The sequence below is a fragment of the Larimichthys crocea genome, chromosome XVII, assembly GCF_000972845.2.
Source record: "Larimichthys crocea isolate SSNF chromosome XVII, L_crocea_2.0, whole genome shotgun sequence".
Classification (NCBI taxonomy): domain Eukaryota; kingdom Metazoa; phylum Chordata; class Actinopteri; family Sciaenidae; genus Larimichthys; species Larimichthys crocea.
The window spans coordinates 11231657-11302335 of NC_040027.1; the positions used below are offsets into that span (position 1 = coordinate 11231657).

The 70679-nt window shown below is 40.8% G+C and overlaps 4 protein-coding genes across 8 annotated transcripts; 1 reads left to right on the top strand and 3 right to left on the bottom strand.

Moving 5' to 3' along the window:
- Positions 1-1332: 1332 nt before the first annotated feature.
- On the bottom strand, positions 1333-6418 carry LOC109141808 (uncharacterized). The gene is made up of 3 exons (XM_019273570.2): positions 5955-6418; positions 4064-4117; positions 1333-2156 (listed from the first exon to the last, which is right to left on the bottom strand). The coding sequence occupies exons 1-3, from the start codon at positions 6352-6354 to the stop codon at positions 1936-1938; spliced, it is 675 nt and encodes a 224-aa protein (XP_019129115.1). The 5' UTR covers positions 6355-6418; the 3' UTR covers positions 1333-1935.
- A 91-nt stretch (positions 6419-6509) lies between these two features.
- On the top strand, positions 6510-39822 carry c23h1orf87 (chromosome 23 C1orf87 homolog). Of its 2 annotated transcripts, none has more exons than XM_019273600.2 (7): positions 6510-6978; positions 34641-34767; positions 35303-35453; positions 35757-35876; positions 36654-36899; positions 38110-38182; positions 38270-39822. In XM_019273600.2, the coding sequence occupies exons 2-6, from the start codon at positions 34667-34669 to the stop codon at positions 38179-38181; spliced, it is 690 nt and encodes a 229-aa protein (XP_019129145.1). In that variant the 5' UTR covers positions 6510-6978; positions 34641-34666; the 3' UTR covers position 38182; positions 38270-39822. The 2 variants fall into 2 exon arrangements, with proteins under 2 accessions (XP_019129145.1, XP_019129144.1); XM_019273599.2 differs by lacking the exon at positions 6510-6978 and adding an exon at positions 34218-34464.
- On the bottom strand, positions 39585-57249 carry tut4 (terminal uridylyl transferase 4). Of its 4 annotated transcripts, none has more exons than XM_027290100.1 (30): positions 56859-57241; positions 54433-54992; positions 54199-54350; positions 51967-52083; positions 51683-51860; positions 51391-51479; positions 50721-50772; positions 50411-50480; positions 49908-50034; positions 49321-49440; positions 47466-47660; positions 47178-47352; positions 46015-46553; positions 45567-45717; positions 45147-45233; positions 44618-44721; positions 44432-44489; positions 44232-44335; positions 44050-44139; positions 43619-43732; positions 43426-43503; positions 43068-43245; positions 42938-42985; positions 42622-42704; positions 42392-42507; positions 41562-41716; positions 41257-41351; positions 41074-41167; positions 40237-40407; positions 39585-40131 (listed from the first exon to the last, which is right to left on the bottom strand). In XM_027290100.1, the coding sequence occupies exons 2-30, from the start codon at positions 54911-54913 to the stop codon at positions 40043-40045; spliced, it is 4110 nt and encodes a 1369-aa protein (XP_027145901.1). In that variant the 5' UTR covers positions 54914-54992; positions 56859-57241; the 3' UTR covers positions 39585-40042. The 4 variants fall into 4 exon arrangements, with proteins under 4 accessions (XP_027145901.1, XP_027145900.1, XP_010740941.3 ...); XM_027290099.1 differs by having other exon boundaries at positions 40987-41167; XM_010742639.3 differs by having other exon boundaries at positions 40600-41167.
- Positions 57250-61106: 3857 nt separating this feature from the next.
- gpx7 (glutathione peroxidase 7) lies at positions 61107-64170 on the bottom strand. Its single transcript, XM_010742640.3, has 3 exons — positions 63932-64170; positions 62314-62575; positions 61107-61616 (listed from the first exon to the last, which is right to left on the bottom strand). Exons 1-3 carry the CDS (start codon positions 64061-64063, stop codon positions 61453-61455), a joined length of 558 nt encoding a protein of 185 aa, XP_010740942.1. The 5' UTR covers positions 64064-64170; the 3' UTR covers positions 61107-61452.
- Between the last annotated feature and the right edge of the window lie 6509 nt (positions 64171-70679).

Sequence of the window (70679 nt, forward strand, 5' to 3'; positions counted from 1 at the left end):
AATAAGAGAAGTGGACGAGACATGCAAAAACAGGACACACACACACACACAGACACAGACACACACACACTCTCTATACATATATGAGTTAAAACATCTGCACCCCAGTATAATCCTAATTTTTATAACAACCATCCTGCTGCCACAAATACTCTTGTCTGAGTAACGTTTGATAAAAACTACAGTGAGTAGCTGTTTTAGATCATTAATAAGACTTTTTTTCTTAATGAAACTGCAGTATATGGGGGGGCCATTTTAAAAGATATAAGATTTCAAGAGCATGGAAATGGAAGCACAGGAGAAATTATTGAGGGAAGGACCAACACATTGTTTTGGTTTTGAGATTTGTAAAAAGAAAGAATATCACTGGTCCTATTCTTTGTTGTTCTAATGCATTGAAATGTATCTGATTTTTTCAGCAAAGGAAAGCAGCTTTTCCTTTTAGTTTTCAATCATCGTCTCCTCGTCTTTCACATCAGATAGTGTTTGCTCTTTTGGAGATATCTCAGCTGTCAGTACAGGCCCTACGTATGAAGTTGACACTTATCTTCATGACAACAGAAGATGTGCACATGCCCAGAGGTCAAAATCAGTAATGGAGATGAAGATAATGTACGAGTAATTAACAACACCTTTGACCGTGAATATTTATTAGATGACTTGAAAGGAATACAGTGATTGATGGCATCAAGGCGGTGAAAAAAAATCTTTTTTGCAGGTTCAGACTCTTAAATGTTACAATTAATGATCACAGCCGCAGAGTTAAACACCATTTTATCATATTGCCCTTAAAACATCTATCCTACCATCGGTACTCAAGAGCAGCTTTATCCCTTTTTTAAGTGAGTAAAAATGTTTGTATCGTACAACAACAACAACAACAACAGATACCTTCCCAAATACACAGTTTACAGTAGCTGTGTGTGCAGAGTATCATGCACAGAAAATAAGCCCCATTATTTGTAGCTTTGAGTGGTGTCACAGACTCTTCATCAGCAGTACATAGCCCTTAACAGTGAGGTAATAAAGGTAAACAAAGGCTTTGACTAAAGCCATTTCACATGAAATATTAAACATTAAAAAAAAAAACAAAGACGTGAATACAGAGAAATCAAAAAACCTTGAACTGAATTTACTCCGATCTTTTTTTTATACATACAATGGCTTTCATACTTTGATACTACTACTTATATTTAACTAGATTTTTTGCAGTCAGGTGTAACCAGAGCTCTTAAAGTTGATTTAGCACTTGTTCACATCCAGCTATTAACACAAAACTATCAAACACTTTAATTTTATCACCGTGTAGTGAACTTTCTTTGCCCTCAGTATTTAAAGCATTATCACAGAAAAAGGAAGGAGACGTTGTCGTTCGAGGTGCTTGATATAAATTGTACAATAATTACAAAAGAAGCTTTAAGTGTCTCACAGCATCAGAGAAAATAAAAAGAAACGTTGTTCATGTGATTGAAGTGTTTAACCTCGCGAGCAGCAATATTACAATAAGCACTGGCCAGCGTGCAGTTTATATTCAGAGTGATTACATACTGTTTGTGGTTACAGTGAACTGCATGTGTCACATTAACAGATTTTCACAAGGGGTCACTTGAAAAAAGGGGAGTGGTACAATGAGGACAAAGAAAATTAACACTTTCTTCTCAGACTGCTTGTCCACAAAAGGCTGCAGCCGTCCTCTCTAGCCCGCTCCACAGAAAGGAGTCCACTCTGAAGCAGACATCAGAATCTGATGCCTCTAATGTCCCAGCACAGACAATTCAAAGTCCCTTCTGGCCCAACATTACACAGGCATTACAGCCCACCTGCAAGTGATAAAACAGTGGATATAGCTTTGATTCATGAAAGACTTGTAAATCCACTCGAACAAGAAGCAAATATGCTGCTTTATTTCTCTCAGGGAAGGTCAGAAGGTCGCAGTTAAGTCCCAGAGTGAGTGTCCGGAGGTCGCTGCTGTAACGTCTCATCTATGGTGACCACTGTCTCCTCCGGTCTGTTGGAGCTCAGGGAGTTGGTGTGGTTCAGGGATATGTAGCTCATTTCCAGCCGAGGCCTCTCGCTCATCTCGTTCATGTTGTTTGTGATGCAGTTTATCTCGGTCTTGTTGCGGTTGGTAACTCGACGTGAGCCAAACATCAAGTCTGGAGAGAGACAAAGGGAAAATACTGCGGTCACTCTGCTGATGGAGGTCATTGTTCCGGTTGAGGAAATTGAGATTTGGACAGATGTTGTATTTGCATCCATACAAACAGCACTGTAACTGATCTAAACAATAATAAAAATATTGTTTAAATAGATTTTTAACCGTATCATAGGCTTCACCGTGACCTTTTATTCAGTTTTGATGTGTCGGCACACACTATCGGCACACACTATCAGTATAGAGCAAGGTTGCATGTGCTGCAAGCTGTCATGAGCTTTGGCTCTCTTCTGAGTTATTTACACAAAATTTTGGGACTGCCACAGGGCGTAGCAAACGCCTCTAAATGCTCTGTTCACAGTGTGTGTATTTGTATTTGTGTTTGTACGTGCACTAACTGTCCATCATCTTGGCTCAAGCTGAGCTAAACATGCCACAGAACCATAGGGAATGAATGGAGTTACTTTGACTACTCATGCAATAGGAACCCCTGTGACATTTTCTTCCTAAAGGAGCTAAAAGGAGAGTGAATATTCAGATGGACACAAACACACTGGGGGTGGTGATCAGTTTGCTGTGATTGATGCAGCGTCAACATTTAAGATCTTCTTTCCTCTTTGCTTCTTTTCTTGTTTCCTTTCCTTTAAGTCATTTCTCTCTCTCTCCTTGAACAAAGGAACTGAGTACTGTTTCTACTGTTCTAATTCATAACAAGCCTTCGCATGCAGCCTCGTTGGCGTGGAGGTGTAAAGCATGACCACATACATGCTGGAACATTTATTCACGGGGCAAGAACAAGCACACTTGAGTATTTAGAACGTGAACAGAACAAGGCTAAAAACTTCATCTGACAGAAAGTTATGATGGGTTCAGCCTCTGTAATTCCATTAGAGGCAAAGCACCATAAAATTGTTTCTGGGGGGGAGATGTCTGCCGCACAGCAGCCCCATCATGTGTGGTGGAGCCTGTTTGAATTGGGACACATCAATCATTGTTCTGTCAGATGAAGAGCTGAGATTAAGGCTGACAGTTGTGAGTGTGAAGAACAGGCAGAAGGCAGAACGGGATTCCTCCAACCCGCACGACTCAAACACGACCACAAGGGGAGCAATTTCCATGGGCATGTTCCCCTCACTTTCCAAAATCCTATTTCTGTCCCCCTCACTCATATAGTCTCTCTGAACGTCTCTCGTACTGTCCAGATGTTATAGTCCACTATCCTGGGAAACATGTTTTATTCGCTCTGGCAGATGTCTCCCATTCAGACAGATTTCCACCTCCACCGTCCGGGATATCTAATATTGGGTGGGTTTGATACAATGAATGTACAATGGAACGTTGTGGCAATCCACTATAGCGTCAGTGTTAAACAAACTGGACTGGACAGATGTGTTTGCCATACTTCCAGCATGCACCCAGAAACATTTTGGTCTGTGCTCGTCGATAACATCGCTTTGATTTGTAAATGAACTGAAAGGCTGAGAGAATAATTTGCATTTGGGGCAAGTTATAATAAACCTGAATTATCCTTTAAATCAAGGTATAAATGTATCATCTCTCCATTCGTTCCCACTGTTCTTTTCTTTATATGTAGACAACAGGCTGTTTTTCTTTTTTAATGTTGCACCATGTCAAAGGAGTGAGAATTGGAAAACAGCCGCAAACACACAGCTTCCATATTTACACCTCAGCGAAATGCCCAGGAGAGCAGACATTGTGTCACCTGTGTGTTTGTGTGAATGTGTATGTGTGGGTTTTTATATGAAGCTGGAAAGGTCAGGTGAGGTGCAGGTAGACAGACAGATAAGCTCTTACTGCTGACCAGCTGAAGGGGGAGGGGGCATGTCTCTGTGGCAAAGCTAAGTGCTGCAGACTGTGACCCATGTGAGCTGTGTTTTTTTTTTTTACCTGGTTCACTGGTTTCACCGCCATCACCCTCAGCAACGATCGACCTGCCTCCACCTACATGCAGTCAGCAAGAGAGCAGGCATGTTAGTGACTCTGCGCACAGACTCCTTCTATGTCCTCAGAGATGAAGACAAAGGAAGACGGCAGAGAAGAGAAGTCATTTCAACAAGAGTGGACAGGTGATAATGCAACTGGAAAGAGTGATGCAGACGCCCCAGAGCAGGGCCGACTCAAGCCTTTCTCGAGCCCCTTGCTGCCTAAGATAGTAGCTCTTTCCATGAACACAGCAACAATTAAAGTTCAAATGATTTGCCTAAATTTAATTTCTGATTAGGGACTTAGGATAAACTGGTAATGTAGCATGAAGCCAAAATCGTGTAGTTTTAACTGTTGACCAGAACTAGGTTTGAAGTGTTACATAGTTTTAACAGACACACAGAGTAGTTTTCATGGCAAAGGTATAATTTTACTTAATTGGACACAAACAGTTATAATCCCAAAACTTGCTCATAATCCCAAAATGTTGTTTTGCTGTCCCGAAATCTAAAAATGTGGCACAATACCTACAACCTCCAAATGCATCATAGGAAAAGTGTCACTGAATCCCAAAATGTGATATATCTGATGTCACGTCCGAATTCCAAAATGTGTTTAAGCAAATTACCATAACATTTGTAAAACAGTCTTGATCGTGAATTTGTTGTAGCACCCAGAATACCAAAATTTGGTATGATGAGCACCAAAATTCACAAATGTTATTGTTGCACTTCAAAGTGTATTTGGATCAATGCCTCCTTACAGCTGTTGCAAATCAAACAATTTTCTTTACAGCGTTCCAATCCAAAAATGTGGTATTGTACCCCACCTGCAATTCTAACCAAAAATGTTAATGATGACAAAATCCCAAAATGTGATATATTTGATATATATGATATAAACCCACCATATGTTCATGTGTGTATAGATTTTTGGGACACTATTGAGTCTAATTTCAAATTAAAGGACTGCATCTTTTTATAGATGAATTATGATAACAAAATGTATGTAAGGAGTGCATTCTCTATTAATTCGGGGTCTAACTTGTAGCTGAGGGGCCCCCTTTCAGTTGCTTGTTCAACGTGCCCATGTCCTGATCTGATCTTTTGTTTTAAATCACCTGAGACTACCAGCTCCAGTCAGCACTATGACACGACACGTGCCCTAAAAATACTCATCGTTTCATTTATTATGTATCTCTCACAGGACGCTCTTCAGAAATAGAAAATCAGCAGCAGACCTTCCTTTCTCCATTTCTCACACAGACACTTATAGTGCTGATAGTGTTGTTTTTCAAGACGTCTCCCTCACAAGGTCATCTGCGAGCTGATATGAGAGGTGCTCTTACATCTGCATTAAAATTACTTGAGATGTTGTTTGGGAGGGATGATAAAAAAAAATACACTCCACAGTTTACCCAAACAACTGTCACTGTACATAATTAATAAAGAACCTTGTGTGTGGCTATTTCAAGGGAGCCCTAAATCACTTCATTCATCTATTAATTAAGATGTTTGTATTCAGTGTTGTCAGTTTCAAGCGGCAATTGTTCTGTTTTAATGGGCTCCTCAAGGAGTCCTTGAATGGCTTCCAGGGGTCCAAATGCAAAAGAAAAGGTCAGTTTTACTGCCTGTAAAAGTGTCTTTAAGTATATTAATTAACTGCTTTAATAAATCATTATTGTTTTACACTTTTACCACCTTTTCTTCACAGTACTTCCAATTCGTGCAATGTTCCTTTGACTAATACCACTGGGAATGTGTGCACGCACACACATGCATGCTTGCACACACATACGCACACACACACACACACACACACACACACACACACACACAGAATAGGGGTCACATACCGACAAAGTCATTAACCACATCTTTGACCAGGTGTCCCACTATGGCATACGCCACCGCCACCACCACCAGCGCTGCCATGACCAGGTAGAGAACCGCTTTGGGCAGCGGGATGGAGTCTCTTGCAGGTGTCCGGTAGTCCGTGTACAGCAGGTCACTCTCCGAGTAAGAGTACTGAAAGACGTGCTCCATGCCCGAGGTATGATTGGTGTTGAGAGGCGGATTACTTGCGCTCATGGCGCTGTCCGGTTGCAGAGCCGTCACCATGGTGGTCGTCACATCCTCCGCTTTGTTCATGTTTACCAAGCCGGTAGTTTTATTAATCAGTGGTAATATCTGAGACAGAAAATAGCTCCAGTCCTTTATGGCACTAATGTTGCATAAAAACATTGTTTCTACCATGTGATCACCAAAGAAAGGGTTGAATTGTACGGAGTCATAAAGGCGCACAAAATCCGCTGAAGACGCGCCAGACTCTCCAAAACTTGTCGTCCTTAAAAGTAACAGATTGTGTTTTTTATAATCCAACAGGTTCCCTCAGATGCCAAAGTCTCCGTCTGACAGGAGCTCATCAGTGCCTCTGAAAACTTACCCAGCTTTCATTGACGAAACGCACAACGCGTCATTCGTTGACGAGCTTTTACGCACGAATAAAGAAGAGATTCTGTGCGTCAATTATTTGGTTTAATTCCAAAAGTGAAATAAAAACAATACAGGGGCAGAGTATAACGACCTATAATGTCACCCGTGAAAAGAAACATGTCAGCAGTCTTCTCTCGACCTTAAAAGCGCGTAAATGTTGGATAAAAGAGCCAAGAATCCATGACCGTACCCGGCTTTCACTTGCGGTGATGGTGATAATTACAGACGATCAGGACGATCCCGTGAACCTCCAGGAGTCACGACGCCTCCTCAGCTGCCCTCAGGGGTGCCCGGAGCTGAAATGTGTGGCTGGTGGGAGAGCAGAGACACCGGGAGCCACTTGTTCTCCCTTTCCTGTCGACTTCACGTCTTCTGCATCCTGAGGTGAGTTCATGTCTTTTCGACCACCGACTGCTGTTTCAGACCTCACTGGGTTGTGTTTGTGCTCAGGAATGAAGAAAACCAAGATGACTGTTGATGTGATTTAAACAAGAGCTCCAGTGGAGCAAGAGGAGAGAGATGGAGCTCAGTAATTGGTGATTTCAATACAGCTTAGTTTAAATACAGTCTTATTAGGAAATTTAACACGATTTAAATTAATAAACATTATAAAGTAAGAAAGTAAGTAATGTAAAAAACTTAAAGCCTCCAAATGAATGAAATCAATAAAATAAAAACAAACATGATTTAAATTCCACTTCAGGAAAGTAATTTAGCCAAATCAATGCAGTACTGGAAACAGTGACAGGGATAGGGTCAAAAAATAGAAGCAGCCCTTCCATAGTGACAGGGATAGGGTCAAAAAATAGAAGCAGCCCTTCCATATTACAGTCAGTTGATTGATCATGTAAAATATATTGATTTAAAAACAAAATGCACTCAGTAGAAATCTGCACCAGTTGTGTGTGTGTGGGTGTGGTAAACAGGGAGTGTCCAGCATGAATGCATGAAACCAAAGAGGAGACAACACGCAAGATGGCAAGATATAAAGACAGGCTTATATGGAGACACACCTCAGACAATTCCAGAACACCAGCGATGTCAAATGTCAATTTCAAAGTGAAAATGCCAATAAAAGAATCAGCCAAAGTCAACGTGACCATCACATACGTTGTCCCAACAAGATTCCAAACTGGAAAGAGGAGAGAGGAGTCAGAAGTCAGTGGTGACAAACTCAAACAGAGCAGTCAGTAAAAGGTTTTAAAAGTCCCAGAACCACAAGAGCTTCATGAGATATGGTCAGAAATGTTCACAAAATAAGGGGCTGATGATTTAGCAGTTCAATTCATCCATCCATCAATTTTCCGTAACCCCTTATCAACCCCTTATCACTCCATTCAGTTTTATTTATACAGCGCCAACTCATAACAGAAGTTATCTCATATCCATATATGAAGCAGGCCGTACTCTTTATGAGATTATTTAGAGACACAACAATTCCCACCATGAGCAAGCACTTGGCGATGGTGGCAAGGAAAAACAGAGACCTCGAGCAGAACCCGGCTCCCGGTGAGCAGCCATCTGCCCCGACCGGTTTGAGAATGTGCACACACATGACCAAACACACAAGAGCCACCGCCTGGTGGAGATAATTAGATATTTAACCTCCTAAGGTGGGTCTCCAATCCTTGACCCAAGAAAAGATGGCAACCACGTGGAAACACCTTTTTAATTGTCCTGTCTGTCAAGTTCAGATGAAGCTGTACACCGGAGGATAGCAGAGTTAGATTTATGGACAAAATCTTCAAAGATTTGTTTGTCATACAACATCATAGTCCACCAAACATTTGAGCTCTGTGAGGCTGCAGATCATCCAATCAGATCCAACTGTAAAACGAGGCAGTGCTAAAAACACAATATGTGTTTGTACGTAATTATCTTTTACAGACAAAGCTGATTACTGATGTAAATAGCTAAATTGTTAAGAGTGGATTGAACAGGACAGTTTAATCTCTTCTCTTATCTTATAAGGGAAGAATAATATTGATGTTTGTCAACCATAAAGGAAAAAAAATAATTAGATCTGGTGCATAGACAGTGTGGACGGTGAATCACTAGAAACCAAACAACACTCGTGTTTTGATGTGAGTGTTGTCAGTTATCTCTGTGATACTCCCTGTACCTCTGTGGATGTGAAGACTGTGTTTCTGCCTTCCTTCTCTGGGAAGATGAACTAGACTCAATTAAGATCACATCAGCCGTTCAAAGATCGGCTCAGAGGAAATGTATTGGACTCACTGACCCTTAAATCAATCATGGCATCCAGTGAGTCACTGCGGACGCCACCGTGGCCTTCAGAGGTTCAGCTGTCAGAGCTGAAGAGGACTTTTTTTTATTTATTTCAACTTCGTACATCAACAGTCTCAAAATGGAGGTCAGCTGCTTGAAGCTTTTCTTGTTCATTGAACAAGGTGCAAAATCAGTGAAGTCACCCATCGGTTTGTGGACAACTATTTTGAAACCTCAAGTTTGGCATCATGGGTGTTGCCATCTCCGTTTTTTGTTAACATTGGTCACAAACCTTCTTGCATTACACTTCACTAAAAGATGTTTCTAAAAAAACATTTGCAGAATGAAATAGTCAATGCAGTAACAGAAAGAAACAGAATTTTGAATTATAGATTATCAACAGTTCCTAATTTAACAGTTTTGTGAGCTTAGTGTGTCCGACTCACTGGACGGACTCACTGAGAATTACAAAGAGAGCCAGGTTTGACAATGTGAAGATGCCCGGGAGCCAATACTAACATTTTAAAAATGAAAAAATACCAATAAAAGTTGCATACAAATGCTGTCACAATTATCTTCTTTTTTTTTAAATGACAATGTCAGCAGATCTAAACCAATCAGGCGTGAACAAATCTAGAGTCAGATAACAAAGAATAAATTGTATGGAATATGTTAAACTTGCATGAAGTTGATACAAATCTGAACCTCAGGTTCATTTTAACCATGACTTATTATGAGTAAGTCTGTTAACATTTAAGTTTAAAACGTGTCACTCTTGCTCTTGTCTTTAACAAAATCATTCAGAAAGTAATATTTTATGTCACATCTACAGACGTATAACACCAGCAGTTATGTCCTTAAAGATTAAAATGCTTCATTATGTCAACCAAAAAAAGACAAATCTTTCAACCATACAGTATCAGACAATCCTAGCAGGCCGTAAATAATATATTATAAAAATGAAGCTTTGGCTGCATGAAATCTGCCGTGTTTGGCCCCCGGGCCGTAATTTGGACATCCCTGTGCTAAAACATACCCTGCTTTATCATCTATTTCACTCTAAATGGGACTATAATCTACGTAACAAGCATCATGCTGTATATAAAATACCTGAAACTAGCCATAAAGATCTTTTCCTTTGCAGTCAATATAAACACACCTCTTTTTACTGCCCCCTACAGGCCATTGGAAAGGACGCAGGTTTAAGTCACTTTGCTGGTGACCTCACTTCTCAGACCTAGAAGCTCTGTCCACCAATTATATACTGTCACTTGTTTGGTACGATTAATTAACCATGATTCTAAGCAGACTTCAGCGAGAGCCGTGTGAGATTTTTGCATATTTGCTGTTGAAATCAGGAACCAAACGCTGCACTGAAGTAGGTCAACTAACCAGGATTTTTCAAAGTTGGTATTCCGTTATATTTTCCAAAAAACTTCTGTGCCATTTCTTCTTTTTGTGATTAAAATAAAACCATCAGTGCAAAAGTCTCAAATGTAAAAATCAGGATTGCATCCACGGCACAAACTGGCCTTGTGTACACACAAAGCTTCTCATCTCTATTCTGGGCGCAGGAAAGCAGCTTTTTCTCATTACCAAAAACTTTTCGAACCGTTCCCAAAAAACATAGCTTTGCTGATGCAACTGGGAACAACTCCCCGCACTGAAACTGTTGAAATTATTTAAATGTAATACTTGCAGTTGACCTTTGGTAATAGTAGTTTTGTGCACAAAAACCTCAGTGGGATACAAATATCAAAATACAATCAAAAGGTTCTCACTCCCTGGAATTAAGCCCTCCTTTAGGGTATGTAAATAACATTCAGCCTGCCAATCACACAGTTTTGTCCAAAGGAAGACACACTCACACTCACACGTTTCAGGTTAGAGTTGATTTCACACATTGTTCTGTCAACAATAAGCAGAAGAAGCTGTTCATACTTTGACTCTTTTGTCCTTTAAACAGTACACTGGACTCTGCTTTCTTATCAGAGCATTTACTTACAAGATGTTTGCTACTGGAGGTATTTTAGTCTGATAATCCATTGGGAATGTGAGAATGGCTTATGCAGAAATATAAATCCCCTAAAAAGTTTTGCTAATTTGTCCCCGGGGCTTTGTGTACGTCTGGCTGCTGTGTGCACAGGAAAGATAAAGAACACTCTGCAAATATATTTATAGAAGGGAGACGAGTCTGTGTCCAACTTTTATTAATGGAGGAACCAATAGAACATATAAAGTATTATTAGACTATTACTGCAGGAATGTACAAAGGTGGATATTTCAGGGATAATCCATGACAAGGTTATTGTCGATTATCCCACTAATACCATCATTCACTCAAACCAGGGCTAAAGCCAAGACAACCGCAAAAATAAGCAGGTTGTAGATGGACTGAAGACAGTCAGTCTTTTGGATTTTGAAAAGGACAACTTGTAGTGTGGTGTATTTTCTCCACACATTTGTGCATAAAATTATACGTGTCTAAAATACTTGGAAAATCAGCAGCACGCAATCGCAATATCGAATCATTTTGTGTCTGTTTTGGAAAGTGACAGCAGAGAAGTTTCTCTGTTGTGCTGGAAAGGAAAGACTGGAGAGCAGACTAGAGCTCAGCCTCAAGCTACCAAATTCATTTCATCAAATTAATAATTATGTATAATTAGACATTTTTTTTCTTCACTTTTAATTTGAAAGAAAGAAGACATTTGATTGCCTGATAATCAGACTGAATTGCCATTTCATTGTCACTTCATTATTCAGTCTGATAATGTGTCAGCTGTTAAACATTTCATACATTTTCTCTAAACTTTCTCTCCAGTGACGGATATACCGTCCGGCTGATGCCGACGCAGAAGACGTGTCAGCAGTTAACTTTGAGTTTTTTATGCCAATCGAATCAATATGACGATTTAAAAATACATTAGAGTTTACCCTCTGCAGCCTGATGTCACCAAATGGCGTATGAAAAACACGTGGGGGGATGTTGACGGGGAGCAGAGCTGTGTCATGCCAGAACCAGAGCCTGGCAAGTGACTAATGACCAAGAGACTGAAGAAGATTAAATCTGATTAAAAAGTGTTTCTTCAAGCAGATAAACCACCATCACTGAGTGTGACTCTGGAGCTGCTTTATTTAAATCTTAAAGAAATATGTTGAAAGGGGTTTAGAGGTTTGAAACGTATCTCTGAATATGATGGTAGCATATAAACGATTCATTTTTAGTTTAAGAACTGAGTAATTCAAAGGTACAAATTACTAAATAGAGAGATGAAAATAGCTACATTGAGCAGACAAATCAATTTAAAGGGATTATTCTTAATGAAAGAACGATTTAAAAAAAAGAAAAGTCTCTCCCTGACACCTACTAGGCTCTGTATGATAAAGAGAGACACAAGGGAGACTGGAAGGGAAAAAAGAGACGACGGGGGGGTGGAGAAAGAGAAATTGGAACAGAGCATCCTCTCTATTCCTGTGTTAATCAGCGGGGATTGTGACGGCAGTGGAGGACACACGCCTGTGATCGAGTCCTGCTGAATAACAAAGAATCTCTGTCTGTGCAGCTCTGGCTTATCTGGCTGCCTGATGAAAATTACCCCTCATAGTGGACTCATATACTTTAATCAGATATGACCCAAGCCAGACAAATGCTCAATTCCACCTCTCCGCTCATCCATTCTCTGTACCCTCCATCCCCTCCTCTCCATCCTGCAGGCTGAATTAAGCTCTCTCTTGTGTCACTTCGTCGCCCCTCGTCCTCGCAGCCGGCGTGGATGAAAAGTCATTTTCTCCCCCTAAAACCATCAAGGTCACACTCTCCCCTCTTTCACGTCAGATCCTGATCCTCAGAAACCCTTAGGTGAGCTGAGTCTCAGGAAGTGGATTCGCTTTCAGTACACACTCTCCATGATCCTTATCCTCAATCCTACGCCCTTTCCCATGACATTTTCCATTAGATGAAAGTGGGTGTGCTGTTTTATACATTTCTCTTTTGAATTTTAGGATGTTGAAATTGTACTGGCTTCATGAAAACCAGGTTATACATTTAATTTACTCAGGACAGGGTTTAATAAAAGCAGGAGTGGGCTTTAATGAAGAATATCCATCCATCTGAGGCGAACACAGGTAATTAATTTCAATGACCTGTGTTCATCTTAATTATAGCGAGGATACGTGCATGCGGCGGCGGTGGCCTGAGGCTGCTCGTAAAAGATGGATCGGATGACAAAAAGCTCATAATTTGGCGGAATCTGAGGAAACAATGAAAGAAGGAAAACCACAAACTGAAAAGAGTACGTTCATTTCAAAGAGCTCTTTACACTCGCCGGTTTTACAGCCAGTACATAAAGTATTTTTAAGGTTGTCCCTTTCAAAATCAGTTTCAACATTTTTGTCTATTTTGCTTTATATTGGATAGTAAAAGTAGAGAGACAGGAAAGGCGAGAGAGGAGAGACATGCAGCAAAGTGCAGAGGGCGGATTAGTTTCTGCTGAAAGCACTCAGTCTTGATACAGATGGTGGTACACCAGGGGAGCAACTGGGGCACCCAACATTTTTCTGTGTTTTAAGTGGCCTGGTCTTCACTATATCCTGAGTTTAATACTTATATATTTATGATTCTAAGGATTAGCAGTACTTTAAGTCACAGTTAAGTTTTCTTTTAAACAAAGCACCGAAGCCCTAACTGCTCCTGGGGTGCAGATAATCGCTCTTTACACTCTGTGAGGATTAAATCTTATTTTATTTGCATAGCCTCAAATCACAAGTTTGTTTTCAGAGGTGTTTAAAATATGTTTGTCTATCCGTAAATCCTTAAGAATATTTACCAGGAAAAGAAACATCAGGAAGAGAAGAGGAGAATTCATGCTGTGTTACATAAACAGAGGAGTAGCAGTATGAGCAACCAAAAACTTCAGGAGCTGCAAAGAACCTCAGAAATACGGTGACGTTATATACAGATGAAATGTGGCAGACACACAATTTTTGCAAAACTACTGTGTATGAAATTAAAGATATAAAATGAATCTGAATCTGCTCATCTGGAGGGAGTCGCCGCTTCAGCAGACAACAAATCCCACATAGACACTTAGTATACAGAACATCTAAGAATATAATCCAAATCAACTGCAGTTGTTCAACCTCAGCAGACTTCTTGTCAATAATGTTCAATTTTAAACCATTTGAACTTTAAAATGATTCTCGCATCCTCCCGAGTTTTATTCTAAAAACCAGCCTTGTAGCTTGTTTCCTCCTGAGTCATCTGGAAGATATCGGTGTAATCATGTCAGGAACAGGTCAGGCCTTCATCTACTCCTCCATTTCTCCCTGGATATTCTGCAGGTAAATAGGACACTGGGATATATTGATTTCCCACCAATGAAATGAAATTGGCTTGATGTATTTTTGAGGCCCTCGATCAAATCCACAGCATCCTCTTGAAACTGTAGGTCAAAGGGACATTGTGTCTCTGAACTCCTGCTTGCATTGAAGCCTGTTCTGTAATTTGACCGGTGAAATGCACGAGCACACCGAAATAAAGCAGAACATCCAGGATGACATTTTTATGCTGGTTTTATTTTTTGTAGTTTAGCATCACAGGATTTGTCAGCGTCCACGTCCCCCATGGCTGTCTGTCTGCTTGTCTACTGGTAGGAAAAAACAAAACAGAAAATACACTGTCTGTACTTTCTCCCAGTCTTCAGTCATCCTAGTTTAAACAGAGTTTATCTACTAAATTATCCACAACTACACATATAAACTTAGCTCTAGCAGTTTAAACTAAATATGGAGATATTGTCCCTGCTGCCAGAACAAGCAACAGATCAAATCAAACCTGGAGCGTTTGGATCATTTCGAGGTCATAACCTCATCAGTCAGTTTGCTTTTTTGTCTTTACCAACACATATAACAACAAATGTATCTAATGTATAAAATGTTGATTTAGCCCAGAGGATAAAACATCCACGATTTCCAAAATGAGTTTGAAAATCGGAGCCAGAGAAGGATGTTGCTGATTTATGGCTTTCTCTTTGCATGGTATAGTCTTAACTTGCGTTTGTATTTGCTGTCTATGTTCTTGTCCAATATTCTACATGTCGGTTTTTAATACAGTGCTGCCTGAATTGTTGAAGGTCACGACCATTCAATGGTGGTTTTTGGGGTTTGTCCCTTAAGTGCAGAGATTTCTCAGGATTCTCTGAATTTCTTAATCATATTATGGAGTGAAGAAGATGGTGAAAGTCTTTTGGGGATGCCCCTTTGATACCCACAATTACAAATGAACCCGTTTACCTGTGAAATTGTGTCTTTTGGACATTCAAGAACTTTCATCGTCTTTTGTTGCAACTTTATGTTGAAGCAAATTCAGAGTTAGGGTTCATTTACAAAAGTAACAAGTGAATATTTTAGGAAAACTTGTTCAATGTGATTATTTTGCAACTTTGCAGATTAAAACTGTAAATTAAATATGTGACACAGAAGCATGTTGCTAAACATCAGTATATAAACCATATTTCTAGGAAGCAGCGTTGATGTCAGGTCTTGTGCGAAATGGAAATTACAGCGTGTCAGCTGACATGTCAGGATTTGTGTGGGTGACTTAATCCTTGTTGCACTGACAAAATTACTATGAGATAAGCAGTCATGTTGTTTTCTTCCATCTCACTACAACTTCATTCTCTTCAAATGTAAACACCTTTTATAACTATAATTTTTTAAATATCCGGACACATATTCTGATTTGCATTCTGTCCATAATGACAGTTCCTATTTTTGTCTTTGTGACAGCACACGTCGGGTTCCAACAGCTACAGAGGGCACAAAATCTGGATTTAACTCTCATGATCATTATCCTGTGATATGACGAGCAGAAACTATTTCCATCGCATTAATCTCATCAAAGAGATCCCCTTTCAACAGGAGATTAATTTAAAAAATGGACATGGCCGTTTGTATTATGATCTTAATATTTCAAATGGAAAAAGAAAGGTGAGCGTGAATTTAGGGAGGTGAACGAAAACTCTGTTTAGTGGATTGTGTTTTTTTTATCTCTGCTTTTTGTGTTTCGCTCAGTTTGAAGTATTTGCAGTCGAGGTATTTCAGTGCTCGGTACAATCTTGTGCCTCCGTCCTGCTTTTACTCGTGCCAGGTGGTTGTTTTTTTTGGGGTTTTTTTTTGTGGAGAACCAGCTGACATTTGGCAAAGACTGACTCCCTGTTCACCTTTGAACTTTTGTATCGCTGTGAACACCTTCGACCTCATGCCAGCTGCAGCGGCTGCACACGGAGGGATCAGATGAAGAGTACCAACAGAACGGCCATAACTGAGACTCAGATCATTTCGTATTTCAGTTATTAAACATTCACTTTCTTTGATGAGGCATGTGATACATTAAACATTAATTGAATTATATAGACATCTTTATAATTGAGAGTACTCATCTTGCATACTTAAATCTTCTCAGCCATGATACATCAGGAGATCACACAAGAATCCATCTTTCCAGGCTTCGAGCTTTGTGTTGAGTCCAAACCATTGTGATTATGGACCGGTCAGTGTCCTTTGAGGAATTTCTGGCAGCTTTGGTATGATCTAGGTGTAAAAGTACGTATGAAGTGAGCAACAACGATGGCGGCTGCTGAAGAGGTTACCATAGCACTGAAGTACTGAATATGTTTTCGCTCTTCGCCCGTGATAGACAGATAATTCACCTGGCTTGTACTGTTTGAAAGTGTCTACCAATTCCCAAACTTCCCAGTCAGGTTATTGTTGTGCAAGAGGTTACACAAAACTGATGGGAAAGATTCTCCTTTAAGATAATTTCAAGCTTTACACGATATTTTGAGGTGATTATATAAGAATTTTTAATTATGAGATTGTATAATAAACCAGAGGAAGACAGCATGAGACAGCAAGGACAGATCATTAGTCTGTTTTTAACTCAGCATGTTGCTGTAATCTTTTATTTCATCAACTGGGGGCTCTGGAAGTTGAAGTTGGAAGCAACAAAACAAACTTTTATTTCAATAATAATTAGAAGGCCTGATGACTAAACTAAGACCTTAAGAGTTTGTAACCAGCCCCAGAAAAGTATAAATCCCTCAGTCCCTTAGTTTTTAATCCTCCATATGGTAACTAAACTTCATAGCAGGGAATCACGAACACCATGACTTCCATCACTGGCTATAAATAGTGTATTCTGGTGGACGTGATAGAACATAGAAACAGGTTTCTACCTGAACATTAACGGGGATTCACCCTTTTTTTCCTGAATACATTCCCAGAGGGTTTTTCAGGACGGCACAGCTAATTACTCTCAGTGACGAGCAATAAAGAGATGCTGTCAGCGTGTGAGTTAATGTTCGGATGTGTCTGTCCCACAGCTGAACCAGCGGCACAGCACATCTGGCACAGGGAGTCCCCCTCAGCACGCCTAATGATCCAAACCCTTTCTGTTTAATAACTGATCTGTAGCACCAACAATTTGCTTTTTCCTCCAGTGGATGAGTGATTATAGTTTCACAAGGCTCACAGGAGCAGACATGACATGCCTCTTTCTTCTTCTTTTTTTTTTTTAAAGCTTGACAGTGGGAATCAAAATAAGTACAAGACTCTATAGACGCCATTGAAAACAACCCTTTTTTCTGTCTCTAGCAAAAAATACAAACCAAGGTCAAGCTGTAATCACGAGATCTTTAAGAAAAGACAAAGACATCAAGGTAAGAGGACTCTATATCGAACCCTACCAACAGACAAGAATGTTTCAAGAACAGTGCATTGCAACTGTGGTAAAGTTGAAATTAGGAAAAGATTGTGGTTATTACAAATTAAATATGGTTAGGACGTGATTAAGGTTAGTCTGAAACAGGATGCAAACTCTGGTCTCCACACCTCAGATGCCCTACATATCCCTCCACCACCTCAAACTCCATACTTTTCGCCTCGCTGCACAAAGGACACTCTGCATTAGCACTGAACATTGGATGTAAATCATGGAGTGAACAATCCATCAATATGTATAATTTCTAGGGCATTCTTGCCACAATTCATATTTCTTCTCTAAGTCATAACTGAGCCAAATCTAAACAACACACAGAAATAAAACGCTGCTTTATTATCAAAGTAATCCAGCGATAGTTAACTGTAACATAACATGGCACACTTTTAATGGTGTGGTGCTCGTTGTATAGTAGCATCCTCAAAACAGCAACTATACTATATGCATCTTGTACTTTTACAGGTCCCACACCAACATTTTTTAATCATTTTTCTTTTCAACATAGACAAATGTCTTGTCCCTTTTTCCACTTTAACGACTGTGCAGGGTTACAGGGCTCTGCTTCTGACTCACATGTTAAAAAACGATCCAGTGGAGTAATGAAAATCTGAGCTTAAAACAAGACAGATGCATAAATAGTAAAAGAATACCTAAAAAAAAGCAATATCAATGGTAGTGAAATATGATCTGTTGGTGCGACACTACACCATAGTTGTAACCTGTAACCTGTAGTTCGATCGCAGGAATAATTTCAGGATATTTTTACATGTTTTCGCTTTTCTCAAGAGGTGGACACACAAGGTAAAGTCAAAGTGAGTGACTGTGACCTTTTTGTTCATCTCAGCTGATAGTAATGTCACTCTAATCAATACGGCATTAATGCATTCCCCTCGTGCTCTCTCCTTCCAGTGGACTCCAAGGGTACCTGTCTCAGCCCGTTCAGCAAAGTCACTCCGGTTCTTTAGTCGCCACCGTCATGAATCATTAAACAGTCGATCTCTCTTCTGCTGCTGCATCCAAAACATGTTGGAGGGGTTTCCCTGCCATCACCAAGTCGATTCAGTTTAAAGCTGATTACGAGTTACTGACATTTTTAAATCAGTTTGACAACCTTGTTAACAGAGACATTGCAATTTTCTGCTTCATGTCAGCAGGTATAAAATCATATTTAGGCTGAGTTTATACCTGAGAATGAAATGACAACTGATGAAACATAAGTACAAAAGAAAATAACGGTACAAACTCTTATAAAATATGTAGAATATGCAGAAGCTAAACTTGGAGAACAAGCAAAAAGACTATCCTCTTAAAAATCAACATTATTTGCACAATATCTATATGGCTTCATGCAATTTCGCTTTAGAAGAGCTTTTATTTTATCATCGCTCCTCTCCTGGTGTCCTCCATCTCAGATGTGATAATGGAAACCTCTGGCAAATGGAATTGTTTTGAAAAGCCTTCCCCGGCTGTCTTTTCCCTGATGAAACACATTTGTTTCTGCTGCTTTCCCTCCTCAGACGTCTTCGTGGGGAAAATGGTCTTTTCACAGCTTCCCCTCGACGTGTCAGAAAGACAAAATCTGCTCTCTGAAAATTTAATTATCACAAATGGTGAGCCGGAGCAGCCGGGGCTTGCACAGGCAGGGCCGCCCTTTTCAGTCACAGAGGGAGATTCCCCCGATCTCAACACACGGTCATCGCATTGAACCACCTCAGTACATTTAGGCTGAAGTTTTTATGTATTATAGAGACTAGCAGGTTTACAGTGCATCATCAGTGGTGTTGTTCAGAGGTAGTGTTGCAAGAACTGCTCAACTAAGTAAAGAGAATCAACAGTCCATCATTACTTTAAGACATAAAGGTCAGTGAATCTAGAAAATTGCAAGAACCTTGAATGTGTCGCAGTCGCAAAAAAACATCAAACACTACGATGAAGCTGACCAAGAGTTACGTCTGCTGCAGAGGACCAGCCTCAGATTAGAGCCCATGTAAATGTTTAGTTTAGACGCATCCCAACTGTTTGGAGGAATCAGGCCTTGGTGGTCAAAGTGCTGGAAAGAAACGAACAACTGAAGGAATCGAAGAAGAGAACTGAACACAAGGAATGGACTTTAGACCTGTTAAGATCTGAACTTCAGTCTGATGAATGTGATCGATTGGTATCAGCATGTGTGGTTCCCACCCTGAAGCATGGAGGAGGAGGTGTGATGGTGTGGAGGTGCTTAACCAGCATGGCCACTACCATAGCATAGCATGCCATCCCATCTGGTTCTGGACCATCATTTCTCTTTCATGACCCCAAACACACTTCCATGCTATGTAAGGACTACTTGACCAACAAGGAGAGTGATAGTGAGTGCTCCATCAGATGTCCTCCACCCAGTTGAGATGCTTTGGGATGGGTTGTACCACAGAGTTAAGGTAAAGCAAGTGCTCGGCACCTTTAGGGAACTCCTTCAAGACTGTTTGGAAAGCTTTCAAGATGACGACCTTATGAATCTGACTGAGGGAATGCCAATGAGTTTGCAAAACCATCATCAAGGCGTGATGTGAAAGAGAGCTGTCCTTCTCAGTGGGTGAAAGATGGAGAGAGAAAACAATACTAAAACAAATATCAGACATCAAGAAATAAATAACTCCTGTTACTTACAGGAAATTTAAAATGAAAAGATCGTGCATTTTGTAAAATCTGTCAAGTCGATCAAGCATGAATGAAAAAAACAAAATAATAAGTAAAAATTAAGTGTTTGACATAGAAATGCTGTTGTAGCGTACTTGTATTTGTAGTGTAGTGAGTTTTCAAGGGGCGGACCACCAGACTGCCCCACTTTGGCTTCAAAACCCTCCCTGTTGTTGAGGTCTCAAAGTTTTTTAACTTATCAGGACTGCACCACACTGCTGTAACCAAATATTCTCCACGTGTGGAATAAACTGTAAACTAGAGATAGAATAGCAAAAACAACTTGATCATCCTAAGGAGAGACATGAGCTGAGGGAAGAGCACACAATATATTTTCAATTAATCATAAGATAAGGATTTCTTTTCCTTCATAATGTGACTCTAACTCATTCTCCGTAATGACGCCATTCATCAGTGTCTGCAGGATAAGGGCCGTTGTTGTTGTTGTTGTTGTTGTTTGTGTCGCTGTTATATAACTACAGCGTTTGCTGCATTTAATCTCACAGCGGTTTCAAATTTATGGGGTTGAACATCTAACCTTCCTGTGGTTGTCATTGTCGTCGTCGCGTGTCATTCAGACCGGGTTCCCTCGAGGTGAACAGTGAGCTCCTCTGATGCCACGATCCGTCTCCTGCCATTTACCGTCCCATCTCTGCAAACTGATGCAGGATAACGATGGGAGGGACTCAAACAGCAGAGTACCCACAGAGCAGGATGTCAGGATGGTAAAAATTATGTTCAGTAATGTGGATTTACTCACAGCAATCACATTGGTTTAATGTCATTACAGTGACACTGATGGAAATAGCTGGCAGCCTGCATGAAAATGTCACTGACCTTGCAAACCAGGAATCTAACTAAAATTGGATCTCTCGCTCTGTGTTGGAGCCAGAGACATAAATGGCAACGATCGACCCAACAACAATTATTATACTAATTTGATGTATTTAGTGTTGAGACAGTGCAGTGAGTGTCTCACCGTATGTCAGTATTTGTGTGGTAATGCAGAGCCGTGCACCGAAATGAGCAATTATCTGTGTTTGCTGAGAGAAATGATGCCATGACATGAAATTCTGTAAGGCTAAGAGTAAGAAGACAATATGAGTATACGACTGTCATACGTAGGAACATCTCCGAGAAGTTACTTCAGCTGAAAGGTCAGAGATCCTCACACGAGCAAAGTGGCTCATAAAAGTAACATATATTCATACAGTGCCTGCCCTTCATCTAATGAGATCAGAAAGCTTTAACTCGATTACAAGAAGCTAAAGTTTAGTTGTTTCTCACCTTGACCAGTGAATCTTCCCGTGATGATCGTCTGACACTCATCTTTAACCTCTTCTCGTACACACTGTACTTTGACACCCAACTCTCGGCAGGCACTATCAAGTCACATTTTAGTGACTAGACTCTGTGGAAGTGTGGATGTGTGGTTAGACTCTGTGGAAGAAATGTATGAGATGGAGAAGGTGACTTGTAGCATTATTAAAAAGAAAAAAGTGTTTAAAGTGTTTAAGTAAGCGAGATGGATTGGTATATGATAAGTGAGGATTGGGGGAGGGGTTGTACAGAGGTATAAAAGTAACAAGCCAAAGTCTGAACATGTATTGTATGTTTACTCTATTTTCTTTTCATTTTTTTCTCTTCTTTACTATTATTTCTTCTGAGGTATATTTGCAAATGGCTCTGAATGAGTGTACACCAACCAAATGGACAAAACTATGATGGAAATATGGTATAATATGTGCACATTAGATACTCAGAGGCATATATGTAAACATAGATGTATAGTTTCACTTAATTTGTTTGATTGATTGTTTATTGGATTGTTTATGATTTGAAGGTTCCTTATTCGCACATACACAGGGTGGGGTGAAAAAAAAAGGTGTGATGATTGGGAAAGTAACTGTTAAATGTAATCATTGTTTGACACAATAAAGTATATATATATAAAAAAAAGTGACTTACAGAGAGCAATTTGGGGTTCAGTATCTTGCCCAAGGACGACCCGCTCTACGCTCTGAGCCAGCGCCGCCCTAAACTATACGTTACATACAATCTATACATTACAACATAATATTGCTTCTTTCTACAGTTTCATGTTTAATGTGGTGGCAAGAATCCAAAACAGGAACCGAGGTGAGACAGGGCTTGGGGGGTACCAGGGGAATATCCTGACGCACAGGGAGGTCAGCAAGGCACAAAAAACAAGTTTTAAAAAGATGCACAAAGTTAGACATAGTGTTGTTGATCTCTGAAGTTGAGGTTGGGCTGATTAATGAAGAGGAGCTGGTGATGAGGTGATCAGAGGCAGACAGCTTCATCATAACATACTGAGACTTTTCACGTTATAACGTGATACTGATCAGAACAAAAACAAATGACGTTCATTATGATGACATTATATGTAGGTTTACTTTTAGAAATGTTACTTTCTCTCGAGACTTCATGATGAACCGGAACAAAACCCTTTAATATCTTTATACTGCGGTCACAAATGGCTTCACATTTTCTATCATGAACAGAAAATATGAATATTACAGTTTATCCTGAAACAATATTTAAATAAATAAAAAAAAAAGTTTTCTGCTAGGACAGTAAATATCAACAATGTCTCTAACTATTTATGGACACACATCTGATGTTTGTGTGTTCAGACTGAATGTCAAATCAATTTCTGCCTCAACTTATTTGCATGAATCTGAATGCTGGAGGCTTTTTTTTTCAGTCTGTGTTTGTTCACCAACATATTTCCCAGATATGAGTGTGTGTGTGTGTGTTTGTGTGCGTGTGTGTTTGTGTGTGGATTGTGCCTCGTGCGTTTGCTTTGACTTCAGCTTAGATTTTGAAGTTTAGTGGGAATTCCAGTCGAGTTATTTTTCTGCTTTTCGATAAGGACACATTTGGTTGAAACATTTTAAAATTCTGCCTCCATCCTGACTGAAGCCATTTCTAGTTGAATCCCTCCTTTGACTTGGTTTGAAATGGCATGGCTGTAAAGATTTCACTTTGCGTTCAGTTTGAATTTGAGTTACCTTGGAAAGGAGAGCAAAGCCTGTCGAACTGTCTATCCCTCTTCTGTCTCCCTGACCAGCTATCTGTTCTCCACATCTCTTTTTGTTTTAAACGGGAAGCTGCTGTGAGTAAGAAGGAGAATATTGAGAGTGATGGAGTCGGCCGTCAGAGTTTGGCAGGACTGTGGAGCCCTATCTCACTCTGACAAGGCCTTAAACGTCTGCTTGTGCAAAGGTTGTGGTTTCAATTTTCCTCCTCTCCAATCCTACGGGGGACAAAGTACAGCCGCCACAACCAACAGAACCACAGATTCCAATCTAAACCCTAATGAACTGAGGGACTCTCACCATCACTGTGTGTGTTTGTGTGTGTGTGTGTGTGTGTGTGTGTGTCCAGTACGGAAGTATACAGACTATAAACTTATAAAAAGAACAACAAATAAAAAAGCACTGGAAAAAGTTCAGTTAGGTAAAGACAGTCTGAAAAATGGTGCAGCGATGTAAATGATGTATAGATTTAAATCTATGAAATATCACAGAATATTACAAAGGCTGATCAAATCTAGAAAAGAAAACACAAGTATATTCACGTTCGCATACAGAGATTTTAATGTGATAAACCTCTCATTCCTACAAAAATCTCCCACTAAGATAGTGCAGCTAATCAAAGGACGTCAGTCAAAATGATTTGAAAGCTGTTATTTATTTTAAGGTTAGAAAACTTACATGATGTCGCTCTCATAAAAAGTAATCCTAAGTATCCTGATACTTCAGCCACGTCCCAGTATTTTCACTATATAAAGTGCCACAATCCGACAGATTAAGGTTGGACAAAAAGCACTTCTCCTTTTATTTATTTAGAGAAATGTTGATAGTGTGGATATCAGAGGGGAAGCACCAGATAAAAAAGTGCTCCTGATGGCAATCGGGTCTCCTGAGGAAGGTGAGCAGTCTTGTGATAGTGGCAGTGTTGAAGGAGAAATGGAGGCGATGCTCCTCTTGCCTGGCACTAAGCCACCAGCTCACAGCGCTGGAGTGCAGTAAAAGAGAGTTATAATGTTATTGAAGACCTCCACTCATGTGCTTCATTGACTCTCACCTCCAGCACAGTCATAAAAGTCACTTTCACTGATGTAAATCAGTGAGTGTCGGGGTGCAGAAGTGAACAAAACCTCGTAAATGAATGCACAGCCTTCACAGCCAGAGAACATCAGTGTGTCAACTTCAGGGAATTCGTTTGGAAACAGCCATTAAACAAGATGTCAAAACACAAACCCTAACGCAAAAAATATACCTATAAACTAACATAAATATCAATAAACAGATGCCGAGAAACAGGAACAAGAACCCCCAAATGTTCAAGTGTGTTCTTGTCCTACAAGATTCAAGTAATAAATAATAAATAAAAAGGTAAATAAATTATAAGCAAATAAAAATGTTTATATTTTATAAATTAACTGCTAAAATTCATGAAAGTTTAAAACCCCTAATTTATTAATTTATTTTTTTATTTTGCAGTTACGGTCCTCTACGCTTTAAAGATCAAACGATGACACGTTGAGAGTAAATTATGGAGATGATTACATCACCGCCTCATTTAATGTCTATATGTACAAATACTTTGATGAACACATATTCATCAATCCCACAAACAAATACCATCGTGTATCTCTCTGATAGTTGTGTGTAAAAGTTTAAAATCCAGTTCACTAAAATATGTCTTTGCAAATCTTGAGAAGGGAAATAATTAAAGCAGTATCTGGATTCATCTTTGACAGTTTTGTGAGAATGATTTGTCAATCAAAGCAGCCACGCCCTGATTTATCATCTTTATTTTACTCTGAATCAGACTGAAGATCAGAAGATGCTGTTTTGAAGACTTGCTAGAGATTGAGACCATAAACTTATCAAAAAAGTATTTACTGAGGTAACAAATCAAGTGAGAGATACCGTCATGTTTTTTTAGAAAGCTCAATACAATCCAACTTTTTTCTGGAGCTGCATCTTGTTTTGGGTTAAATTAGGTTAAAGAAAATCCAAAAGAGATCTCACATAATTCAGACCGAGAGTAGTGGTGAGGTGCAGAATGGATAATGTCAGGGTCAACAATGTCAGTACAGTAATACTAATGTGTGTGTTGGCAACACTTCCTCTGTGCATAACGCAACCCTTTCATTTTGATAATGTCGATCTGACCTGAGTGTTATTAATCCATTTTTAAACTCACTGGTCCAATTAATAAATACATGACATCAGATCGCTGAAGTGATGAGCGGACTGACACTCGATGCACTGATAACTGACAAAAGACAAGAATATATGTGGGATAGATGAGGACGCAGCATCTGGCCCTTTCACGCCTCATTGAGTTGATGGAATACTAATAAAAGCCATATGACAACAGAATACTAAGTGTGCAATTAATATTCTAAAATATTCCTGCGCTGCATGTGGCAGAGACCTGTTCGAGGCTCCCTCGCTGGCAAAGTGACGGCGCTGTCTCTCCGGTAAAGAGGAGGTGTCCTTATTAACCTTTTTCCCTGAGCCGTGCCTCCGACAAAGCAGCAGGTTCTGCTGGACGTTCAGAGTACACACGGCCGCCGTTTGTTGTCCTGTCGCCTGACAACCGTCCTGACAGCAGATAAATAATCTCCTCTGCAGCCTTTTCTCCTCTGAGCTGAACGGCCAGAAGGAGCTAATTGATTGATTTGGAGATGAATCAAAGTCCAGAGCGGTGAAGTGTCGTTCCACAGCTAAACGAAAATTATTACTTTACATCCTGAAGGTGAAGATATGTCCGTTCAGATCAAGGTCAAGCAATGTGTTGCTTTAGACACTGACACTGTTGAAGGTGGAATGAAAACACATGATTGTGCTCAAAACGTGTGAGATTGTCTTTGGGGAAGAGTTCAAACTGGAGGATGGACGTACGAATCTTATGATTTGTGCCTCATCAAAAGTTGATGTTGACTCTCCTGAACTTTAACCAAGTGGTTCGAGTTTCCTAAACTTAACCTGACATTAACAATAGAAGTTATAATGCACAAAATGTCTCATAAAGTAGGCATTAACATCTTGTTCTGTGGGTCTGATGACCTGTTTTAATAGTGAATGTGAAGCACGGTATTCACAACGGGGCCTGTGTCTGATCTCAAGCTAAGTCAGTTGTGACTTGGTGCTCTTAGTTCAACCTAATCATTATGCCTCTTGCACCGTCCGGGCTTAAGCCTTTTTTCTGGTGTAAATCTTACATCAGGAGGAGACGTAAAGTTTATAATCTAGGCTGATTAATACATACAGCCTTTAGATACGGATACCTTCTCTTCTGTGCCTTGAGCACTCAAAGGGATGTGTTATTCAACGGAAGCGTGCGCAAAAATTAAAGCAACACAAGTGAGAAATTAATGATATTCTGAAAGGGCAGTAAGTGCTACACTGATCTGTCCAGCTCACCGTTATGTGCCATTAACGAGGCATATTATTTATGGAGACGCAGCGAAGCCAACACCCTGAAACAAATGGACACAAAGTCTTTTACACAAAGAAATCCATCCATCCATTATCTGTAACCGGTTATCCTCATCAGGGTCACGGTGGGGCTGGAGCCTATACAGGCAACGGACAAGTCGCCAGCTCATCACACAAAGTAAGAAAAAACAGTAACGTAAAAAATATCTGCTGAATTTGCAAGAAGACTGAAATAATTACGAATTTATCATAGACAGTTGTGGTGAAAACTAGGATTAACTTAGGATGGTGCAACTGATGTAAAGTCTTTTTAAAAAGACAGTTAGGATCAGTGGAGACCGGTTGATGCAACACATCCCTGATGTGGAAATGAATCCCACAGCACTTTTTTAAAGGAAGACAAGATGTTTTTTCTGGACAGTAGCGCTCATGAGGCCTTTTTTTTTATGGGAAAACACAATCTACAATCTTCCCAGGTATGTTGCAGAATCATTTGACAGACAGAAATGTTCATGGGATTGCAAATCAAGACTCAAGGACTGAATGATGTCAAGAAACAATTAGTAATACAGGAGTACAGCGCTGTATTCTGATTGATATTATTCCTCTTCTCTGCAACACTGGAGTATGGCTTTGTTGTGCAGTTGTATAGTCTCTGGACACACACACACAGTCACACATTTATTATATGTGTCTGTCTCCTGGGCATCCTTCAGCAGACAGACAGAAGCCAGAGAAAGGCCCCTCTGCTGTGGATGATTGTCAGCTCCTGAAATCCAGACCACATTTACAGCAGCCTTCCTCCGGGCTCACCCGACTAACATGTTGTGCGAGTTTAATATTTGATTGTGCAAGCTGCACTATATCCATCTGAGGAAGGTGTCTTTATTAGTGTGGTGACTGTTGGAGAGATTAGATGTAAGGTTTAATCCTGAACATTTATTACAGCACTAAGCTCTTAAAACTGTGAAGTCTAAGGTCATTTTTATTATATTTTTATTATGTTCTTATGTAACTTTGTGGTCCGGGTATGATCCCCTCCGAGAAGTACGTAACGCTTTACAGAACTAAATCACACACCACCAGCTATTTCACTGACTTTGGGGAAACTGAATCCCTTTTCAGGGATTGGTACGGGCGAATACTGACGCACAGCTGAGCCGGTGTTGTGCCAGAATCAGAGCTGAGAAAGTAGGAAATATAACTTCACAGCTTCTATGGAAATAATGACAGAGGAGAAACGACCAAAGGTGACGCTGACGGATAGTACTACGTCCACTTATATTGACAGCACAGCAGTCGTGAGCAGTTTGGGGTTCAGTATCTTAAACTAGGCCGGAGGATCTGGGAATCAAACCTCCGACCCTCGACAACTCATTCCTTAAGAAATCCCAAATGTAAATTAAAGAATGTTTATTTAATAAATGTTTTTACATTTATTTATCAGTTTAAACAATGATTTTTTAACCAATAAATTACTGCTCTAAGGTTTACCAGTACCCTGCAGGACCTCTCTGCAGGTCAACAAGACCACAACTCCTCCATATAAAAAGCTTTAATGAGCTGCTTTCATCTTCTGTTCGTGAAAGGCTCCGAGAATGTCCAGCTTGTCCTGCCTCCAGTCCTTTGATTAAAAAATCTATAAAAGAGGTTAAAAAAAAATGAGTAAGGATGAAAGATGATATTTAAAACAAAGCAGCCTTTGAACAACGCACCATCCATCCATTAGCCAAACTCGAGGGTTGCTGGAGCCAGTCCCACTGCTAGACGGGAGGCGGGGTACACCCCGGACAGGTCGCCAGTCAATCACAGAGCTGACACATGGAGACAGACGACCATTCACACTCACATCACTCCTACGCTCAGGTTAACCTGCGTGTCTCTGGACTGTGGGAGGTAGAAGAAGTTTTCTGAATCTGAAAAACATCATGAGAAGTTTCTATCAGGTGTGAAAAGGAACTTAGAGTTTCTTCGACAGAGAGTTTTATGAAAGAGTCAATACTCATGTCGAGAGTTAGCCTGCCACATGTGCAACAACACAAGACATAGCAGCCAGGTAATATTACTTACTATTCCAACAGCATGAAGCTCAGCTCTGCATCTTTTGCTTCACAAAGCTCTCACCAACGACTAAAAGTCCTTTTCTCTTCTTCTTCCTCTTCCTCGTCTCCTGTCATTACGTCTGTAGACGCTGCTTGCAAGCCTGCTTGCCCAACTCCGGTTCTGGCATGACACTGGCTCAACACTGGCTCCACTACCCATCAACATTCACCCACGTCTGGGCCTGAAAAAAAAATTAATTCCTCTTCCCGGTGGTCCAAATCACCTGTGGTACAAACACTGACACTCCCCAGGTGCTATCAGCTAACAAACTAGGCTAACATTAACTAACAGCAGCTACAGTTGTCAGCAGTTTACTTCACTGTCCATCAGGTAACTCTGTAAATCACAGAGAGTTGAGGCGGAGCAGCCGGAGGACATCAGAGGGAAAACCAGAAAACATTTTCTCCATAAAATATGATCCAGTTTCACCAAAATCAGTGAGTTGGTGGTGCGTGTTACCTCTGTTACTTTCACCTTAAACGGTGTAAATAATATGATTCCTACTCCCTGAGAATGTTGAGCAAAAGTGACCTCAGACTGCACAGGGTCAAAGATATGCCGTGTGGGAGAATATTTTGGTGTTTTTGGTTTGACGGCTGCTCTGTTGCCATGGACGATATTATCTGCTAAGCTGCCTCTGCCTGTCAGCGCCTGCTGCATCATAGTGTGCGGCCTTATGAAGCAAAAAGCAGGTCACTTTGAAAGCTACAGGCCCTCCCTGTCCACTGCAGAGGGGTCAGGGAAAAGCAATTTGCATTTTAACACAGGGAGCAGTGTGAGTGGAGTGTCGCTGCTGCTCGAGCTCCCTGAAAGGCGGAGCAGAGCCCTCCTATCACGTTTGACACCTCCTTAATAGAGAGGCATGGCTACGCTGCAGTCTGCCAGCGAACAACTAGATTTATAATGCTGTACTGATGCATGCCTTTGATTTATTTTTTACATTTCATTCTTTATTTTTTCTGTTTATCTCCCCGAACATGATGCCATTCACTGATAGCTCAGAATCTATTTCCCAGCATTAAGAAATGTTCACATCTTTTACTTAAACCTGACCAAAACGCATCACTTTATCGGCACTTGAGGGATAAATTTCCACTTTGACTTCCAGTGACGTGCAGCCGGACGTCTTTGCAGCTCCACCGACGGCTCAGTTACTGATGTATCAGATGATTTCTGTACAGGTCAGGACTAAGACTGTAAATGGATGACAGCTGCCACTTGTGAAGGGTACACAGAATGCTCTCTGCATAATGATGTTGATGTTCAAGCATCAACGCCGTGAACCTTATGACCTGCGATACCAATGCATAAAATCTAAACGAGGGTTCGCTGTGGTGGTCTAACACTTTTATCTAAACAACTACTGGATGGATGTTTGCAGGAGACATTAATGTCCCCAAAAAGAAGAAGAATCCTGAATACCCTCATCTTTCATCTAGCGCCACCAGGAGGCCACCTCACTTAATGACTCCTCTGAAACTAGAGGTTTGTGATGTATGCTGAATCATGACGTTACGGTTCAAAGCAGCTTCCAAAATAAAACATCCTGCACAGACTTACGATTGGAAAAACAGATCAAATGGAAACAATTTAACTGCGTAGCCTGATTACTCATGTCAGAAGCACATAAACAAGGCAGAAATGACCAAATGTGAGCAAGGTGACAAAGTCTGATGGTCAAAACAGTTCCTTTCTGAAACACTCCCTGTAAGACATGAAGCTGCGTGGAGAACAAACTAAAACAGCGTCACAGCGTCATGCATTTAGAGTTCAGGTTTTGCTGATCATCACATTAAGTATGATGATTCAGAGCTGAGCCTGACAGTTCACTGTACAGGAGATAAGGTTTAAGTAACAACATCCTCTGATAACAACACCCTCACCCCCCATGAGCGGTAATGATCTGAAACCAGAACGTTTATTTTGTCACCTATTCAAAGCACGACAACAACTTCACAAGTTTGCAGGTGTGGCTACAGACTTGCAATGCTTTTATCCTTTGGCATGCCAAACATGCGACCATTAGTCTGTTGAAGGACATTATAATGTCACATATTTCCTGTGCAGGTATGTCGAGCAGAAGGCATTTATAAAAATGTTAAACGACACTGCCATCTGAGCCAGAGGAGGGACTGGTGATGGATGGCTCGGAGCGCAGCAGGAGTGTTGGAGATCCTGGACGTGACGCTTTGATCAATGTGTCTCTCCACACGGCCAGTCAGGAGATGTAGTGCCTGCCATGTTCAGACCCCATTGTTTAATCCAACATATCATTTGCACGCAGGCTAAGGTTAACGAGACAGAGATAACCCATTAAATGATCGATTTGTCATTCTCAATTTTATCTTTTGTCCTTTTCTCAACCTGCAAATATCAGACTTATACAAACATCCACTTACAAGCACATCTGCAAACACAAACTTGAAGAAACCCTTCAGGAGTTGTTCTGTTTTTTTATATTCCTTGTACTTTCCTCCTTGTGTAATTTGTCTGCTTTTATCTCTAGCTGAGGGATTGAGCTGGCTTTTGGGTGCATGTTTAGATAGCCCGGACATCCATTATCAGTCCGTGGCAAACCCGATTTAGAACCTCAGTAAAAGAATTACTCAGGAGGAGAGGAGAGCGTTGTGATTCTGTCACCCTCTCTTCCACCCTCTGCCCCCCTCGCTGCTCTTTAATTGGGCTGCTAATCAATTAAAGGCTTGTGTGCAAAAAGATCGTCTCAGCCAAGTGCATAAATGAGGCTGACAGTCCGAGCTCTGAGACACGGAGAGGCGGGCGTCCAAACAGAACACATTTTAAGGCAGTGTTTCATATCCTGCTCATCTAAACAAACATTTACAAAGGTACCTACATGCACGGACGGAGCTCTTTTCTAAATGACTGTAGCCGTTCACCTTGAACTTGTTTCACTGTAGACCCCAGAGGATTATTAATGTAAGCTCTGCATGGTTAATGATCTGCAGATCATCACTGGGCCTAAATACTGAAGCTATGCGCCTGTGCTGAGATTTTCAAGTGGAAAATGAAGTGTGACAAGAGGTTTAGCCTTTGTCTTTCAGAACACGATTTAGGTTAGTAGACACGCCAGACTACATCCTGTTAGCTCAGTGAAACTGCTCCACAGTCAGCTTTAAATATCACTGAAAAGTGGGCACTGTCCGGCGTTCATGGACCAAACTATGACACCCACTTGTGTCCTCACTTGGTTTTATTTAACATCTGTGTCTGGCTTGCAATCTGGAGTGCAAAAAAAAAGCATTAGAGGAAGTTTCCTTTGGTTTGTGAAAAGCAGCTGAGCCAAACAGCAACAGCAGGGTACATCTTTGGATAATCTCTTCATGAAGGAATACGAAAAGTGACAAAATGAAGAACAAAAAAAAGACGAAAAAAGTCTGAAACACTGCATGCTCTCTCACCTCGGCATACGACTAAAGCTCATCAGGGTGTAAACCATAACTCTGACTGAACTGACTGCGCTGTATATATTTACAAATAAATGCATTTTAAATATTACTTTTTAAAAATGTATGAAAAGAGTTAATTGTAATTCTTTGTGCTCTTGGTTCCCTGGACTGCTGTTAATATGACTGAGCAGCATGAGCTCAGACACAGTGGACATAATTTCACAGACCCACCAGATGGGCCTTTGAGGATTCCTCTGTCGGTAACCGGGCTCTCAGTTTGGTGTCGACGCCTCTCTCCTCACAGTAGCAAACGTCCTACAGCTGTTTTGTTACTGCTCGCTTGATCGTTGAGATCTGGACTTTGTGTTTGACTTTCACACTTCAGCCGCGGCAGAACATTTAAAGAGGTCTGTGACGTGTAGGGACTGACAATGCCGTGAAAAATGAGCAGCCATTTCCACAGTTATTAAAACCGTTTAATAACTTAATTCTTGCAAATCAAACGCACAGACGCCCAGCTCCACTGGCTGTACCTGGCAGTGATCCAAACTCGGGCTACACTGGTCCACCTCCTGCTTTATTCTATGAAAAGATTAGAGGGCTGCAGAACTTATTGACTCAGATTTCTCCTCCAGGTATAGAGTAATTAATGTAATTAGGCCCTCTATCTCCTCTCAGGCCTCTTATCAAAGCTGTTTCTTTATCGCCTCTGGAAATTTAATTAGAAAAATCTTTCCAATTAATGATTTTGCAAAATTAAAGTGAACTTCAAACAGTTGATTCCCTTGTTAATTGTTGGCCTGAGGCATATAAAGAGAAGAGTTGTACAGCTTGCACAGAGGTGGAAAAGAATAACAGTGTGTACATTATATAAGTACTGTAGTACACTAATCAATATATCTTTATATTAACATTGAACCAAATAAGAACTGCAGTGCTGAACAGAGAATAATCTTAATAAAGTGATGATATGTCGAGACCGTGCGTCTGTCAGCTTGTTGTAGAGTTTTGCTGCCCTCTGGTGGCCAAAAAAATGATTAATGCAGCATTCAAGTGCAGAATTATGGTGATAGTATGTGAGTTTTTCCTTTTTTGGAGAATTAATGTGCCCAAATTTTTGACCCAGATTCACAAGACAGTCAAGGTTGAACCTGACGTGTATAAATTAAACAGCTAGAGATCCAAACAGACCCACAAAGACAGAGAACACCAACAGTGGCAGCAGCATTATGCCTTGAAAAACACATTTTTCCAAGGTGATGATTACAATGACCTCTGCTTTTTCAGACTCGGATTTAGACCCATGACCCATATTTTTAGCCATGCTATGCAGCGATGGACAGCGATGCTGTTTGGCATTTTTGTCCACATTGAAATATATCAAAAGCTACAGCCTCACAGAGCCAGGAGCATGGCAAATGTAGAATATCAGGCTTGTTCCTTTTTGATTTCTGCAAGTCAGCCGTGTTCTAACTTAATATCTGACTTTGAGACTTTTGTGTTTGAAAGAGTTTTAGGAGTTTTCCACCTGCAGGAGAGAATAAAGTCTTTATAAATCTATAAAATCTGGGGTAGAAAACCAATTTCCTCCCGTTTCAGGGATTTTCATTATTGATGTATTAAGGTTATAAAAGGGACTACTCCTCACAGCGAGTACTTTTACTCTTGATACTTGAGTAGGTTTTCATTTCACTGTTAATACTTTCACCTAAAGAATGAAGAATTACACTGTAATGCAGGACTAAATGATCATCTACCTGTTCTGGAACATCATTATTTACTTACATCATTACTACTCACATTGTTTTGAGTACTTCTGCAGAGAAGAGAAGGAAAACAAAAGAAATAAGGTTGTAAAATGAATGCAACATTTCTTCATTTTGTTTCACTTTTATCTGCTGCTCACTCCTCTCCTCTACCTTTCCACGCATTTTCCTGATGTCATTGTTGGACTTAAAATGCACAACAACATGTTTGTGTCCTGAGATGACTCCCAGTCCTCTGCAGGGTGCTGTAGGGTGTCGGGCGTTGCAGCTTGTGGGTGGAGACAAAGAGGTAACCATGGTGCGGAAAGAGCAAACAAGAAGCCTGACACCTTAGGAGACACAGTGCAAGAAAAAAGATCCACTTGGTCATGGAACAGTAAGCTGGAAATGAGTAAAAATAAGAAAATGGAAGTGGAATAATTGCACATGTAAGTAAAGGAAGACAAGGGAACTTATTATTTCATGCTCTTGATGCTGCATTTCACAAAAACCGAGAAAAGGATTTTCCTGATACGAGGCTATCACTTTAATAAAGGTCTGAGCCGTGCAGCCCTCGATCGGCTGTGTGATTGATGCCTCTCCTGCTTTCTGCCTCTTTCTCCAGGGAATCCCCATCACATCACCCGCATCATGGCTCAGAAAAACACGTCTGGAGCAAATACAATCCCCAGACTTGTTGTCAAGATCATAGGCAGCAAACAGGTCAAGCAGTTTATTGAGGAGCCACGGGAGTGAGTATAATAACAAGCTGGCTGTGTTTATTTAGCGGCTGGATAAAGTTACTCTCACAAAGTCATTAACTACAAATTAAAAATTACATAATTAAGATGTTTAACCCATGAAGGGATGCTTACTTAGAGTAAATAGTTGATTTTGAATTCTGTTCTGGTTATTATTGTATATCCATATCTTTGTCTGTCTTTGAAACTGCCACCAGAATTCAGATTCTCCTTTTCTGCTTTTTATTCTCATGACATGCAGCTGTTTGTATTCAATACACTTCATCTGTTGACTGATGACTGTATGACGAATTAAAAGTTATTTAAAGTGTAAAAATTATGCTCGTAATCAAAGTGTGTGTTAATCCTTTAAGTATCCCATCTTTTGGTAACTATGGCCGATAACATCCAACATCATCATGTCATGTGATGCTTTTATATTTCATTATAGACTGTAAAAACTGAGTCAATTTGATTGAATTTGTCTTCCATGAAAGTTCCTTTTGATTCACACAAACCTTCAGATGTTTGTTTTTTTCTCAAACAGAGCCGACACGTCAAAGAAAGAAGAAAATCTCCTCGTTGAAGCTGAATTTGATGATGATTTCAAGAAACCTCCAGAAAAACAAGATGCGACGACATCCAGGTCTGACAGACAGAACAGAGTGGACTCTGCACTCTGGGCTGTGATCAACCAGGTATATGTGTGATGAGTTTATTAAAGTTCAGTGGAAGTAAAACTAACTTAAAATCAACTCAAGTAGTCAAACAGTAGTAGATAGTATCATAAAAGGAAGTGGATGGTGGCCCCAACAAGAGCCGCCTCTAAAATGCAGTGCAGTGTCTGATTTTCAAATTAAAACACTAAAGTAACTTCTAAACTGTCCTTGAAGTAAACGCACTTAATCTTACCTGTGTTGTTTTCAGGTCACTTCTAGGAGAGAGAGTGAACACAGCAGGCATACCCTTCATGTGATGATTGTATTTGTGTTTCCCTGCAGGTGCCCAACAGGATGTGTGTGACTGCGCCCTCTGGTGATCGCTCCAGGTCCTACATTCACCCAAAGACTCACCACAGCTGTGATCCCAGAGCAGCTGAAGTACTGCAGACAACAGGACAGGTTCTTCTGTTACATGCAACCTTTCAGTAACACTTCATCACAGTTAGGGTGTCATGAGTAACACATGGTACAAGTGGGCAGACGAGACCCGGACAAAACAAATGCAGATTCTGACCTTTTGAAGGTCATACACCAAAGAGGTGCACAGCGGTTATCTCCCTGTGGTTTTACTGGGAATATCAAGGCAGAAAACCTGTGTGTAAAGAGGAAATACAGTTTGAGATCTGCTTTACAATGAGAGAATATTTAGCTGAGATTGCTACAGAGCTTCAACCATGATGAAACAGAAAAATCACCTTTTATTAGTCATAAAAAAAAGTCTTATTTAAATGCCACAACCAATCCCTAGCAGACAAAATTTAATTTAAAAAGACTTCACTACCTAGATATAAACTCAGGCTTCTTTAAACCCTTAATCTCTTATTCCTTTTGATTTACCAGATCAGCAGCCAGACTACTAAAATAAAGTTCTTCAAACTCTTCATGTAAAAGCACATAGAGGAACATTCCAACTTCACTTGGCACTGTTAAGGATTGCTTTCAGTTAGTTTCCATTCCCAAGCACACCCTATCCTAATGAAAACTTTTACAGGCTTTTGAGGTGTAAAATAAAGAGGATGTTTCATGAATATAAAGCAAAATGACCTCATACTTCTTGGGGATCTTACAGCTCTACGATCCACATCACAGACTCATAGTGCAGCTCTGCTGTTAAACTGGACCGTTGCCACCATGACTGAAGATAAACTCACTTCTTTTTTTTTCCTCCTTCTCCAGATAGGTGTGTCTGAGGACAGAGATAAGGCCGAGCTCTCCTCGGCTGTCAGAGAGGAGCTGTCTGATTGGCAGCTCTCCTCTCTCAGATCAGCAGAGGACGATGTGGCAGCTCTTGATCCCGCCATCAGTGAGACCCTGAATCGATCTGAGATCACTCACCTGTTTCTGAAACATGACGTCCCGCTCAAATTACCAACATTTTCTCTGCTGCTCGAAATGTTCTCTGATAAAAATGATCCAGTCCAGGTAAGGTAGCAATGATAGTTTCCCAATAGAGTCCAATTTTTAGTATTGAGGTTGGAATTATTATACTTACACAATTTTAGAGTTGGGGCTGTAGAAATGTCAATCAGTGTGACCATCTGTGATTGCTGTGTAATTAGATACAGAGTACAGATTCAAGCAACTAACACAGGACTAACACTGCGGTTCATGGACAGATAAAATCAGGAATATGATACTTACTCGATATTTGATGGAACCTGGAAAATTTATAAAATGAATCACAAGGGGAACATTGTAAATATGAAAACACAACCACAGGATGGAGTGGCAGAAAATCTTCATACAAACTATGTAAAAATAAGATGTGATCTTCCTCACTGACTGACTGGGGTACTCCTCAGCAGTAGTAAGATCTGTATTCATCTGATCTGGATCCAGGCTATCCTAAATTTTAACAGGGTAATGTTACCTGTTAGAATGTTGCACGAACATAATAAAAGTTACCATGTTACCATGCTAACGGCATGTGTTTAAGTATGTTTAGATTCTAATATTATTGTATTTGCATTTTATCATAACAAGAAATTCTAAAATAAAGTTAAAATCATGTTATCTTGCCAAGATAAGTAACTTTAAGCATTATTAACCATCAACTTAAAGGACCAGTCTGTCAGGTTTGGGGACCCGTATTTACAAAATACAGCACAAATTAAATATATTTTTCATAATTATGTTTTCATTAGTGTATAATCACCTAGAAATTGGAATCATGCATGTATTTGTCATCTTAGAATGAGCTTTTTACATCAAGAGTGAGAGTGTGAGATGTTGCAACTATACCACTAGATGGCACTTAATATTACACACTGGTCCTTTAACTCCACTTGCCAGCTTTTCCAGGATCTTTCAGCCACACCTCAAGGTCTTCCTCAACAGAATTGCAAAGTTATCACCAGTTTAACATTAGTTGTAATGAACTAACAGCCTTGTGCTGGAGTTATTGTAGATGTAGCTGTAGTTGAAATAAAATCACCAAAGGCTGTACATGACTTTTTTTTTTAGAGCAAGAGAATTTTTAATGATTTCATTATCTTGACCTTCCTTGTGGGTTTTTTTTTTGGAAACGTACCCAAAATAAACCAAGTTTCACCACATTTCATTTTTCACTTGAAAAATGAAAACAGGTGTATTTGGCATTCATTAGAAAGTTGTTCACTTTGTGTCGTTACAGATTCATTACAGAAATCTTCTCCAATTCATAAAAAGTTCTGCCTTCCCTGAGGAATTCCCCCAATGTCAGTGAGGTAAATCCTGTTTTCCAGGTGCAAGATAAACAGGTTGTGTATCCGCTCTGTGCACATGAACTAAAATATACTTTCACCTCTCTGCAGCTTCAGCGGAGCTGAACAAGGACAAAGCATATTCATGACTATCATGAATCTGAGCACGCTGAGAATTGATGAGGCAACATGCAGCAAGAAACCAGAGCCAAGCTCATCTAGCCACAGCTCACAGGACTATAACTCATTATAACGCGGTGACGGAAATTAGTGTGTGAGAGAAGATTTATCATCCTATATCATGTATACGATTATTGCGCTACATCCATTTGGCACGCATTTTGACAAGCTATTCTTTTTTCCCTGTGCTATATGACCCTGTCCTGGACAGGACACTGAGATCCGCCTCTTATGAACATAAGACAAGAAACAGCAACAGTAGTTAGAGGTTATTGGACGTACAGTCAATCAACCATATTAAGAGTTAATAGTTATTAGTACTGTGTCAGTTTTGTGTGTACTTGAAGGACCCACATTAGTTGGGGATGAATGTAAACTGTAACACGCATTTGCACTGTCGACACACCAGGCGTGTCGTATAGAAGTCAGACTTTAGTGTCAATCGCAGAACTAAAAGTGGTTCATAGGATTGGGAAACAGCAGTAACCTGATTCCACATCTCTGATATGTAGGTGTGGTGTTGTACTCAATCATGATGATTGAAAGAATGGGGACATCATCTTCCTACTAGCTATATAGTTTTTGTTGCAGACCGGCCACTGAGACAGAATTGGCATCAGGACTGACCGGCAGAACTTTATCCAGCACCCCTGGGGACTGTTTACACCTGACACCAACATGTGGTTTGGGTAATCCAAACACAAGTGGACAGCTCCAAGCACAGGTGTGCATGCACCCAAGACATGTTGAGATTCGGCTCTGACGTGATCTGGTCCGCATCTGATGACCTTTTTTTAGTAAATTGTCCTGGGCCGTAATTTAAGACCGCCTACGCAGCTGATCACCCGAGTCATACTCCTGTACCAACGCAGTCATACTGGAATGTAAAACAACCAGAAGCCACAACAAAGGGCAAGAAGGTCATGGGTGGAGAACAAACCATTTTTTTTAGCACAATAGAAACTGGATGATTCATATTACATCTGGAAATGATGCGTTTATGTCCATATAAAGTGGGAAAGTGAGATCACAAGTAGTCACTTGAGAATAATGTCATGTGTGACTATATACTTCGAGCTGTCCAGCTTTGACTGGATCACCCCAAGACGTGGGTTAATGTCAGGTGTGAACAGGGCGTTCGTACAGCCATGCATCGAGCAAACACTAATAGTACAGATGTGTCACTCGCCAAACTCAGACCCAAAAAGGCAAACATGAAGGGAGTAACTCACATGACACGACAAAGTTGTTTGCTTTTTCTTTATTTTTTTTGTAGCTTTTTTTTTTATATTTAAGATTTTTTCCCTTTTTTCTTGCTATCCCTGCTTTTGGCACTACATACTTAGGGTGACATGTTAGATTGTTTTTAAAACAAACGTCTATTCAAAGCCTTCATCTTGTGGCAAGCAAAGTATGAATACAGCTAATAAAAATAAAGGTTTACATTTTTTCCTCCTTACTTTACACATAAAATAAAAACACTTTTTTGGACCCCCTCAAAAATGGGGGTATTAAAATATTTGACATTTGTATCACAAATCAATGTAATGAGACAAAAAATAAAACATAAAAACTGTACAAAAATGATAAAATTCATTTTAAAAATTCTTGTGATCAAATGATGCAAAGAGTACATTATTTTTTTTTTTTGATTTGTTATGTTACTGACCATAAATCTAATTAAAAAGACGCGAGACGTGAGTTTCACTTCTTCTGCTGGATGAAATTCAGATTAACTTGATGTCGGACATGTGGGACCAGTGGGAAGTTTGGATTCGGATGTACCACAGAACCTGATGAAAGAACGGAGAGACAAAACCCAAAGTCAGTACAAACGGAGAGCTTGTGGTTTAGTTTTCTCAGCAGCAGCAGTGAGAACAGTGTTCATCATGTCTGACCTTGGGCCACGAAAGGTTTGCCGGGCTGGTAGCCTCCGTTGCCCTGCTGGATGTAGTTCTGGGGCATCCTGTAGGGCCAGGATGGAGACAGGGCGTACTGTGGTGCTTTATTGTGCTCCCATAACCGAGAGCCTTGGTTCACACTTACAAACTGGGCTGGGTGGCCGGACTCTGTAGAGACAAGATCAAAACATACATAAATAAATTAATAATAAAGCCTAAAAAAGGCAAAGAACTAGTGTCGCAAACTCCAAAATCATTTGATAGAATAATAAAAATGATTTGCTAACTGAATTAAACTATATTTAAAAGACAGAGAAAGAGGAAGACAGACGGTGCCACCAAAGATCACCCAGTGAATACCTGACTTGACTACAGTGCCATTGCCCATGAGTGACCCAGGTTGTGCCAAGTGGTTGTGCCAGTGTCCTTCCCGTCCTGGCCCACTAATGCCCAGCTGTCTCCCCGCAGGCTGGGCGAAGATGATGCTGGGGTCGTTCAGGTTCATGGGGCTGGGGTTGCCCCCTGAGCCGGTGGGACTCCCGTTCCCAGATGCTGAGCGCAGCGTGAATTTCAGGCCGGGCGGGGAGGGGGCGGTGGGAGAGGATGTGGTGAGGACTGGTCCGTGGATTGGCCAGGAGGTGGAAGGGATGTGGACTGGGTGATGAGGCTGCCCCTGGGAGTGGTGAGATTGGTGCTGGTGGGAGGGAAGTAGCCCCAGAGCGGTGAGCGCCCCCGGGTGGTACTGGCCTGGATGGGAGGTCGGGAAGCTAAAGAGCGGCAGGGGAACCTGGGGGTGAGCAGGCTGCTTCGGAGGACCAGCAGAACTGGTCTTACTGTGGGAGGGCTGAGGGGAACTGGAGGACTGGGTCGAACTCTGGGGGACAGATGTAGGCTGTGGGGAGTATGGTGGAGTCTGCCGACTATCGGACTACGAGAAGAAGAAAGAAAGAATTGTAAGTCAACAATTGGACTTTTATTTATACATTATAATATTAATTTATTCACTATTGTACTCACACATTCAGAAGGCTGCCTGGTCCTGCCAGGACAGTCTGCAGCTGCCTGGGGGATGGGGATGGACTGGCTCACTATAGTTCGTACCATGTGAGGAGCTGGGCAAGAAGAACAAAGAAACATAAAACCAGTTTTATAAAGGTCTGAACATTAGTTGTGTCCTGATTTACATATCAAGAGAGTTAACCACGGGTTCATAAAGCGGCACAATAATCAATGAGACTGACAGAAACACTACGATGTATATTTGTTTGTGTTCTTGTGTTGAAGTTTTGAGAAAGTGAAACTGTGAGAGATTCTGTGGATACCTGGCGCTCCGGTTGTCCTCTGTTTGAGGTGGCGGTACTCAGGACAGTCCCGCCGTACGTGACCCATGTCTCCACATTGGAAACAACGTCGGTCCTTCGGCTCGCGCTCCTCCTCTTTTACGTCCTCGTCTTTGTCGTTTTCCTTCTTCTTAATCCTGGCAAAGAAAAGGTTCAGGGCACAACCAAGAAAGGATGAATAAAACTGATACGGTCAGTATAAACGTAGAAATGAAGGTGCAAACATACATGCTAAGAATAATTACAAATGGTACAGGCTCTCCTAAATATCAGACTTCGGTTTCCTCCAACTACACACATACACACATACAGTAACTTTATATTAACTGCTTACAGTGTTAGCCTAACTTACCTATGTGACTCACCTGGAGCTTCAGGAATAAGTATTTTTCCCTTACTGCCTCTGGTCTACTCGTTTCTAAAGTCTTTTCTTCTCTCTGATAAACTCTCCACTGTCACCTGTTCTTTGCTTCCACTTTGATGTAAGGAGATCTACAGGTTCACCTGTTTCTCTTTCTGTATCCCTCACGTATCTTTTGTTGATATTCAACAGCCTCTTTCTTTATTGTTATTCGTGTTATCACCATCGTATCATTTCACAGCTACCGTATGACGGCAATGACACTTGGCAACTACATCAAGACCATGTTGCTACGTTTTACTTGTCCTTTTTTTTACATACTGAGGAAACACAAAAGTAAAAGTGAATATTAATTCATGACATATTTTTTACTCGACAAGAGTATCTTTTAGTTTTTCTTGGAATTCTACCGAGCCGAGAGAAAGATTTCGATGAATGAAGAGGGGACAACCTGCGTCGCTTTGGACAGTCCTTCATGTAATGTCCAATCTTCCCGCAGATTCGGCAGCACCTGTCGTTGGGCGCCAACTCGCCGTCCGTCAAAACCTTCGAGTCAAAGAAGTAGTCCTGCAGCAGAGCACGAAGGAAGCAGCAGATATTTTAAACGAGTAAGAGTTCCCTCAGGGGTCAGAGAAGACGACGTTCAAATGTTTAAACCCTCATGAGTCATGAGGAACGTACCACTTCAGTGCCGGGGACGGGGTAGAACGGAGTTCCAAACAACTTTCTCCCATTGATGAAGGCCTTCATGATGAAGTTGGTCACTAGAAAAAGCAAAAGGAGGAACATTTTTCACAGGCTTAGAGGCGGCTGAGATCACATCATTAGAAATGTATCTTTTAAAACACAAAGTGACATTAAAACTGTCAGAAAAGCCAGAAAGCAGATGTCTTTAGTAAAAAAACACCTCTGACTCAACAATCCCAGACTTATGTTGTTTTCAAATTTCACAATAACGCCCTCAAGTTAAAAAAGTATTTTGGACTAAAGCACTTACTTTTACGAGAAACTCCTGCACCAAGGTTATGATTCAAATCAAAGGGATCTGAGGGGAAGAACAGACGAGTGAGTCAAAGCGAGGTTAAGAAGCAGGTAAAGGAAACGGCTGAGAAGGTCTGTGTGGACACCTTCGATAGCGATGCATTTGCTGGTCCACTGTTTCTCAAAGGTGGTGAGACGTTTCGTTTGGCGGATGCTGATGACGTGCTCTTTGAAGTCAAATTCTTCTGTGTAAAAGCGCAGGAGTCCCAACCACAGCTCTCCCACTGACTCTGTGTTCGGCTGCAGGTCTGGCAGAAGCCGACGCTGCGACAACAGAAGAAACAAACTTAGTACCAATTTAATTTTAAAGTAGCAGAAAATGTGCGACAGGAGCAACATTTGGACTACAGCACTTATTAAAAAAAAAGCTGTGATGCTGTGTACAATGTGAAGCCCAGAGGGTATGATATGCAGGATAGTTTGACTTTGTTTCATTTAACTCACCAGATCCTCAAGGTCATCACAAAAGAAAGCATTCCAGCCATCTACCATGCGCTGGGGAACAGTCGTCCCATCAAAGATCTACAAAAAAAAACAAAAAAAACATCATACAGAGTTATCCATTGTCCTTCATTGAAAGCTAAGCACTCTTGTGTTTCAGGTAGAGCTCATTAGTTCATTAATCAGTGACCGTTACCTCCTGCAGGACGGGAATGACTGGCGGCTGCCGCTGCTGCAGGAAGTAGAGCACCATCAGAATGTAAGCATAAGACGAGAGGCTTCCTCTGGACGCATCCCCAATGTCGCAGCGCTGTGAGCACAGAGTCGGATTAGTTACACCGTCAACAGTAGTGATGCAGTGTTTTCAGGTGTTTCTGGCAAACATCCTATTTTCTGTAAGTTCTTAATCTTAAACACGTCAAGCCTGTTTCATCTCTGTGTCAGCTTCATGCACCTGTAACCACAACCAGTGATGTCACAGAGTCCTGGAGTACATCTGTGCATCACTGCAATCTGAGATGTTAAACTGAAGGCCAGCAAAGATCAGACCTTCAAATGGGTGTTATGTTACCCAGGGAAAGTCCTGGTTATGTGAAGTGGGACTGTTTGAGATATTTATCAACTTACCTTTGCAAAGACTTTCATTGTATATCCCAAGAACTGCACACGTGGATCCAGTGCCGCATATGTGGCCAGCATCCTGGTGTTGTGTTGAGCCTGCAGAGACGACCCGTCCAAAGTTTATTCACCACTTTCAATAAATAAAAAGGTATGTCTAAGCACTTTATAAGGCAGCTCCATTCACTCACCAGGGTGTTATAAAGGCTAATGTCTCCCTCCAGGCCGCTCTGTCTGTGTTCAAACTTCACAATAGGCACTTTAGCTGTTGTGATAGGCAAGATGTTCCTCAGACCTGTGATGTTGGGGAGAAGGAGGGATCACAGTAAGATTCAGTCTTTGACACAGAGATAGAGATAGATGAGAGGTCATTACTGAAACGTTAATTCACCTGCATGTTTCTTCAACACTTTTGCAAGACCTTCAATGATCTCCTTGCAGTTCAGCTTCTGTTCAAAGAGATTTAAAATTTTAAATGCAACAGTGAACAGATAAAGGGGGTCACTAAATGTCAGTCCCACTGAGGCAGCGTGAGTTGCATTAAAGAGGAGTGTGTCTGTGTGTTTAGTCCACCTACCTCTGCAGTATCATGACCCTCCAGAGTCATGCAGATATCAAGGTCGCTGTCACGGAAGCCAAAGCCGTTCTTGGAGGAGCCAAACAAGCAGAGCTGAGCTTTATCTGTGGATTCAAACACACACAGAGGAGGAAATTCACATTTCTATCACATTCTGTATCATTCTCAGAAACTGTCAAATAAAAACTGGTTTCTCAAATAATAATCTGTCTGTTCAGAATCTGGTTAAAATATAGAAACAACAGTCACGTCACACTCACCACACTGTTGCTGAGTTTCTCTTTAACCACCTGATTCATTAATTCTGTTTGATTCTACTTATTATAATCTCACGCTGTTACACTGCTGTTAATGAAACTCAACACTTCTAAATTAACAAAGCAAAGGGGGAGAAAGCAGGAAGGCTTGACAAGACTTAAAACATTTTGGATACTGGGGGTGGAAAAGCCTGGTTCTCCCTTTATTTGAGGAACAAACATAAATGGCTCAGGTCAATAACAAAAAATGTTGTTTTGAAGTTAATACTCACCATTATACTCCTTCCTTATAAACCTCTCCAGGCTGGCGAGGATCTGCTCCCTCTTCTGCTGCTCAGCATGAGTTGGTGACAATTCATCTGCAAACAGCAGAACAGAAACTCAGTCATGCAAAACTGCAATTAGTCAAATAGTTAAAATAAATGTTGAAGGCATTATACTTGCCAATTACGGTTTAGCCCTTTTTCCAGGCAAACATGAAAAAAAACATCTGATGGTTCTGATTCAGAAATGTGAGAATTTGTTGCCTTTATTAAATATTTTGGAACACTGGTCAGACTTCCTGTCGTATTATAGTTTAGAGTAAATGTAATGCAGTTTACTTTTGAATAGGTTTAAATGTTTTTTTAGTTTTTGGTACCATCTGTCAAAGGAGATCAAATTCAATAATCAATTTCACATTGAATACATACAGTAGCATAATTTGCAGAGTCCATCAAGGATATCTCTGAAGCGGTCGTTCATAGGGGGCAGAGGCTTCAGCTCGATCTTCTTGAAGTCTTCAGGACACTCGTCCTTCAGGTGACCGTCACGTTTGCAGATGCTGCACACAACAGTTGGAGGCTGGAACGAAAAAGTTCAAAGAGCATGAATGAAATGACCATTATGAGCTTTACCAACACAACAACACAAAATGTTGGACACTAGTTAGAGAACATCATTGTGATTAACTATTTCTGTGGGGCAATGAGCCGAGCAGTCACACAGAATTCAGTTTTTTTAAGATATTTTACCACTGAGAAATGTGACATAATTACTTTTATAGTAGAGTCGATTAAATTACTTATTGATGCTATGCTCTATTAAAACACATAAAATAAAATGAAGTATGCAAAGTTGAATGGTGTTCATGATAATTACCTTCCCACCAGTAAATATCATCTTATCAAACACATAGTGCAGGTCCTCTGATGCAACGGGTCCATCCTTATCTGAAACGCTGCTTTCCTCCTCTTCTTCCTCTTCGTCCTCCTCCCCCTCCTTGTCACTGTCCAGCAGGCCATTGGGGGAGAAGGAAGGTTTGCTCCCCTCATTTAGAACCATGTCCATGAGGCTGGCATCTAAAGTTTTCTCGTCCTTCCTTGTGGACGGATCTGAACCATCTTCATCATCGCTGTCAGGCTCGTCGTCCTTCTTCAGCCCCCGGTGACCCCTCTGAGCACTTTGACTTTTTCCATCTTTCCTGTCGTCTTCTTCCTTGTTCGCAAATGCAGCCTCCTTCCTCTCGATCTCTTCAAATTTCAGCTTTCCTGTCTTCTTGCTTCTCTGCCGCCCCCCGGTGCCCCTTCTCTGGGGGCAAGCAAAGTATTTGTAAGCCGTACGGAAGCGCTCCTGGATGTACTCGAACACCATTTGGCTGTTCAAGCTTCGTGCAACATTTCTCTTCAAGGCAAAAGGATCTATAAAAAAATTTTTTTTAAAAAGAAGAAGAAGAAGAAGAAGAAAAAGAAACACAGGGTGAATTGCTGATACTTTTTCAGACATGTAGGACTAATTTTCCAGCAGAGAGCCTGTTTACAGAGGATGTCACACATCTTGGGTGATCAGATCTGAGCAACGACTGATTTACACATCACTCATAACACTTGCTGAGGTTGTCCGGGACTCATTTGACCACATATCTTTTGCATTATACAAACTGATGCATCATGGGTCACACGAAGGGACGCCTACTGAACTGACTTCCTGTAAGTACGCACAAAACTGATTTGGTTTACTGTAATTCAAATAAAGTGTTTGGACTTTCTTACCTACCAAGATAAGAAGCAGATGTTTGTGAACATGCTGTCTGTTTCAACTGATTTCCTAATATTCCCAAACGCCCCTTAAAAATGGTGCAATTCTGAGAATTGTGAAATTGTGTACGTGGTATAGCAAGGAAATAACACCCAAGACACATGCCGAGACACTAATGCCAAGTGTGAACACACCTACTAAGAGCAAGCTGTCCACTTGTGATTGGATTACTACCCGAGACACACGTCAAACTGCGTAAACAGGCTCATTGATCAATGGCCTATTACCTTCAATAGCGAGCCTGCGACGTGGCCAGTTCTTCACTTCCCTAGAGAGGAGCTCCTTTAAGCGGATGCTGATGATGTATTCTTCAAGAGCAAACTCCAGTGTGTAAAAACGTAAGAGCTCCAACCACAGCTGGCCCAGCGACACACTTTTAACTGAGTCGAATGTTAGGCGTGTCTTTAAGGAAAAGTAACAGAGGGGTTGTTAAAACCAGGGTGACAAAGCAAGAATATCAACACCGCGAGATCTTAATTGTTCTATAAATGTTTGTATGATGTAGTGACACTCACCAAACCGTCTGAATAATGTGCATCATCAGGTTTTTTCTGCTCCGGTTTGGATCTGCCCTCTCCTCTGGCTTCGTTGCGGTTCTCCCCTCGTCCATCCGTGGAGCTTGGAGGTCTGCGCTCCCATCGGACGAACATGTCCAGCTGTATTCCAGTTAGATGATACTCATCCACGCGTTTCACGTCAAAGCCTTCGATCTGAACGAGGAAACGCAGCAGAGGGAAAGTAGCAGTGAGCAAAAAATGTGAAGCCAGTTTAACCCTGCAGCTCCTCGTATCCATGTTTTTATACCGTGTCGTCATGTTGTGATTTTAAACACTGCTGTAAATAGTTACCACATGTACCTTGCAGCACACAAGTGACTGACAGGTGAGTCTGTGTTGCCTAGCAACATCAACGTGCCTCTCGATCCAAAAAAACAAAAGCCTCAGTGTGATTGGGTTAAGAGCTGAGAGAAAGGACAAGCGCTGCAGTTTTGTGCCTCACTTCCAGACACACTTCCCCTCATTACACTTGCTACACTCACTCTGTATATATTCCGATCATTCTTAAACTTTGCATGTAGAGTAAAAGGAAAATTATTAGACTCTGTAACCTAAAACCACCTGAAGATCTCTGCTGAACTGCAGAGGTGACTCCAGTGATGCTGGTGTTCAGCTTCAATCCCAAATTAACAAGGTCAGAAATCTTTTTCCTCACGAGTTATGGCCATACATAAATCAAAAGGATACTGAAAAACTCATGCTTTTATTTTTTATTATGTTACAGATGCGATCACTATCACATACTTTTTTAACCAGCCTCACAGAAATAAAAACACAGAGCTCATTCAAAACTCCTTGGCTGTTAACCAGAACCAAGAGGAGAGAACGCGTCAGTCCTGTTTTACCTGTTCTGCACCGGCTTACTATGACTTTTAGATTTTATATACTAAGCCATGGGCTTAGTTTATAAAATATTTTTTTATTAACTACTTGCCTTTAGGAGCACTTCAATCATGTCTGTTTTATGTGAAGCATTTGGTGCATGTGATTTCTTTGTTGTGAAACATGTTGAGCTGCATTTCTGTATGAGAGGTGCTCTCAAATAAACGTTATTATTATTGTTGTTATAGGGATTGGTGACATCACTGTTGGGTGTGAACCTGTAATCACACCAACATTGCACCTACACTAAGAAGAGTTCTTCCTGGTGGTGAATGCTGTGCTCTAAAATACACCTTATGCTTCATTTTAAAACATTTTGATGCCACAAATGACGTATGGAATCTTAATTAAATGGGTCATTCTATATATTCATATGAATTTTACATCTTTAATTAATTAATGATTCATAACTTCTATTATGCAAATGTATGCAGCATGGTACTAAAAAAAAAATAATAATGAGATCGTTCTAACGGCAGCGGAAAGATGATTTTTCAGCTGTCTATTTTTCTTAGGTTAACATGACTGCTTACAATAAGAAACACACACTTTTACATCATCGTTCAACATTTGTTAGCCAACACAGATGTGTGTGTAGGAGTCTTTTTCACAAAACATGACACAAAATGCAAATGAAGGCTGTGTGTCATCATTACATAAAATGGCAGACATCCAACATGTGTCATTCCATCATTACATCAGACTAAATCATTTACATATACTACCAGAAGCTAAATGTAATAATTACTAATGTATGGTTATAAAGAGCGGCATGGTTCTGAGTCTGTATGCCAGGGCTCAGGCATGTGCTGATAAATGTAAAACTGATAAACAACAAAAAAAAAGATTGAAAAATAATGATGTTCATCTGCTAAGGAGAGAGCACGAGGAGCAACTCTGTTCCAGTGAGAGTGTAAAAGACTTCACCTACCCAGCGGCCCAGGTAAACAGGAAGGATGGGCTCTTTCCTCTGCTGCAGGAAGAAGATGACCATGAGAGCGAAGGAGTACGAGGGGATGCCGCCTTCAGCCTGGCAGTCGATGTGACACAGCTATGGAGAAAAAAACACTTTCGGTCAGTCTTGATTTTATTCTTAATGCAAACAGTAAAACTGAAAAGAATCTGTTTACTTATAAAAGCCTTTCTTGCTATAAGCCTAAACATTAAGTCCATTAAGTAGAATTGCCCATTTTCATCATGTGGACAAATACTTATGTAGCTTCTTGTTTGTGCCGAGAAAGAGCCACTTTATTTATTACAAAGCATATATTTTAAGCTTTTAAATCCAGTATTGGTTTATTAATTTCAGACTGTGCAACTGATACATTATGTGTATCACTTATGCATACCAATTAGTAAAAGAGGGCAAACAAACAGGATTTATCAGACTTGAGGTAAACACATTTTTAAATGCAAACCTGCATCAGACAATGCACAGAAAAAAAGAACAGCTGAACACACTGAAATCCCATTAGGAGATCTTGGGGGAACGTAAGGAACCATCAGTCACAGCCTTACCCTCGCCCAGTAGCGGAAGGCCAGCACCAGCGGAACCAATCTGGGCTCCAGTTTAGCCAGCGCTGCCAGGTGATTGGTGGTGAGACAAGCAACGTCATTACCTGCGCTCACTTTACACATCAGACCACTGCACAGACACAGATGTGGAAAAATAAATAAATAAATCAGTTAACATATGAAAAACCACACATATATTATAGAAAAGTCATTACATGTAATGTATTGCTCTTTCTAATGGGGCAGCAATTGCTGGTGAGTAAAGTTGGATCCAGACAGTAAATTAAGGCTGAAATTGCAGGCCTCAATGGGCAGTCATGTCTGAGTTGATACGTGCAGTTACATAAGAGATAAGACATCATATAACACTGCTGACTCTGTGCTCTCCTAGATAATCTGAAGAAAACAAGTTGCAGTCATATAAAAGGTTTCCTGCTCTTGCTCAGCAATGTAAAGTCACAAAGAAACTACATCACACTACATATACACTTTTAAAAAATGCTCACCTGCAAACATCCCGACAGAACACAGCTGGAACTTTGGCATGAAAATCTGACTCAACCTCAGAAAATTCAGCTAGAGAAGAAGAAAAAAAAAAAATACGTTGGAGTAAGTTGCACAAACACTAATTCATCGCAGGACTTTTACACAGAGCAGCATTACTGAGGTCCAAGACAAAAGCGGATATAGGGTTTCCAAGAACGCAAACCATCAAAGCAAAGATATTAATTCCAGGACGGGTTTATGGAAACTTTAATCAATCCTGTCCCAACTGAAGAAAAACATTTACTGTATAATAAGCCAAGCATAACTTACGGCTGTTCTTAAGGATTTCCAGCACTTGAATCAGGACCTCAGGTTGTGTCATCTGAACGAACAAAAGTAACGACAGAAAGCGAGACAATCAGACCAAACGTCACTGCTGATTTAGACGCAACAAAAATATAAACACAACACTTTAGTTGAGCTGAAATAAAAGATGTAAGACTACTTCTCTGCACACAAAAAGTTTATTTCTCTCAAATTTTTAACACAATTTTGTTAATATTGGTATTAGTGAGCGCCTCTCGCCCTACTCTGCCTCTGATTGGCTAGTACTCATGCCTTTGTTGGAATTTGAGGGTAAACAAATCAGTGGCAGAGTGGGGTTGGTCATGACATTTCCCTCCTGTGAAAAAATAATTGGTATCTGTGGCATTGTGTTAAATATTCATAGCTCAGTAGTTAATAAATGCCTTTCTCAAATAAAATAAAACTGCACAAACTGTTATTTTATTGTGACAGTGCAAAGAACACCTGTGTCATAGTCATGCTGTTTAATCAGCATCTTAATATGCCTCACCTGTAAGGTGGATGGATTATCTTGGCAAAGGAAAGTGCAGCAAAAACAAAAGTGTTGTTTATATTTTTGTTGAGTGTGCGCGTCATCTTTAGGTCATTTGAGAACATCCATCATTATTTTGTGAAAAAGCAGAAGCGGACTTACTGTGGAAGGATGGGTGACATCAATGTTGATATCACTTGTTTTGAAGGCAAATCGGGTAAGACATGAACCATAGAGACGGAGAGCACAAGCTGTAAAACCAAAGAAGAGATATTAGAAAATATACAGTATAATTCACACTCAGTATTGTAAACTGGACAGCATTTGACACTGAGATCTAATTTCAGCAGTACCTGAAATTCAGATGTTTCTCAAGGAATTTCCTCTTGTTACACTTGTACACTACTCGCAGACGGAAATACAAACAAGACTGAGTGACATCACAGCATACAACCTGAAAGGTGCCTCTTGATGATCTCCTCCATCCTGATGACCACGGCCTTCCGAACCTCAAAGTCCTCCTCTGAGATCCCGTGCTGCCTCGCCGTTTCAAGAACGGCCGCGTCAACGGCCTTCAGCTGGGCAGCGGATGCCGGCGGCAGGGCACGCAGCTCATTCTCCTCCTGCTTCTCCTGAAACGCCAGAACCAGAATATGTGAAACACTTTTCATTCTAAACCTTTACTTTTGTGTTCCTTCAGAAGAGAATTAATAAAGCATAAGCTTAAAATGACCATACCATGATGTTCTTCTTGTGTCTCTTCTCCTTGATGTGTTTGTGTGCTCCTTGAATGTTCTCAATGTGCACCGAACAGAGCTTGCATAAGTATTGATAGTTTGGGTACTCGGGGGACTGCTGTGAAAACAAAGAGAGGCAGAATCAATGCATGTTCTCATACAGATTGTCAGGCAGAGAATTGGGGATTTGTCACTCTGCCCTCCATCAGATCATAATCACAACCATTAGAGGAATAATGTATATTATTTGAAGTGCAGGATGTATTTATCCACAGTCAGTGTATTACCTACAGTAGAGAGCAGATGGCACGCCCCCAGTTTGGAGGAGCAGCATGGAAGCTAAGCAATGTACTGCTGCGAAAAATTTTTAGTATTTCAGCGTAGTGTTGCTATCAGATAGACATTTCTGATGGAAAACTGAAGTGTTTATATCTGTGCTCTTGGGCAGCGGTACACCATCAACTCCCATGTTCGACAAGGAAAAAATTATTTTTGTGAACGAGGTCTGGTGGCTTTGTAGAGAGCGATTAACTGCTTTAGTTTCCTGCTGGAAAGGGCTGTCCGATAGCAAGGTAAAGCAGTGAAAATAGTCTTCACTTGGACGGATATTGATTTTTTTTTTAGGTATCTAAAATATGTTTTGTTGCTCCCCCTGTCCACAGCGGTATGTTGCTTTTCTTCTTCGCTGGTCTTCCCATCTGCCTCTCATGCTGACCACTGTAAGTAAAACACTGACTGATGAATCAGCTCCTCAAATAACCTAAACTGTCCCTTTAGCCAACGCGGCTCATGCCACAGAGAGTCAAAATCAAACAAATCCCTCTGGCGTGATTTTATGGAGAGAAGAGAATAGAAGAATGCAAAACATTATCCTTATTCATCAAAATAAGACATATTTCTTCAGTGCATCAGCGTTTAATTTTGTTTTAACACAAAGCAGATGTATGAGAACTTTGGCTTTAACAGAATGGACCTCTGTTAGTATTGTAAACTTGTTAATCTCTACCAAGCACCAGGAACATTAAGTACCCATAAGCTCTTGTTAAACTCATTTTTCTCTTCTAAAACTTCTTAGATCTCAGGTTTTTTTTTTGTTTGTTTCACCCAGTTTTGGGCTTTATAGCATTCATCTCAATTGCTATAATTAACTCTATAAAAGTTTAAAAATCTCTTCCAGACATGTTTTATGACATAAAAATACTCTGCTGGAAATAATTTGTGTCTGATTTGGTTCATCCACAAAAAAAAAAAAAGGAAAAAAGATGAATTACCTTCTTTAAATTTCTTTAAATTATGTCCACCTCTTCTCTCTCATTAAAATATCCATAAACTATCGATATACAACAAGTGGATCTCTAAGTTTTATGTCTACATAGTGTGGTTTGACTTCGATCAGTTGTTAATAAATGTATTTATCCATCAATCTATTTTTCAGTGTATCAAATTTCAGATATATACACTGGTTTAGAGTTGTCACGATACTAAAATGAGTAACCACGATACTATACCAGACAAAGTATTGCGGTTCCGGGTATTATCGCGATACTGCAGCCTTTTTTATTATTATTATTTTTATAAACTGCAATGTATTTGTACAAGTTAGTTTGAAACAACGACATTTGTTTTTTAAGCAAAATTAGTGTTGCCACAGACTCGCTGCTCGGGCCCGGTGCTTCTGCCATGGTGAGTGTGTTGTCTCGTGTCTGGGCGAGACAGAACTTTAGCTTGTTGTTTGTTTTGAAGCGAGTTTCTATCGAAGCGGAGCTGTCTTCGCGGAGTTCGTTCTTGCCGGCAGAAACACACGAACAGCCAATCAGCTAACAGACGGGAGGACCCAGCGTGCGGAAACAGCCTATCATATCCCTGGACGTCACACGCCTGTTACTGGTGACGTCCAGGGATATGATAGGCAGCCAATCATTCAGCAGCTGTGTAGTTCGGTTGCGGTTCCATGTTGGTTTGTTTACAAAGGAGTAGCATGCAGTGAGAAGCCGGGAGGAGAGCAGAGGCAGCCGCTATGCAGCGGAGACTGGCACCGGTAATATAGTAATCCACGGTAGTACCGTCGTGTAGAATTTCTAGTATAGTAGCGACGGTTATGATTTGGCACCGCGGGGTACCGTGTATACCGTGGGTATCGTGCAACTCTACACTGGTTGGACCCAGGCAGCAACTAAGATGAGCTGAACTATACATTTATTTTACAACAGGCATGATGGGATTGGTTCCTTACTTTCAACAGTCGGTGGATGTAGTCTCTGTAGAGGCGCTCCTCTGCCTGTCGGAGGCCCAGCTGTTGTTCAGTCAGGGGCCCTTCCTCCACAGTGGGCCTCACCTCTCTGCCCTCTTCAACAGACTGATGCATCAGTGCAGCAGATTTCACCCCTACAAACAACACAGACAAATAAGTTTATCAGAGATACATTTGGTGGAAGAGACACAATCACCTCAGCAAAAAAAAACTCACCATGGGACTTTTCCTTTGCTAAAGCTAGAGTTGAACTCTTAGCGTGCACTGAGAAACCTTTCTCAGGTGTACCGGGCACTACAGGAGAGCCGGTCTCTCTGTTTGCCGAGGGGCTACTGTCTGTGGAAAGAGACACCCTGGAATCAGGAGCCTGTGCCAACAGCTGCTGCTGCTGTTGCGAGTTTGCCCCTTTTCCTTTCCCTCTCTCCCCAGAACTCGTTCTTCCAGTCAGTCTAGTCAGCCTAGATGGCCGTCCTCTCCTCTTATCCTGGGGGATGTCTGTGAAAGTCTTGCCTTGCCCACGGTTTCCTATATTATGTTCATCCTTTGCAGCAGTGACGTTTTCTTGTCTGCGGGGTGCAGACTTGGTACCCTCTCTCTGCGCAGGAGCCTCTTTATTTGACTTCTCGCCGGACAAAGCTTTGGCTCCTCTGGGCTGAGACTGTTTGCCTGATTTTACTGGACTTCTGGACTCATCCATCCCTCCTGTCCTGCTGCTCTTGTCCCGGGTGGAGTCAACACCACACTGAGGAAGACCAGGGAGGCAGGCCACCTAAAGTCTAGACAAAAAAGGGAGATGATTCTGCTTTACCATTCAGGTAAGGGCAACTGATCAAATACAGCAGAAAAAGTTGTCTAGTTTCACCATTGCTGCAACTTTTAAATATATTATTAAAAATAGCTTTGAATATGACTCTTTTGACTTTGAGAATATGATTTTTACCATGTGAATTACAAATAACATTCTTTTAGCTACTTTTCACTGTTAACAATTGAAGTTAGGAGGTTGTCCTCATTTGAGTGAAGCTTTTAGAGACTGACTTGTGCTACAACTACCCCCCCAAAAAAAACCAAAAAAAATCTCACAACCAAGGCTGGAAACAGAGAATGATTGACAGGTTTGCTCAATGTCTTAAATGGGAGATACAATTAAGTGATTATTAAAATGGGTGGAGATTAACTTTCCGTCCATTAACGAATCCTTTCAGCTCTGCAGTACATTACTAAACAATGACAGCGGAGTGATAATAATAACAGATTCTAGGTCAAAAGACAGCTTTGAAAAAAGTGAGTTCCTGAACAGACACTAAAAAGTCTTTATATCCCCCGTCCTTCCACAGTTTAGGTCCACAACTTGAACTTACAGGCTCTACTAGGGACATGTCTCTGAATCATATGTAGTGGAGGGCCAGTCTATAAATACAGTCATCCTAAAGCTAAAATTAAAACTAACAGGTGTGATGTGAGACTCTCTTGTTAAAACTGCAGCAGCCTTTTTGCTTGAATTGTAACTGATTTTATAGTCTCCCACTTTATCAACAGTGCAAATTGTATTGAGTATCATTTGTCACAATTCTTAGACACAATTTATAAAAATAAAAGAAAGTGTAGAGCTGAAACAGTGAAGCCATTATTATAGTCAAAGCCAGTTTATGACAACAGTTAAGTCGTTTAATCAAGCAGAAAAGTTTCAGTTTCATTTTTCGGTCTAAGTTTGGAAACATGCAATAAGTTTCACATCGCTGTGAACTGAATATCTTCAGCCTTTGGACCTGTTGGTCTGTCAAAACAAAGAAAGTTGAACACTTTTAAAATGTGCGACGGCTATTTTTCTGAATCTCTTTTTACATTTTATAAGCATAGGCTAAATAATGAATTTATTGATCGTGAAATGAACTGTTTAGTTGAAGCCCTAGTAAATAAATAAATAAAAATGTCACAAGGTTTCTGCCACTTTGTGTCACTGCAAAGAGAGACTTCTGTGAATCTAGTAATTGTCTAATAATTGACAATTTTCACCAAAATACAAATAGCTGAAGGATTTACACTACAGTCGGATTAATCAGTGGACATTTAATAACCAATAATAATAATAATAATAATAATAATGCAACTTTTTATCAATCATTAACACATATAGGCTAATAACCTAGTATATAAATAGGTTAAAAAGGTGAAATAAAAGTTGAATAAATTAAATATAAACGATTTCATAGTCCAGGCTTGAAATATGACACATTTTAAAAAGAAATCATTACATGTCCCTGTCCAAAAGGTGGAGGACTCCTGATGTAGAGACTTAATTAAACAGTGATGAGGACAGAGCGGTGGTGTGCTGCACCTTTACCTCTCCACGGGCGGTGTTAGGAGTGAACTCAGGTGGTGTTAGGAGTGAACTCAGGTGGTGTTAGGAGTGAACTCAGGTGGTGTTAGGAGTGAACTCAGGTGGTGTTAGGTGTAGCAGACATGCGTGGTTGGGGTTAACCTGGAGGTTGGTGTTAGGTTTAGTTACTCGAAAAACGAAACCGAGAAGCGAGACACAGACTCCGACACAACAACACCGAGACTTCACGTTAGCCCAACTTCCAAAACACACACACGAAAGCACGCAGGCGGAGAAATTATCGACTGAAAGGAAAGCTCACCATTAAAACCCAAACGTGTCCCCGGTGCTGTAGTTCGGACTCCCGTTCACTTCCCGGTGACTCTTCGCCTCAGCCGTTACTTTGCCGTTAGCGGTCCTCGCGAGCTAACTGACCGTTAGCCCGCTCTGCCCGGCGGAGCTAACGGAGATAAATAACACACAGCGGCGACTCATGAAGCGCGGAGACGGACGACTGAGGCCGGCACGGCGCGGAGCGGCTCGGCCTGGCTTACTGTGGAGCTGTGCGGTGGAGTCCGGACGGGCTCGGAGCTGCCTTCATGTCTCTGCGCTAAATAATGTTCGTCAAAGCCCACGGCCCCAAAACAGCGACCACTGACGCCATGTTAATACAGCAGCCCGGTGCATTGTGGGAGTGCCCGTGATGATGAAGAGGGGCGTGTGGCGAGGTGCGTTCACGTGACGCTCGGAGACTATTTACTGTAACTACAGTAACCACAACACGTCCTTTGTTTGTTTACTTTTCTTTCTTTCTTTCTTTTTTTCTTACTTTCTTTATTTTTTCTTTCTTTCCTTTTTCTTTCTTTCTTTCTTTCTTTCTTTCTTTCTTTCTTTCTTTTTTCTTTCTGTTCTTTCTTTCTTTCTTTTTTCTTTTTCTTTCTTTTTTCTTTCTTTCCTTTTTCTTTCTTTCCTTTTTCTTTATTTTTTCTTTTCTTTCTGTCTTTATTTTTTCTTTCTTTCCTTTTTTCTTTTTTCGTTCTTTTTTTCCTTTTTCTTTCTTTCTTTCTTTTTTCTTTTTTTCTTTCTGTCTTTATTTTTTCTTTCTTTCCTTTTTTCTTTTTTCTTTTTTTCTTTCTGTCTTTATTTTTTCTTTCTTTCTTTCTTTCTTTCCTTCCTTTTTTCTTTCTTTTTTCTTTCTTTCTTTCTTTCTTTCTTTCTTTCTTTCTTTCTTTCTTTCTTTCTTTCTTTCCTACATGTAAAAATTTACAACTACAAAAAAACAACAAAATAATAATCAGAATCAGAAATACTTTATTAATCCCCGCAGGTAAGTTGGATAGTAAATAATAGCAAGAAAAATATTTGAATATTATAGAGGTTGGATAGTAACATCCCAAGAAAAAAACTTATACACTATACACCTATATACGACGGAGTATTAGGGCCACATTTTTTGGAATAATTACGAGATTATATATAACATATGGCGAGAATTAATTACGATATTAAAGTCGTTATTAAATATGGCGAGAATTAATTACGAGATTAAAGTCGTTATTAAATATGGCAGAAATACTCCGTAACTATGTGATGCTGATGTGCCAAAAAATGAAGTATCTCCTTGTTTGTGAAACCTTTGCTATAGTGGCCCTTTGTCACTATCCGCGCATGCTGGTGGTTTAAAGGGCTTGTACGCGTGCCAGTGTAGGTGTAGGTGCATGCAAGTGTAAATGCATAACACAGCCAATGTCCAAGCATTACTGATTATCTGTTGCAGGTTTATTAGGTTACACACAGATTCAAACAATGGCCTAAATAGATACTGCCACCTACTGGCACAAATGTGTACAACACCCACGAACACAGAAAATGACCAATCTGGCTCCTACATATGCTAAAGTACAATTCCACGAAATGCTCCATGGCCCTCAACAACTGTCCTCCTCTAAAACAACAGGATAGAATATTTACGACTTTATTCTCGCCATATTTAATAACGACTTTAATCTCTTAATTAATTCTCGCCATATGTAATAACGACTTTATTCTCGTAATTAATTCCATTTTTTTTGTAATTTAAGTGTGACCCTAATACTCCATCGTCCCTATAAGATATCCAATTTAACACTATATACACAGGTATAAATAACAGTTAAATAAAACTAGTAACAGTAAAATAAAAGCCAAGTAACAGTGAACTATACAATATGTACATCTAAAACCTTAACCGAAAAAACTGTATGAAAACGTATTTTTCTTCTAGTGTATTTTATACATAAAGTATTTTGTATTTTTCTTTTTTTACATTTGGGTACATTATCCTTGGCCAGACAATGTAGTAATTTTGTTGGATGAAGTTGAATAAATAAGTAATATTTGTGTATCCTTCACCCCCTTTTCTCTGTCCTGAAAAAGCAGTGTAGTCTACATCAAGATAAACACAGCTAATTGTTGAAAAGAGTCCCACATATACATACCATATCCTAATGTATGTTTTTCCAAAAATAAAAATGATCTGTATACTTAATGCAACAAAAATATTGTGAGACACATTTTTTTTTATTTTGGCACACAGTATGTAGGTCATTCAGACAAACCAAAACAAAATTTCAGAACACAAGATATGACCAAAATATACTCTAACTAAAGTCTGTGTAATTATTCTCTGGTTAGGAATGTGGCATAGCCTAAATTTCCACACAAATGAGACCCAGTTTGTGGAAGCCTCCCTTACAGAGAGGAGAGTTTGGGTTTTGTTCTGTATTTTTGGCATGTGTTTATTTGTGTTCTTTTAGAAAAAAAGTAGGCCATGTCTTGCATGCCTTCATTTGCCTAATGAGCTCCGAGTGAAAGGTGCAAAGATTTTGTTCCAGTTCCAGCTCTTCTCTGTCCAATAGGCCTTCAAAATAAAAGCTTGACTATACAGTAGCAGCAGCACTACTTTAACTGCCAAATTATATTTTGTATATGTGTTATGAGATTTTTTTTAGGAAAGAACCCTTGAATAAGGAAGACCGGATTCAAAGTATTAGGTTTAAGTTTAATTTATTATTCTTGTAAAAGGGGTTACAGAGAAAAGGCTCCTTGAGGAGCTCTAACAGTTGGTTCTTATACTTTTTAAAAAAAAGCACCTCCCCACTGATACAGTTAATATCATAACCTCCTTTTTTGGGTTTCTGCTCAGTAATGAGCATTATGATTCATATCCAAATGATACTTCCCTAACCTGTCTCTCTTGTCCTTGTACTATTTTTATAATTATCTCTCCCTGCCAGCCTCAGTGAAACACAGGCCAAATAAGAGAAGTGGATGAGACATGCAAAAAAACAGGACACACACACTCTCTATATGAGTTAAAACATGTGAAATGTGAAATTTAAAAATTTAAAACACAGAAAAAGCAGGTACAAAACTGGCATAAAGTCACCTGTAGGTACTCTGAAAGGAATCCTGGACTTTTTTGTTCAGTGCTCTCTTTAACTTGCAGTTACAGGGACTGAAGATAGATAGAGTCTGAATGAAGGTGGGACAAGTTAACCCATAAATTATATTTTAAATACATATTATCATTATGTAGATACATCTATATTTTATTCTCAGCTTCATCACATGAATATATGTTGCAGTAGTGTAATGAAATGTGTTGATATCTTCTATACTGTATATATTATAACTTGTCTAATAAAGGTTTTCTGATACATAACAAAAGAAAAGGTTGTGGGTTTTCTGTGGTATTTTTATCCAAAAGGTCAAGGATGAGGAACCAATTTTACGTTTAAAGTTTAAGCGTTTTAGAATTTTTTTAATCAATTGGTTACAAAAGTGGCCTCAGTGCAATGTTCAATCTCAGCATATTCCAGCCCTCTTTTTTCAGCATATTGTAATTACATTTAACTATTATGTTTTCGAAAAATATTGAACATTCTTATTTCACCCTGGTCATGAGACACAGATGGAAAGCCATCCATACCAAGAATGTATCACTGTCTGATTGTAGTTTTATAATTAAAGAAAACTGATTAGGACTTCATGTTTAATGTGCAGAAGTGAATTTGGTTCTAACAAGTGCCAGCCCAATCTGTTAAAACATGAAAGTAACAAAATAAATCATTTGGAGTCATATATTTTTATACAGGGAGTTTAACAATCTAAAACAGTAAATTATTAAACTTTTCTCATGATGTTTAAGGTTTATTTGCATCAGTATTATTGTAAAAAAATAAAACTGATTAAACCACTTATGTGAAATATTATTCTAAGAAATAATAGGTATTGTTTTATCTGCAAATTAAAAAAACTGAAATAAATAAAACGTAAAACCAAAACTTTAATTTTAGGCATGATGATTACACTACTCCACTCACTACTCTGTCTCTATATCACATGCAACTCTTCACACATCCATTTACTATTACTTTGTTTTATTAATTCATATTTACCCCTACATTAGCTTCTACATATTTATAGCTCAATATGGAGCAGAAAAGTAAATGTGTTTTAGTATTAGTATTCTGTAAAATCTGTATTAGATAAAACAGTGTAACACAAACTCAATAGCAAGGTATCACTCTCATCACAGTAAAAGTTTATTCCACAAATGAGAATGAACAAAAAAACAAACACAAAATCCTTGTGACTAACAAATGGGAAACAGGAGGTCTTTGGGTAAAGCTGCAGATTCAAATGTCATACACCTGTTAGAAAACAGACATTGACTTTAAAAACATAGTGGTGTTTCATCAGTGCTTTCAGAAAGCAAGGGGCATTTGCTTTCACAACGTGACTGGAATTGAATGGTTTATTCTAACAAAGTCTGATTGTACAAGCAAAATAACTGTGTTAAGTTAACCCCTTTGGCTCATGCATTAGTACATGTACATATACTGCAGAACACTGAAGGATCTTTTAATTGTAGGTTAAAGCTCTTCTTTCTTCTTTAAGATTATCTGCCGCACCATTTCAGCTATTTTGGGTCGGATTTCTTTGACAGAAACTTTTGGTCCCCATGCGTCTACCACTTTGCCGTTTACATCAATGAGATATTTCCAGAAATTCCAGTCAGGCTCTTTTCCAGAAGACTCTGCGAGGAATAAGAGAATAAAAAATAAGTTACAGGCCTTGACAATTTAAATACATTCTTTCAAGCATATATACTGTATATGTTACAATGTTCTCCATGTGCGCATCCTGCCAGATACACTTCCACCTTTCTTTTTACCTTCTTTTCTATACATTCTTTTTATTTTAACAGCTGTACAATACAGTCAGATCTTAAGTCTCAAACTTCGGATTTGGTCAATCTTCGTCAGTGGGTCTTCATGCTTACCTTGTACTTCCTTTTTTCTTATTTTTTCACATAATTTATTACCCCTCTTCCTTTATTTCATTGTTACATTTGCATGCTACATGTTTGCCTTCATTCTTAATTTCCTCTCCAATTTATTAGCTATTGATTCATATGAAAATGTATTTATGTGTTATATATATTTAGGTATTTATTTAGTAAAGGACAAGTCTCACTTCCTGGTAATTTCCCCAGTGGTTAACACTGTCATACTTCTATGAATTTAGTATTAAATATGCTGTGTGTGTCGTCCATATGAATTTCTGAATATCTGACATTCAGTCTTCATAATAAAGTGATCCACCAGGTTCCACTGTGTTAATTAGAAATCTTGTCGTCTTTGTCTCATTTAATTAATAAAATAAAAGAATATTTTCATGCACACAAAGATAAACTCACACCAGTGGACCACCAACATTACACCCTTACTCACCAACAAGGTACTTGTAGACATTGTTGGCTCCAGTTCCGACTACAGCGATTTTACTGAACAGAGGGAAGGAGACTCCGTAGACTCTGCGAACAAAGCTGTCGATCTCCTTGTCGCTGCCAGGCTCTTGCTGCCCAAACTGGTTGCAGGGGAAGGCCAGCACATTGAAGTGGTACGGCCCAAAGTCTCGCTGGAGCTGCTGCATTTCTTTGTAGTGTTCCTCAGTGAAGCCACATTCACTGGCTACATTCACCACCAGCGAAACCTAAAGCCACAGAAATACACCGTGATAACACTGCAGTAACTGTTTCTAATAATGTCAAATATAATAATTGATCAGTCACTTGTATCACTTGTAATAAACTCATTCAAAGTGAATTCATAATTCTTCATGACTACCCTCATAAACATGCATAATGCTTTATGATGCACTATAACAACTGCCATTAAAATAAGTGTCTTATGGCGGCTCTTGACGAGTTATGATCTGATGTTTGGTACTTATAATACATTCTGACAAGATTATTTTAACATTTTACTTAGCACTAACAATGAAACGATGAAGCATACATTACTATAGATACATGATATTGCGTATCAGAGTCATAAAGCAAAATGGATACATTATAATTCACTATGAATGTCCCTATAATGCACTATAGATATGGTCTTTATAGAAAGTGTTACTGATACGGTTGCTTAAAAAAATTACAGTTAATCAATTATCAACAATTTGCTGATGAATTTAGTGAGTTTTGTGCTGTTTGTACAGAAACAGTATGCAAGAGCATGTTAGTGTTAGTGCAGGTTAATACATGCTACAGCTTCGTGCTTCAGCTCACAGTCAGTAAAGAATGAGAGCAGCTCATCAGTGTGTCAGTCTGCACATTCTTTGATTTAATTGTCCCTCAGTCAGACGACAGCACTGATTGTCAGACTGACAACATCTAGTGTCACGATGAAGCAACACCAAGTGTGATGGATCTGAAACAAATCAGAAACCAAGCAGGGAGGACGTATTCTCCTTTTTTAAAGGGAGCATCCTTTGAGATTGTGTTAAAACAACACTAATATCACACACAATCTGATCTAGTTTCTTAATTATTCATGCATATTTTTATTTTTATTTTCACTAAATATAAGATTTAAAAAAAATGTTATTCAATGTAGGTTTGACAACAAAGTTTCCAACTACAGCCATGTGAATACTAAAAAAAAATCCTTTACTGATTCAGACCAGCTAAATAAAAACGATTTTATACAGTAACTTACCTGATGTACTAAAAAAATAATCAGTCTATTGTGGGCAGATTAAGGTTAATCGAGTCCCAGTGAGCCGTACCTGATTTGAATGAAAGCTCTACGAAGCTCCTGCAGCTGCAGGGGCTCTGCAGGCCTCTTGCCACGTAGCCAGCCGGGGCTTTACATGATGGGGCATCCCGAGCAGGCTACAGTCAAACTGATCAGCAGCAGGACTATATTATTACATCTACAGACGACATGTTACGTGACAGGAGTTAGAAATACACATGCCCATGCAACATTCATTCATGCAACCGGCTGACATGCAGAGAAACTAGTTAAAGACTCTCGAACATCAGCTGTTAACACACAGACTTACCGAGCCCCGGTACTTTTCTAGGGACACTAACTTCCCCCTGCTGTTCACGACTTTAAAAGTATAAAAGTCTTTCTGTTTGCTCTCAGTGAGGCTGAATAAAGTCAGTAACACGGTGAGCGCTGCGGGAAGCATCTTTTACAGTCAAACTGCCAACGCAACAGCAGCGGGGGAAACTTCTTCAAACTCCGGCGGAACTCCTCCAACCTACCCCCCAAACCACGCACCCACCCCCGGCTCGGCAGTCAAGGTACAGACGGTAAAGAGAGGACCACACTTCCAGGACCGGCCGACATTTACAAAATAAAAGCCTCTTCCATTAATTTATGCTGCAGAGGTTGGTCAAAGATTTTGTCATAAGTCAAAAGAAATGATGAGATACTTGAGTAAGTAATAAGACGGGATACTAAATATGTACTATTTACTATTTAATAAAGTCAAAAATTATGAGCTGGTAAGGCAATTTTTTTATTTTCTTGACCTTTTGGATAAAAATACCATAGAAAACCCACAACCTTTTGTTTTGTTATGTATCAGAAAACCTTTATTAGACAAGTTATAATATATTTTGTTATGTATCAGAAAACCTTTATTAGACAAGTTATAATATATACAGTATAGAAGATATCAACACATTTCATTACACTACTGCAACATATATTCATGTGATGAAGCTGAGAATAAAATATAGATGTATCTACATAATGATAATATAATTTATAATTTAAAGAGAGCACTGAACAAAAAAGTCCAGAATTCCTTTCAGAGTACCTACAGGTGACTTTACGCCAGTTTTGTACCTGCTTTTTCTGTGTTTTAAATGAGAATAAAGATAAGGAGTCCGAGCAGCAAATGGACCACACCCAGTTTCACGCTGCAGGCACCACTGGTAGTTGTTGTGGTTGTGGCTGCCGTTGTTGTAGTCTGGACAGTTGTTGTTGTGGTATCAGTGTTTATTGTTGGTGGATTATTTGAAATTGGATTGGTATTTGTTGTTGGGGCAGGTGTTGCTGTGGTTGGTGCTGAGGTTATTGGGGCAGCCGTTCTTGTAGTTCGGACAGTCGTTGTTGTTGAGGCAGCTGTTGTTGTGGTTGGGCTAGCACCTGTTGTTGGGGAACCACTTGTTGTAGTTGGACTGGCAGTTGTTGAAATAGCTGTTGTTGTGGTTGGGATAGCAGTGGTTGTAGTTGGGGCAACTGTTGTAGTTGGTGCAACAGTTGTTGTAGTTGGGGCAACTGTTGTTGTAGTTGGTGCACCAGTTGTTGTTGTTGGGGAAACAGGTGCTGTTGGGGCAGCAGTTGTGGTTGTTATGGCAGCGGTTGTTGTAGTTGGGCCAGTGGTTGTTGTTGGGGAAGCAGTTGTGGTTGTTATGGCAACAGTTGTTGTAGGTGGGCCAGTGGTTGTTGTTGGGGCCGCAGAAGTTGCAGTTGGTGCAGCAGTTGTTGCTATGGCAGCAGCAGTTATTGTTGTTGGGGCAGTGGTTGTAGTTCTGACAGGAGTTGTTGTAGTTGGTGCAGCAGTTGTTGTAGTTGGGGCAGCAGTTGTTGTAGTTGGGGAAGCAGTTGTTGTAGCTGGGGCAGCATTGGTTGTAGTTGGTACAGCAGTTGTAGTTGGGGCAGCAGTTGCAGTTGTTGGGGCACTGGTTGTAGTTGTGACAGCAATTGTTGTTATTGGAGCAGTGGTTGTTGTTGGTGCAGCAGTTGTAGTAGTTTGGGCAGTTCTTGTCGTTGGAGCAGCAGTGGTTGTAGTTGGGGCAGCAGTGGTTGTTGGGGCAGCAGTTGTTGTAGTTGAGCCAGCAGTGGTTGTTGTTGGGGAAGCAGTTGTTGTTGTTGGTGCAGCAGTTGCTTGTGCTGCAGTGGTTGGTGTTGGGGCCTCAGTGGTTGTAGTTGGGGCAGCAATTGTTGTTCTTGGAGCAGCAGTTGTTGTTGGGCCAGTGGTTGTTATTGAAGCAGCAGTGGTTGTTGTTGGGGAAGCAGTTGTTGTAGTTGGGGCAGCAGTTGTTTTAGTTGGCGCAGCAGTAGTTGTTTGGGCATTGGTCATTGTTGAGGCAGCAGTTGTTGTAGTTGGCGCAGCAGTAGTTGTTGCTATGGCAGCAGCAGTTCTTATTGTTCCGGCAGTGGTTGTAGTTGGAGAAGTGGTTGTAGTTGGCGCAGCAGTAGTTGTTGCTATGGCAGCAGCAGTTCTTATTGTTCCGGCAGTGGTTGTAGTTGGAGAAGTGGTTGTAGTTGGCGCAGCAGTAGTTGTTGCTATGGCAGCAGCAGTTCTTATTGTTCCGGCAGTGGTTGTAGTTGGAGAAGTGGTTGTAGTTGGGGAAGCAGTAGTTGTTGCTATGGCAGCAGCAGTTCTTATTGTTCCGGCAGTGGTTGTAGTTGGAGAAGTGGTTGTAGTTGGGGAAGCAGTTGTTGTAGTTGGTGCAGCAGTTATTGTAGTTGGTGCAGCAGTTATTATAGTTGGGGAAGCTGTTGTTGTAGTTGGGGTAGCAGTGGTTGTAGTTGGTGCAGCAGTTGTTTTAGTTGGTGCAGCAGTTGTTGTTGGGGCATTGGTCGTTGTTGGGGCAGCAGTTGTTGTAGTTGGTGCAGCAGTAGTTGTTATTGGGGAATCATTTGTAGTTGGGGCAGCAGTGATTGTTGTTGGGGCAGCAGTTGTTGTAGTTGTGGAAGCAGTTGTTGTTGTTGGGGAAGCAGTTGTAGTTGGGGTAGCAGTGGTTGTAGTTGGTTCAGCACTTGTTGGGGTAGCAGTTGTTGTAGTTGGTGCAGCAACTGTTGCTGTTGGTGCAGCAGTTGTTATGGGTGGTGCAGCAGTTGTTGTAGTTGGTGCAGCAGTTGTTGTTGGGTCAGTGGTTGTTGTTGGGTCAGCAGTTGTTGTAGTTGGGGCAGCAGTTGTTGTAGGTGGTGTAGCATGTGTTTTAGTTGGTGCAGCAGTTGTTGTAGTTTGGGCAGTTCTTGTCGTTGGAGCAGCAGTGGTTGTAGTTGGGGCAGCAGTGGTTGTTGGGGCAGCAGTTGTTGTAGTTGAGCCAGCAGTGGTTGTTGTTGGGGAAGCAGTTGTTGTTGTTGGTGCAGCAGTTGCTTGTGCTGCAGTGGTTGGTGTTGGGGCCTCAGTGGTTGTAGTTGGGGCAGCAATTGTTGTTCTTGGAGCAGCAGTTGTTGTTGGGCCAGTGGTTGTTATTGAAGCAGCAGTGGTTGTTGTTGGGGAAGCAGTTGTTGTAGTTGGGGCAGCAGTTGTTTTAGTTGGCGCAGCAGTAGTTGTTTGGGCATTGGTCATTGTTGAGGCAGCAGTTGTTGTAGTTGGCGCAGCAGTAGTTGTTGCTATGGCAGCAGCAGTTCTTATTGTTCCGGCAGTGGTTGTAGTTGGAGAAGTGGTTGTAGTTGGGGAAGCAGTTGTTGTAGTTGGTGCAGCAGTTATTGTAGTTGGTGCAGCAGTTATTATAGTTGGGGAAGCTGTTGTTGTAGTTGGGGTAGCAGTGGTTGTAGTTGGTGCAGCAGTTGTTTTAGTTGGCGCAGCAGTTGTTGTTGGGGCATTGGTCGTTGTTGGGGCAGCAGTTGTTGTAGTTGGTGCAGCAGTAGTTGTTATTGGGGAATCATTTGTAGTTGGGGCAGCAGTGATTGTTGTTGGGGCAGCAGTTGTTGTAGTTGTGGAAGCAGTTGTTGTTGTTGGGGAAGCAGTTGTAGTTGGGGTAGCAGTGGTTGTAGTTGGTTCAGCACTTGTTGGGGTAGCAGTTGTTGTAGTTGGTGCAGCAACTGTTGCTGTTGGTGCAGCAGTTGTTATGGGTGGTGCAGCAGTTGTTGTAGTTGGTGCAGCAGTTGTTGTTGGGTCAGTGGTTGTTGTTGGGTCAGCAGTTGTTGTAGTTGGGGCAGCAGTTGTTGTAGGTGGTGTAGCATGTGTTTTAGTTGGTGCAGCAGTTGTTGTAGTTTGGGCAGTTCTTGTCGTTGGAGCAGCAGTGGTTGTAGTTGGGGCAGCAGTTGTTGTTGGGGCAGCAGTTGTTGTAGTTGGTGCAGCTGTTGTTGTAGTTGGCGAAGCAGTTGTAGTTGGGGCAGCAGTTGTAGTTGGGGCAGCAGTGGTTGTTGTTGGGGCAGCAGTTGTTGTAGTTGGGGAAGCAGTTGTAGTTGGGGCAGTTGTGCTTGTTGGGGAAGCAGTTGTTGTAATTGGGGTAGCAGTGGTTGTAGTTTGTGCAGTGGTTGTTGTTGGGGCAGCAGTTGTTGTAGTTGGAGTAGCAGTTGTTGTAGTTGTTGGGGAAGCAGTTGTAGTTGGGGCAGCAGTTGTTGTAGTTGGGGCAACAGTTGTTGTAGTTGAGGCGTCAACTGTTGTAGTTGGAGCAGCAGTTGTTGTTGTTGGGGCAGCAGTTGTTGTTGATGGTGCAGCAGCTGTTGTTATTGGGGCAGCTGTTGTTGTTGGTGCAGCAGTTGTTGTTGTTGGGGCAGCAGTTGATGTTGGGGAAATGGTCGTTGTTGGGGCAGCAGTTGTTATATTTGGGGAAGTAGATGTAGTTGGGGCAGCAGGGGTTGTTGTTGGGGCAGCAGTTGCTGTAGTTGGGGTAGCAGTGATTGTAGGTGGTGCAGCAATCGTTGTAGTTAACACAGTAGTTGTTGTTGGAGCAGTGGTTATTGTTGGGGCAGCAGTTGTTGCAGTTGGCTCAGCAGTTGTTGTAGTTGGGGCAGCACTGGTTGTTGTTGGGGCAGCAGTTGCTGTAGTTGGGGTAGCAGTGATTGTAGTTGGTGCGGCAGTTGTTGATGCTATGGCATCAGCAGTTGTTCTTAGGGCAGCAGTTGTAGTTCGGGTAGCAGTTGTTGCAGTTGGGGTAGAATTGGTTGTTGTTGGGGAAGCAGTTGTTGTAGTTCGTGCAGCAGCTGTTGTAGTTGGGGCAGGAGATGTTGTTGTTGGGGCAGTGGTTGTTGTTGGGGGAGCAGTTCTTATAGTTGGGGTAGCAGTTGTTGTAGTTGGTTCAGCAGTTGTTGTAGTTGGGGCAGCAGTTGTTGTAGTTGGGGAAGCAGTTGTAGTTGGGGCAGCAGTTGTTGTAGCTGGGGAAGCAGTTGTAGTTGGGGCAGCAGTGGTTGTATTTGGTGCAGTAGTTGTTGTTGGGGCAGCAGTTGTTGTAGTTGGTGCAGCTGTTGTTGTAGTTGGCGCAGCAGTTGTAGTTAGGGCAGCAGTTGTAGTTGGGGCAGCAGTGGTTGTTGTTGGGGCAGCAGTTGTTGTAGTTGGGGCAGTTGTAGTTGGGGCAGTTGTGCTTGTTGTTGGGGAAGCAGTTGTTGTAGTTGGGGTAGCAGTGGTTGTAGTTTGTGGAGGGGTTGTTGTTGAGGCAGCAGTTGTTGTAGTTGGAGTAGCAGTTGTTGTAGTTGGTGCAGCTGTTGTTGTAGTTGGCGCAGCAGTTGTAGTTGGGGCAGCAGTTGTAGTTGGGGCAGCAGTGGTTGTTGTTGGGGCAGCAGTTGTTGTAGTTGGGGAAGCAGTTGTAGTTGGGGCAGTTGTGCTTGTTGTTGGGGAAGCAGTTGTTGTAGTTGGGGTAGCAGTGGTTGTAGTTTGTGCAGTAGTTGTTGTTGGGGCAGCAGTTGTTGTAGTTGGAGTAGCAGTTGTTGTAGTTGGTTCAGCAGTTGTTGTAGTCCGTGCAGCAGTTGTTGTAGTTGGGGAAGCAGTTGTATTTGGGGCAGCAGTGCTTGTTGTTGGGGCAGCAGTTGTTGTAGTTGGGGTAGCAGTGGTTGTAGTTGGTGCAGTAGTTGTTGTTGGGGTAGCAGTTGTTGTAGTTGGTGCAGCAGTTGTAGTTGGGGCAGCAGTGGTTGTTGTTGGGGCAGCAGTTGTCGTAGTTGGTGCAGCAGCTGTTGTAGTTTGGGCAGCAGTTGTTGCTGTTGGGGAAGCAGTTGTTGTTTGGGAAGCAGTTGTTGTTGGTGCAGCAGTTGTTGTAGTTGGGGCAGAAGTGGTTGTAGTTGGTGCAGCAGATGTTATTGTTGGGGCTGTAGTTGTTGTTATGGCAGCAACAGTTATTGTTGTTGGGGTAGTGGTTGTAGTTGGTGCAGCAGTTGTTGTAGGTAGGGCAGCAGTTGTTGTAGTCTGGGCTTCAGCTGTTGTAGTTGGGGAAGCAGTTGTTGTTGGGGAAGCAGTTGTTGTAGTTGGGGAAGCAGTTGTTGTTGGGGCAGCAGTTGTTGTAGTTGGGGAAGCAGTGGTTGTACTTGGTGCAGTAGTTGTTGTTGTGGCAGCAGTTGTTGTAGTTGGTGCAGAAGCTGTTGTAGTTGGGGCAGCAGTTGTTGTTGGGGCAGCAGTTGTTGTTGATGGTGCAGCAGCTGTTGTTATTGGGGAAGCAGCTGTTGTAGTTGGTGCAACAGTTGTAGTTGGGGTAGCAGTTGTTGTAGTTGGTGCAGCTGTTGTTGTAGTTGGGGCGGCAGTGGTTGTTGTCGGGGCAACAGTTGTTGTAGTTGGTGCACCAGCTGTTGTAGTTGGGGCAGCAGTTGTTGTTGTTGGGGCAGCAGTTGTTGTTGATGGTGCAGCGACTGTTGTTATTGGGACAGCAGCTGTTGTAGTTGGGGTAGCAGTTGTTGTTGGGGCAGTGGTTGTTGTTGAAGCAGCAATTGTTGTAGTTGAGGAAGTAGTTGTAGTTGGGGCAGCAGTGGTTGTTGTTGGGGCAGCAGTTGTTGTAGTTGGTGCAGCAGCTTTTGCAGTTGGGGCAGCAGTTGTTGTTGCTGGGGCAGCAGTTGTTGTAGTTGGTGCAGCAGCTGTTGTTATTGGTGCAGCAGCTGTTGTAGTTGGTGCAGCAGTTGTAGTTGGGGTA

Coding starts and splice junctions, on each gene's coding strand:
- gpx7 (XM_010742640.3), bottom strand. CDS start 64,063: ATGCTTCCCGCAGCGCTCACCGTGTTACTGACTTTATTCAGCCTCACT. Junction 62,576..63,931: donor TAGAAAAGTACCGGGGCTCG/GTAAGTCTGTGT, acceptor CTGTGGCTTTAG/GTTTCGCTGGTGGTGAATGT. Junction 61,617..62,313: donor TGTCTACAAGTACCTTGTTG/GTGAGTAAGGGT, acceptor TATTCCTCGCAG/AGTCTTCTGGAAAAGAGCCT.
- LOC109141808 (XM_019273570.2), bottom strand. CDS start 6,354: ATGGTAGAAACAATGTTTTTATGCAACATTAGTGCCATAAAGGACTGG. Junction 4,118..5,954: donor TGTGGTTAATGACTTTGTCG/GTATGTGACCCC, acceptor GACTGCATGTAG/GTGGAGGCAGGTCGATCGTT. Junction 2,157..4,063: donor CGGTGAAACCAGTGAACCAG/GTAAAAAAAAAA, acceptor GTCTCTCTCCAG/ACTTGATGTTTGGCTCACGT.
- tut4 (XM_010742639.3), bottom strand. CDS start 54,913: ATGGATGAGTCCAGAAGTCCAGTAAAATCAGGCAAACAGTCTCAGCCC. Junction 44,490..44,617: donor AGGGTCATGATACTGCAGAG/GTAGGTGGACTA, acceptor CTCTTTGAACAG/AAGCTGAACTGCAAGGAGAT. Junction 43,504..43,618: donor TCATTCCCGTCCTGCAGGAG/GTAACGGTCACT, acceptor TTTTTTTTGTAG/ATCTTTGATGGGACGACTGT.
- c23h1orf87 (XM_019273600.2), top strand. CDS start 34,667: ATGGCTCAGAAAAACACGTCTGGAGCAAATACAATCCCCAGACTTGTT. Junction 35,877..36,653: donor TACTGCAGACAACAGGACAG/GTTCTTCTGTTA, acceptor CTCCTTCTCCAG/ATAGGTGTGTCTGAGGACAG. Junction 36,900..38,109: donor ATAAAAATGATCCAGTCCAG/GTAAGGTAGCAA, acceptor GTGTCGTTACAG/ATTCATTACAGAAATCTTCT.